Source organism: Zingiber officinale, chromosome 5B (genome assembly GCF_018446385.1).
Source record: "Zingiber officinale cultivar Zhangliang chromosome 5B, Zo_v1.1, whole genome shotgun sequence".
Classification (NCBI taxonomy): domain Eukaryota; kingdom Viridiplantae; phylum Streptophyta; class Magnoliopsida; order Zingiberales; family Zingiberaceae; genus Zingiber; species Zingiber officinale.
In genome coordinates, this window is record NC_055995.1 from 108,083,021 (window position 1) to 108,155,109 (window position 72,089).

Here is a 72,089-nt window from a genome sequence, read left to right on the forward strand (position 1 = left end):
CAGGCTTGTGCATCCCATGGTTCACTAGTGCACGAGAAGTTCTCTGGCTCTGCCACTGGATCGGATAGGCTTCCTTTCTTGGCTCATCTGCTGGGACTACTGGTGCTGTGGTCTGAGTTGGTGGAACCTCTAAGACTACCGAAGTCGTCAAATTCGGTTTGGCTGTGGGGGTATTCTCTGATTAGCCTTTAAGGTGGCTATTTCTGTTCTTCAGTCAGAATCGAGCCACTAATCTTGTAGAGGTCCGGAGGAGGCACCAACCGCCCGCCTCTTCTTTGGGCTCGAGCTAGTGCCCTTCTAGCTGGGCGTCCTCGTGCCATTTCTAAAGACATAGAGAACATAACATAACTAATGTAATCACAGTTATATAACTACTGATATCATGTTTAAAAACTATTACATACTAACAAACAGTAGGCATATAAACATGAACTATAATAACAAAACAAGGAGCATAAATAAAGTAGAGGTATTCTTACTTGGAAGCTGTAGGTTCAATGCTGATGTGTGTGTAGGAAGTATGGAACACTGCTCTGATACCACTCTGTAACGACCCGCCTTCTGGGCACTGGCTGTAAGGCCGATCGTCACAATAATGCTAAACTATACTGTGCGGAAAACTGGGCTAATTAAAAATTTTACTCTACTCAGGACGGATACAACTGGTAAGAAAGGTCTAAAGACCTTCTTTGCTGGTGTAAACATGCTAAGGAGGAGAAACTAGACATCCCAACTGAACTAGGGACTAGAACTAAACTTCCCAACTACCCACAGACCTGCCGATCGATCCACAGATCGATCGGAGCTGCGGTCGTTCTGTTCCCAACTGGATCGGTCGGCTGACCGATCCAGGTATGTCTGGATCGGTCGGCTGACCGATCCAGGCACCTGAAGCTCTCCTGGAACGCTACTGTATCGTGCTGGATCGGTCGGCTGACCGATCCAGGAGGATACAGTAGCATACTGTATCTGTCTGGATCGGTCGGCTGACCGATCCAGTGGCACTGCCCAGGCTCTGATCGGTCTGGAGACCGATCAGAGTTCTGATTTCGTCCGGGGACTCTGATTTCAGCACTTTGGCGTGCCAAAACCTCACACAACAATTCTAACAAGGCTAGGAAACACTCTAACAATGGAAACTAACATTCTCACATCATAAGAGAAGGGTTCTAAGCATAATAGAGTGCATAGCTAACTAATTCATAGTGATTAACAACTAGAGTGCAAATAACAAAATACTGTAAAGTTCTGATGCTTAAGTAAAACTTGCTAAAATGCCTTAGAATCTTTTATTCCAGTTCCTGCCACACACATCTTGATCTGCATTGACCTCCAGCCTCCGCTACTGGTCCACTTTTCCTTTACCTTTATCTGCAGTATAAGAAAAGTAGTATCTATAAGCTAAAAAGCTTAGTAAGAAACCATCTACCTCACAAAAATATGCAACGATGCAAATATGATTTCAAATCATGCTGTTTAAAACATATGCTGGATATACTGAATAAACTAAGTATGGCATGGCATAGAAGCATACAATCATGGCATATCTAAAGTTAAGCATAAAGTCATCATGCATATTCACAGGGAAAAACTAAGCTGATACTAAGAACTGAGCTACGCTAATACTGAGCTACTGCTAGAACTGTACTGAATTCACGAACTACTTTATGAAAGGTTGAAAACCATATACATATAATAAGTGAAAATACTAAACATGCTGCTGATGGGCCCGGCAACTGTACGTGCTATGCGCGCATCTCTAACTAGACCCGGGGTTGCAAGTCCCGAATTTAGTAAAGCTACTAGGTTATCTAAACCTAGGGACCGACTATGGGAGCCCAGCCCAATGGATATCTAATCCAGTACAGTGCCAACTGAAAAGTAAAATACTGAGTATAGCTAAACTGTTCTAAATTGCTGTTTCTAGGTTATCTGAACCTAGAGCTAGGTTGTCTGAACCTAGAGGCGACTGTGGGAGCCCACCCATTGGACCGTAGTCCCATATAAGCTAGAATAAACCGATTTACCAATTTAGATGCTTCTAATGCATTCAACTGTGCTAATAAAAATGCCTAAGTTGCATTCTTTTTTCTAAGCTGGTTATTTAATCGAACACCTAGTGTGCTTTAACTCCTTTCTCTATTAGGGAGACTACCTTCAGGCACCCAACAACATCTAAACCTCCAACTGAAGGAGAAAAGACGTGTCCGGCCCATCTAAAGGTACTCACTAAATCCCTAAACCTGCGAGGAGGGTTAAATACACCCTATGTGTCGAAAACATACGCATATAACTAAACTAATGCACAGAAAATCAAACGGTAGCTATTATACTGCAGGTGAGGGGTTTCTTACCTTGTGCGCTAAATTTCTTACAAATCTAATCGCTAGAAATTCGCGTGGAGGTGCCCCTTTCGAGAGACTTCTCGCGTCTATGCGTTCCTCTCGCGAAGGAGTGCGCCCTCGTGTCGAAATCATCGCCGGAAAGTGTCCTTGGGGCCCTAGAGAAAGAACCCTAGGTCTTCCTTGGTGTGGCGCCGAAAGAAGGAGGAGGAAATGGGAGAGGTGGCGTGAGAGAGTTTCGGTGGAGAAGGATGTGCCGAACCAAAATAAAATAAACCAAACCCTCTTTAAGTTTCCTATTTATATTAAGTGGATTATTGAACCCAACTCCAATATAAATATAATTGGTTCCTTATTCTTTCAGCACGGCCCTGCTGGGTTCACCGGTTACTAAGGCTAACTAAAGGTTTAGCGGACCCGAGAGGTTCCGGGTTCGATTCCCGCTTAACCCATTTTACTTTTCTATTCATTTTTGCTACTTCCGCTACTCGGAAAATTCTGAAAAAATATCTAAAAATTCCAGAAAAATCATAGAATAATTCTAATGCAAGTTTGAGAATTTTCGGGCGTTACAGCATTGGACATGGGGGTGAATATGTGTCTGATTAGTTCAAGACAATGTATAATGATAAAGAGATCATTAGACAACTAACAATTCTTGGAACTCTAAAATAAAATGGGGTTGCTAAAAGAAAAAATTGAACTCTTCTAAATATAGATAGGTCTATAATGACTCAAGCTAATCTACTAATTTCCTATTAGGGAAATGAATTATTGGTTGTAACCTATATACTTAACTGAGTGTCTTCTAAATCTATTCTATCTACTCCATATGAACATTGGATAGACTGAAAATTATATTTGAGTAATTTGAGATCCTGGAGATCAGCTGCCTATGTTCATGATAACACTTACAAATATGGAAAATTAGGACTCAGAGGTAAGAAGTGTATCTTTGTAAGGTATTCTGATACTTCTAAGGGTTATGTCTTCATTAGTGAGCAACAAGATAGAATTATCTCTGAAATAGAGTCAAGAGATGCTACTTTTCTTTGTTTGCCCATGAGACCATCAGTGGTAGAGTGTTTCTCCCATAAACAGTGGCCACTTATATATATAAACTGCCCACGGGATCCGACTGTGGTAAAGCATTTCTCCCATAATCCGTAGCTAGATAGCTATTAATATATCCTGTCTGTCCATGTGACTATCTATAGTAGAGTGTTTCTCCTACAAACAATGACTATTTACTTACCCTGACTGCCCATGAGACTATTCGTGGTAGAGTGTTTCTCCTGCAGGCAGTGTTTGTTATATACTTGCTATTTGTCAGTCATGTATTTGTTCATGTAGGTTTGGATGTACCGTATGCACTCCCGATTTACTAGCTATACCTGATTGAGCAAGTTAGTAGATGGTTATGTAGTTGTTTATGGTTTCATTAGTGGTTGCTTATATTGACTCTCTTACCTTTGTAGTAAGTATTTTACCTTAGACTGTATCCTTTGATCTTCTTATATATAATATCATGCACTATCTTCTTATACCCACTGATTTGTACTCACTACCCCCTTATTTTTCCTTTGACTTTTAAGTTAGTAGATAGAGGATGTATTGTGTTGCTCAGAGGTCTTAGCTGTCAGTCCCACTTGAGTTTAGATTTTTTCCTTTTGAGTTGTTTGATTTATTTTATAGTGTGATGTCATGTACATGCATACATACACACATTAGCATTTGTATCTGGTTGATTTTCTATCTCATTGGTGTTGTTTTAGCTTTAATTGGTTCGATATTAGTTATTTCGTATATTATCACTAGAGGGTACTGATAACCATGATTTTGCTACATTATTTTAATTCATTATGCATGTTTTTATTGGACTATTCACAGCATAATCTCTCATTTAGATTGCATTTCATAATGTGCATGTGATCTTGGACTTAATTGCAAATTAGCCTATTTTCATAGTATTTTGGTGCTAATATTTGTGTATTATTTTGTAGGCATCAAAAGGGTCATGGACCAGATCAGATCAGTCCACACTTGGGCTCAAATCTAGGTCTAAACGAAGTGATCAAGCCTTGGAGTGTCTGGACCGTCCGTTGAAGATCAAGCAGATCTGGGTCATCCGTTGAAGATCCGGCTCATCCGATCTAAGGGAGAGCAGATCTGGACCGTAGATGAAGATCAGTACACTTGGATCCAGATTTGAGACATTTTCCACCGTTGATCAAGCTCAGATGATTCTCGGCCGTTGGATCTGAACTGAGGAGATTTAAAAGGGGCTTCGCGTGAGAAGCTACAGTGAGCTCGGCATCGCGATTTTCCAGCACAGTGTCATCTTCTTCGCGCGACGCCGCAGCTTCCCCATCCTTCTCCAGATCTACTTTTCAGTGATTCTCGTTGGCGTTGGAGCTTCTATCCATTGGCTTCCAAGTCTCGATCTTCTGCACGCGCCGGCGATTTCCTCTCCGGAGCTCAGATCTGTGCGATTATTTCCTCTGTTTCAGCCATCATCGGAGGAATTCCTTGGTGACAGTGGCTCGCCTCCATCAGAGAGCATCGATCCAGAGACTTCATTCCTCAGATCTGCAGAATCTCTAGCTCGGCAGTGTTAATCTTCACCAGCTTTTCCTGGAAGCATTTCTTCGGTGCTGGACGAGATGGTACTGAGTCAGTGATCGAGAGCTCTTTCACCATTCAGATTCCTTGTGTGACGGCAAGGGAAGACTCATTAGAAGAGTAGATTTGGGTAGAGATGGTTTAGATTTAAATCTTGCAATTTATGAATTCTAGTTTTAGTTTTGTTATTAGATCTTCTTATTTGCAATTCAATTCTGTTTACTTGCATTTCTGATTACTTCAAATTTCAGTAACTCCACCCATGTTAAGCTACTAATTCAGTTTGCAATCTATTTCTTATTTTGTATTCTTAATTTTAGGTTAAGCTAACTAATGTTTAGTCACTAACAAGAGCTTATCTAGAGTTTTGTTTTGAATGTCTAGCTACTAATTTGGTTTTCCTTTATTAGAGTTGATTTGATTCTTAAACTTTGTGGTACTGCGCTGAAGTTGATATTGGAATGATCACAAAATGTCTTCAGTATTCATCTTTGTTTGGCATTGTAGAATATGTTTGAGAATCGAGAATGTAGTGTTTGAGTTTTTACTTTGATTGTGATGGTGAATGATTCTTTAATTCTATTCTTGAATGCATTAGATGAGGACAAGTTGATTTGTAAGTCAAAGGATGAATTTAATTGACTTTGTTGATGTAATAATTTGATTGGAACCAATTCTAGAATTCACGCATTTACTAGTTAGCCCTTGGAAAAATACGACTTGGGACTCCTTACTACATGTGATTGTTTTAATTTTAATGAGTTTCAATCTTAATTAATTTGATGTGCCAAGTGACATGAAAATGGCTAACACCAAATTTTGGCGCCGTTGCCGGGGAAATAACTAGCAATGTGTGTTTATTTTAGATTGATCCTTGAGTGATTTTATTTGTTAGCATCTTTCTTGATTGATTTGATTGCTCATTTCTCTTTTGTATTTCATGTTGGGTTGTTCTTGAAATGTTTAGTGATTTTACTGTTCATGTTTTCATGTGTATGAAACTTTATGCTCTTGAATCTTCTAACATTGATTTCTAGTGTTGTAGTGAAGAATAGGAGATTTCTTAAGCATGAATCCATATTTTCAGAATTTTGGAGGTGGAATGGAGAATTATCAGTGTTTTCAACCTGAGTATCAATTTTACCCAAGCATGGATCAACAAAATAGGTATGAATCATTTTCAAATGGTTTTAATGCTAATTGGGTGGATAATTCATGTTTCAGGTATGAAAGTGCACAAGGACCATTTATTGAGCCATATCCAGTTTACCAGAGTTCATATGGGTTTCAAGAAGTTTCAACAAATTTTATGTCACAACCTTTTCAACAAAAGTCAACTTGGAAACTCAGGGCGATCATGCAACAAATGAATGAGCATCAAGAGCAGCAATTTTCAAGGATACAGAACATACAAAGTCAGATAGATCAAATTGCATCATCCATCAATCAACTGAAAGCACAAAACTCTAGTGGAGAGATGGAAAGTAGCGATTCTGTCAGGCCTGACCCTACTTCCATTAATTCACATGATTTTTCTAATATTTTTTGTGATGATTATGTCATTATGAAAATTTCTGATCCTACTGATATTGTTGTTGATGATGTTGTTAGTGAATCAGGTTCTGAACATTATTTTGAAGATGATTTAAGTGTAGGGGAATGCTTACTGGAAGCATTATCTCAAGAACCACAAAGAATTGAGGATGTAAGTGTAGGGACTTGTGCTATGGAGCCAAGCACCCAAGAATCACTACATGAGAATGAACATTCACAAGAAAAAGAGCTTGAGCCATATATTGATGAGAAAGAGGTAACAATCACCACTCCAGGTACCTTCCAAGATGAAAAGGTGAGTATTATTTGTGATTCATCAGAAAATTTAATAGAGGTACCATTCATTGATTTTATTAGTTGTGATTCATTCTTTGCTAAATTTTCTACCCACACTAATAATCTCCTATTTTCTTTTTACCCCACATGCGTGTGGGAGTTGGTTTCTTGTATTGATGTTGTAGGAGAATACAAGCTTCCAAAGTGGATGCTTGAACTGAACCGCCTAAGACCTCCGGAAAGAATTTGCGATGGAAAAATGAAGAATAAAAAGAATTTTTGTGGAACCACAATTACACCACTACCGGTGTGGATTTTATTGCTAAATCTTCTTCGACCACCGGAATTGAAGGGGAGTTGGTTCTAATTTAGCTTTCCTTTGCATTTTAATTCATGATTTGTTAATAAATTCTTTTTATGCATTTCTTTGGTTTCATACTTTGCATTTGCACTTTGTTTTTACACTTTGCATTTTATTTTGCATTTTACTTTCATACTTTGCATTTAGTTAGTACATAGCATTTCATTTGAATAAAATTCTCCATGAAAATTTTCTAAATAATATTTTTAAGATGGTAAAAGCTTATTAAATTTGATCATCAATTTAGGTCATTGTACATGATTGGATGCATTTCTTACATGGTATTAGTTAATTTGGTGGTGGATTCCAATTTGATTAATTGAGTTTTATTGCATGAAAATTACCTAGTGAGGACCATTTTAAGCCCAAACTCTATTATTTTCTTTATGTGACATGCACTCATAACAATTGAAACTCTAGAACTTGCTTTGCTTCTTTTTAAAACCACAATAGCATATGTATGCATGAAAAGAAAGGATGTTTGTCATTCTTGTTCCATCATATTTTCCATTTCTTTCCCCACAATTTTCTTGAACATTTTCCTCTAGTATTTTAACCTTTGATTACCTTTGCTTGGTCCATTTCAATGAGGGTTTTGGTTGACTATCTTGATGAGTTAGATTGATCGATGATGGACAAAATTTTTAGGTTGGGGTGCTACTGTTTTAGAAAATGTTGAAAATATATTGCAATGAATGGGTGCTCTTAAGATTGTATGCTAAATGAATTAATTTCTTGAATTTTATCATGTCAAGAGCAAGTTACAATTGCTTTGGATTTAGAGGCTTGATACTATCTTGATACATTCAAGGCTATGTGGCAAGAAAGTGTTGAAAATGCTGAAATTTGCAAATTCTGTTGGAATTGCTGATCAAGAGCTTTGTTATAGCTTTCGGAGAATGTGGATATTGGGAATCCTCAACTGAGATAGGAGATTTGAAGCAAGGAAGTTGAGGAAATTGTATGACAATGATTCTTTGTTGGATGCTGAAAATTAGAAGTCTGCAACTTGCTGTCTTGATGGAGATTACTGCATTTGGTGAACTCGAGGATTCAACTTCAATTTTGAAATTCTTTGGCAGTGTCAATGATCTGAATTAGATCAGGTCTTATTATGAAGTTCTTAAAGCTCCATTGGATTCAATTTACAATTCATGAATCTTATTGAATGTCATTGAAGCTGTACACAGAATCTGATTTCAGAGATGATCAAAAGATGCAGAATTCTAAGGAAGCAGGATGTAGGAGCTTGTATAAAAGCACCTTAATGAAGCTGTTGTGCCAATTTTGAAGCTGATTTGTAGGAATCAGAAATGGAAGTTGAATCATTGATATGTATTCAGTGTTATTATCAGAGGATAAAGCTATATAGCAGTAAAAGCATTTCTTTGATCAGTGAAACTCGTTACTAATCTGATGGTAGTTGTCGTGTGAAGAGTAAGTGGCACACAAAGAGATGTAAGTAAATTCAATTTGGCTCTATTTAGAGGTCTGAATTTCTGAATTGCTCTCAGTAAAAGTGTCCAACAAACTGAAACAGAACACAGAAATGCTGTAAATAGAAGCTAGACAAGAAACTAGAAGCAAAAAGAATTAGTGCCAGGCAGTACCATATTATTAAGTCCATACCTCTTTAGATGAAATCTTTGTTCAGCTGAATTCCCCACACTTAGAATGCCAAGTTGAGAAAAATCATGGATGTTTGAATTATCTACAATTCTGTCTTATATACAGTACAGAAAAACCAGGAAGTTAGTGTGGCATTTTGTGCCAAATTTGGAAGAGATGCTGGAACTGGAAACAGAGTTGCATATGGCTGGAATTTGAAGTGTCACGAGATTGATGTCAGTGCTAGAAGCAGTGAATTAGAATGCTGGAAAGGAGGTTACTGAGAAATCAGATTCAAATTCAATAAAAGCTGCACATCTGATTGTTTGGAGCTTGGCTAATTATTCAAGAGCTGTTAAATGTTCATAATAGCTTTATCTGAATATGGTTTTGAATTCTTGAAAAGCAGAGCATCTGAAAGGGAGTAACCAAGTTAGCATTATGTGGCAATGAGTGTACCAGAATTCTGCAATGATACATAATCTGGATAGTAATGAATTGCACAGGAATTGAAGCTGATTTCTGAATAAAAGGCTGAATTGAGAAGTTTTGTCAGATTTGTAAGTACAGAAATGGAGGAAGAATGTTTAGCAATGTATTCTGGAATTGATTTGTGAGGTGTTCTGATACTTAACATGAATAATATCCTGTTGGAAATATACTTCTGAAGTTGGAAACTGAATGTACACTTTGTGAGAATTTCAGAAGCTGGACCTAAATTCCTTTTGCAAATCTCAAGCGAAATGGATTCCCCACACTTGAAAAAAAATTGCTAGCAGAACTTGGAAATGCGGCATTGAAGATCTTCAAATCTGAAACAAACTTTTTGAATTCTTTTGTTAGATTCATAAATGGAGAGTTGAATATTAGAATTTTAGAGACTTTGTGATATGATCAGGTTTCTGGAAGTTCCAAATCTTTGTTTATTCCTTCAGTTTATCAGTTAGCAGCTTAAGTTCAAGTATGTTTTATTCAGTACCAAATGAATACTTCTCTATTCCGGAATTGGGATACAGAAAAATCTCTTAAAAATGGAGAGAAGAGATGCAGAAATGACGAATGTTGTAAGTTGCAGCATTAAAGAAATATACAGAAGATGTTGAGAAGCTCAAGGTGCATCATTGGTGTAAAGATTGAACAAAGAATCATACCAGGAATGTGAATGCAGAATGTCCTGCAGTTTATCAGAATTAGGATGCCATTTCTTGGACCAGATGTCTATTTTAAGTTTAGTTTCTGATTTAAAAGAATGCAAAGAATTGAAATGGAACTCAGGAAATGTAGTGCTGGAAATTGAGCAGTGAAGAATTTCAAAAACTGAGACTGAACAGTGCTGCTGGAAACTGAAATTGAATTTGGAATGCTTTAAACTTTAGCTGAAAGTGGATGGTAAATCGTTGAAATACAGAAGTCATGTGGTATTGAATCTGAAATTTCTAGATTTTTGAAATTGTGGAGTTTTGAAACCAAAGTGCATGAGTGCTGTTTTTCCGGATTTAATTTTGAATCTGAATTTATAAGTTCAAATTGATGTTTCTTTGAATCTGAATTTGTCTAACTGAACAATATTGCAGAAGAGTGACTTAGACTCAGTTATAAGTAGGGGTGACTCCAACAACATGGAAGATTGAGAGAAAGAAACATGGCTTGAAGAGTATCAAGTAATTGGAAATCATGAGGTTCGTAATTGTCCGAGACGGCCAACAATTTAAGTGTGGGGGAGGGGATTCTTGTTGATTAATTATTGTGAGATGGTTTTAGCTTTGAAGTGATAGAATTGAAGTGGAAATTCAGTAAACACGGTGAAGGAAAGGAAAAAAAATTTGGCACATTCAAGAGAGTATCAAAGTTGGAGATAGAGTATCAAGATTCTATGTTTGCATTTAAATTGAAAGAGAGGTTAGCTTGATACTTTGAAGTGGTAATAACAAATGGTATTCATCTCTTTATACATCAAATTGGTCAACTCATCAAGTATATTCCTCCAATACTCTTATCTTCTCATTTTGTTCATTAAATACTTTTCTTTTGCCATTTTCATTCACTTTCATTGTTCTTTTTGCTTCCAATTCAATTTTTCATGATAAATTCCTTTTAATTCATGTATGCTATGTTTATAGTGGTGGAGAATTAGAAAATAAGCAAGCTTATGGTAGTGAAATGTTGTGAGTTGCATTGAGAGAGCTCCACTTATATACAATTTTGAGTGTGAGAGCTAGAATAGGTAAATCCCTTGTGAGATTGCAACTTGCTTAATTTTTCAATTGGATTGAAACTACCATACCTACTGATTATTGTTTGGATTGTATTCATGATTGTTTGTGATCTTTAAGATGACCTTAGTTAAATTCTTTTTACTATCTTCTAGGTATTGCTAGGGAATTTGTATGGAGATGATTTTAGGTTTTATTGACTTGTACGGGACGTCCAAGGCTAAGTGTGGGGGATTTGATAACCATGATTTTGCTACATTATTTTAATTCATTATGCATGTTTTTATTGGACTATTCACAGCATAATCTCTCATTTAGATTGCATTTCATAATGTGCATGTGATCTTGGACTTAATTGCAAATTAGCCTATTTTCATAGTATTTTGGTGCTAATATTTGTGTATTATTTTGTAGGCATCAAAAGGGTCATGGACCAGATCAGATCAGTCCACACTTGGGCTCAAATCTAGGTCTAAACGAAGTGATCAAGCCTTGGAGTGTCTGGACCGTCCGTTGAAGATCAAGCAGATCTGGGTCATCCGTTGAAGATCCGGCTCATCCGATCTAAGGGAGAGCAGATCTGGACCGTAGATGAAGATCAGTACACTTGGATCCAGATTTGAGACATTTTCCACCGTTGATCAAGCTCAGATGATTCTCGGCCGTTGGATCTGAACTGAGGAGATTTAAAAGGGGCTTCGCGTGAGAAGCTACAGTGAGCTCGGCATCGCGATTTTCCAGCACAGTGTCATCTTCTTCGCGCGACGCCGCAGCTTCCCCATCCTTCTCCAGATCTACATTTTCAGTGATTCTCGTTGGCGTTGGAGCTTCTATCCATTGGCTTCCAAGTCTCGATCTTCTGCACGCGCCGGCGATTTCCTCTCCGGAGCTCAGATCTGTGCGATTATTTCCTCTGTTTCAGCCATCATCGGAGGAATTCCTTGGTGACAGTGGCTCGCCTCCATCAGAGAGCATCGATCCAGAGACTTCATTCCTCAGATCTGCAGAATCTCTAGCTCGGCAGTGTTAATCTTCACCAGCTTTTCCTGGAAGCATTTCTTCGGTGCTGGACGAGATGGTACTGAGTCAGTGATCGAGAGCTCTTTCACCATTCAGATTCCTTGTGTGACGGCAAGGGAAGACTCATTAGAAGAGTAGATTTGGGTAGAGATGGTTTAGATTTAAATCTTGCAATTTATGAATTCTAGTTTTAGTTTTGTTATTAGATCTTCTTATTTGCAATTCAATTCTGTTTACTTGCATTTCTGATTACTTCAAATTTCAGTAACTCCACCCATGTTAAGCTACTAATTCAGTTTGCAATCTATTTCTTATTTTGTATTCTTAATTTTAGGTTAAGCTAACTAATGTTTAGTCACTAACAAGAGCTTATCTAGAGTTTTGTTTTGAATGTCTAGCTACTAATTTGGTTTTCCTTTATTAGAGTTGATTTGATTCTTAAACTTTGTGGTACTGCGCTGAAGTTGATATTGGAATGATCACAAAATGTCTTCAGTATTCATCTTTGTTTGGCATTGTAGAATATGTTTGAGAATCGAGAATGTAGTGTTTGAGTTTTTACTTTGATTGTGATGGTGAATGATTCTTTAATTCTATTCTTGAATGCATTAGATGAGGACAAGTTGATTTGTAAGTCAAAGGATGAATTTAATTGACTTTGTTGATGTAATAATTTGATTGGAACCAATTCTAGAATTCACGCATTTACTAGTTAGCCCTTGGAAAAATACGACTTGGGACTCCTTACTACATGTGATTGTTTTAATTTTAATGAGTTTCAATCTTAATTAATTTGATGTGCCAAGTGACATGAAAATGGCTAACACCAGGTACCGTCCAATTTGATGAACACTCTCAGGGTGTGACAGGTGAAGTTGATAAGACAATTCTTTTATTTGCAATAGAGAAAAAGGATAATGTTCCTTTATCAATGGATGAGGTATCACGAGAGATGTCTGAATCTAGTCAACCCAGTGGGAGTGATTTATCAATTAATAAGATAATTTCTCAATAGTTCGACCTACGTAGAAGTAGTTATAAGATTATTCCTTAGAGAATGTTTGATATTGAAAATGAGGCATTAATGATTCTCTCAGATGATGATAAGGAACCTCGAATGATTGAGGAAGCATTGAGATGCTTAGTTAGAGAAAAATAGAAAATTACAATAGATGAGGAAATGAAGTCTATGAGAAAGAATTAAGTTTGTGATTTAGTCGATGTTCCTCCAGATCGAAGGGTTATTGGGAATAAATGGATTCATAAAATTAAAAGAAAAGTAAATGAATCGATTAATCGATACAAAGCTCAACTGGTTGCAAAAGGATATACCCAAATGAAGGATATTGATTTTGAAGAGACATTTTCTCCTGTTATGAAGTTTGTATCAATACGTGTCATCTTAGTTATAGTAGCATATTTTGACTTGGAATTACATCAGATGGATGTAAAAATAGCTTTCTTTAATGATAATCTTGACAAAGAAATATATATAGCATGACGAGAATGTTATATTGTTGAAGGTCAAGAATATAAAGTATGTAGACTTAAAAAGTCTATATATGGGCTAAAGCAAGCCTCAAGATAATGGAATATAGGATTTAATGAAATCATTTTATCTTATGGTTTCGAAATGACCAATGAGGATTATTGTATTTACTAATAAAGGAGAAATTAGTTTATAGCTTTGACGGTCTTCATGAGGTAGTTGCTCCAGACCACACGCATGAGTTTATAGCCTCAGCTTGATGGCTTCGGGTCTGGTAAAGGATGGAGTATCCGAGGGACTGTGGACAAGGTAGCAAGGACAAGGGCCGAGGAAAGCGACTTTGAGGCATACACGAAAGATGGCATTGGGGATGAGGCGTGGGTTTTGAAGCATCTAAGGGACGAGAGCCAAAGGAAGTAGGCTTGAAGGTAAGAGGTCAACACTACAACGAAGAAGAGTCAAGTGAGTCGTAAGGGTGAGGGTCCGAGTGCTGAGAGACTGTACTCGGGGTACCAGTCGACTGATGGAAATAGCAATCGACTGGTACAGTCGACTAGGTAATCCACTGGGAGCGAACAGAATACTTCTGTTCACTCGGCCAGTGTGGAGCAGTCGACTGGTATCAAACCGCTGGGTTGTAACGGTTGAATTTCCACAGAGGGTAGTCGACTGATACTTTCACCAGTTGACTGGTAGGCAGAGTTTTTCAACCCGTGGCCTATATAACCAAGGCTTGAAAGTTTGGTTAAGGTTGACGAAATAGAGGTGGTTAACCCCTATTAGTAGTCTACCAGTGCCCTAGCTTCTCAAGAATTCTTGTGAGAGTTGTGGTGAGATTTCTCCACCCACAAGGAGCTACGTGAGCTAGCCGGAGGTCTTCCGGAGAGTAATCCACCGACGGATAGGGATCGTCCACCTTACGGATAGTCATGGAGTAGGAGCTTTATCTCTGAACCACGTAAATCGATGTGTATTGGTTTGCTTATTCTTTCCTTATTGTCTTTAGCTTTTGTATTTGTATTTATTTTTGTATTATTCCAATGCGCAACTAACGAATACCTAGGAAGCGATTGATTTTGGAGGAGCCATCTATCCAACCCTCCTTCTAGTCGGTCATACAAGATCCCCAACACGACCTTCCTGATATGTTGTAAACCTAGTTAGGCGACAATAACATCTTAAATTGCCCTTACCAAAATTGTAGGTCAGGAAATCTTTGTTATATTTGTCTAATAATTATTTTTATCATTATTGAAAAACTAATCACAATAGCAGTGATAGTTGAAATTGTAGTGTGGATGAAGTTTTATGCTCTAATCAATTGATTTTACTAATGTGTAAATGAATTATTATGATGTATAGATTAGTATTATCTGAAACCTTGGCAATGTAATTTAGTAAATTAGCGATTATCTTATGTTGTTAATGCTATGCATCTAGACTTTAACGTTTTCCTTTTTAGTCTTGAGAGTTTAATTCATAATACCCTAAATCAATTCATAAAAAGTGTGGTTATCAGATAAAAGTTGATTGTTTGTGAAATGTTAAATTTCGAAATATGTAACTACAAATTTAGGAATATGTGATGATTTATTGACTTTTTTTCACTTAGCTAGTGTGTTATAAAGATATTCATATATTTAATCAAAGATATTGTTTTTTATAGTTGCATCAATGCAGGGATTCTGATGAAGTGTTGTCATGTAAGATGGAATCAATTGATTCAAAAAAAGAATACCGACTCGGTGATGGTACACCAAACATAAAAACAGTGGTAGTAAGATGTCATCTTCCACTTCTGTTAGTGTTGTGGTGAGTATTGGAGGAAGTACGAATTGTATATTCCATTTAAAAGGAGCTATTAGTATTGACGATATTATAGGCCAGAATTGTTTGGAACAAATGTTTGAAGATACGTGGACTTAACAAGAAAAATACAACATTAGAATGGTAGCAGAAATTAAAAGAGATGTCTCTGAGGATGAATTTATAGCGAATGATATATATTATTCAATAGATTCGATAGTGATAATGATTGAGTATAATGATTTTAAAGATATATTTCCATTAGCTGAAGATGAGTATGTAAGGAACTCAATATTGTATGCCTTGCAAAGGCAAGAACTAGACGGGAGGGATGAATTTTACATTGGTAAGGTAATATAAAATATAATATGTAATAAGTAATTTATTATTTAAATTTGAAACATTAATGTAATTAAAATTTTATTTTACATTTCATAATTAATGTGTAGTAGTAGTAACTAAAAAACTATCGATTATTGTGTAGGTATTCCCAATCTAAAAATAATTTAAAGATGTACTTGCTTAGTATGCTATGAAGAAGTAGTTCATTTACAAAATAAAGAACTCAAGGAAAACGAGAGCTAAAGAAATTTATGTTGGAGAAAATGAACATGAACAATAATTATAATGGAAAAAATAGAGTTGATTGTTATAAAATATTTAGAAGAACGCTAGTGCGGTCTTTGCTTAGGAAAAGTTTATCATCCTACATGCACTTCTTTTATAGTTTCTCAGATTGAAAGTCAATTTGTGTCTGCAGATGAATACAAACCTATAAATATTCAACGAAATATGAGAGGATGATTTATAGTAGATATATCATATCGCAAGGCATATAATGCATGTCAAAAAGCTCTAACAAATATGATAGGTGATTTTGAAAAGGATTTTGGTGACCTCCTTAGACTTCTATGAGAACTAAAATATAGAGACCCAGAAATATATGTTACATTGAAAACAAGCATCGATAAAAAAAAAAAATCGAAGGTTGTTTTTGGGCCTTTGGTTCATATGGAAAAGTTTTCCGAACATACTTTCATAAACTAATCGGAATTGATGCAACACATTTGAGTAACGAATAGCCAAGTATTTTATTGATGACCACAACAGTAAATGGTAATGGAAACCTTATGTCAAATGGCTTTGCATTTATGAGGTTGAGTGTGGGTCAACTTGGGAGCGGTTTATAAATTACTTAAAGACATACGTTTTTAATAGGCTAAAATATCTTTAACCCCTTTTATTTTCTATCCAATAACATTTTGTCCTCTGTGTTTAAAAAATAACATTTAACCCCCTTTGACCAAAAGTCAAATGTGAAAAATCTTATAAAAGATAATTATGTCTTTGTCTTTTTTATTATTTTTCAATAATAACTTCAAGAGGAGAAAAACACCTTGAATTGACTATTATATCCTTTAGTATAAATTTTTACAAAATCCATACATGCACTAGCATAGACAACAAAAAAGCAACAACTTTGAAAGGAATAACCAACAAAAAAACTCATTCCACCATCCTCACCAAACTAAAAAAAAGCCAAAATTCTAAATTGAAGAAATCAAAATCAAATAAAGATGGAATAAAGTTCATCATTAAAAATCTTCTCTTCATCATCAAATGTGACGTATAATGAAGTAGAAGTGACTTTGGTTCATCAATTTAGAATTTTAGCTTTTTTTTGTTTAGCGAGGGTAGTGGAATGAGTTTTTGGCTGGTTATCTCTTTCAGAATTGCTGCTTTTCTGTTGTTTATACAAGTGCATGTATGGATTTTATGAGGATTTTTATCGAAGGATATAATGGTTAATTCAATCTATTTTTTTTCCTCTTAAGGTTATTATCAAAAAATAATAAAAAAGACAATAACATAATTATCTTTTATTTATTATATGCCACATTTGATGATTGAGGTGATTTTTAATGATGAACTTTATTCTATCTTCATTTGGTTTTGGTTCATCAATTTAGATTCCTGATTCTTTTTTCATTTGGTGAGGGTGGTGGAATAAGTTTTTAGCTGGTTATCCCTTTCAGAATTATTATTTTCTATTGTTTATGTTGGTACATGTATACATTTTATGAGTATTTTTATCAAGGATATAATGATCAATTCAATGTGTTTTGTTTCTCTCTTAATGTTATTATTGAAAAATAATAAAAAAAAAAATTAGGGTAAAATTATCTTTTACAAGATTTCTCACATTTAACTTTTGGTTAAAAAGGATTAAATATTATTTTTTAAATATAAAGCGGCAAAATACTAGATAGAAAATAAGGGGTTAAAAGGTATTTTACCTTTTTAATATCAAAACAACTTTACCATATTACTAATAACTCTAATATACTTTTGAACCTCTTTATTACTTTTCAACTTATTTAAAAATATTAAAACTAAATGAACTATTTTTAAAATTTTCAATATTATAAAAATTATAACTTGAATAACTTTAAATCATTTTAAATATGATATTGTTCTCAATTTAAGAGCACCCGATTCCGTCAAATGAAAAGATAGGACAATACAAGTTAATTCTAGTTGCATCACACATAAGTCCAAAATGGATAAAAGTAGATTTTTAATCGAATTGAACAATTATTAATTTATTTTTTCAATCATTGTTTAACTTTTTTTATATCAATTTATTTTCTTATTTGCATTAGCATTAGTCATGTTATATTCATACTTCACATGTTTTAATGGAAAAGGGAGGATATGAGAATTATTACCTTTACTATCTAAGAAAATATGTTTACTCAAGGTTCTTTTAAAGTTAAAATTGCGAATGCAACATACATACTTCAAATCCTATCGAAGGGGAATGCCCAATTATCATATATGCTGCCTGTATCAAGAAAAACCTAATACAAAGGCCCAAGTTGCTTTTGTGAAACCAGAGCACAAAGAACGTATCTAAGCATAATGTTTTTACTTAAACAAACTGAAAACAAAGAAAGAAAATAAGAGAATATGCATGGCCCAAAAGAACCGTAACCCAAAAAATGAATCAGCTGGAGCAGTGCCAGATGGCTCCTAAGGATTAATGTTGCAGTCTCTCAAATAAACTTGGTCGTAGTTCACATATTTAGACCAGTAATTACGGTACTTCCCGATGCCTATTTCAAGCCAAGGTTTCATGTTTCCATTGTAGTGTATCACAGCTGCACCTGCAATATCTTTCTGGCTCACATTTAGACTATACCCAAGCCCTAGAACATGCCATGAACGATCAAGAGGGTAAGTGCGCTTCCAAAATGTTATTAAGCCTGGTGGAAGAGTACCCAACTTCCACAATAGTCTGTCTTCATTCTGTAGATAAAAGTAGGGGGAAAAATGTGAAGTAACTTCGAAGTGTCAATGAACCATAAACGTGGATCTTAACTTGGTAAACCATCGAGGTTTGCATAGAGGATAACCGTGTATGAACAAGACACAGTAAGGAAAGTCGCACAAGTATCTACATAAGGAAACATGTAATGCCATGTATTTGGTACAAGTAAAAGGACAGCACATTGTTATATATCAAATGCTGAGTAGTGATACTACTAGTAATTTGCTAAGATATCCTAATTGGCATTTTGATATATACTTCAGAGAGAATAGAGTTAGTGAAATAGTACCAAAAGTGCGTTATGAAGAATAGAGCATGTTTCTTACCAATTTTTGCCAATGATGATAGATCTCCGTGATGTTTTGCTTCCTCCATTCAATCAAATCAAACACATTCATTCCATATGCCCAGCCACAAGCACGTGGGTCAAAATTTTTGGCAATAAGAGGATTAGAAAAGTTGAGATACCTATCAAAGCGATGGAAATTTTCACCACAGGTCTCAGCTGCACCATTAACTTTTTCCTTGAGATCAATAGCCCACAGAGAGGAAAGGTCTTTCTGCACAATGACATCATCGTCTAGGAAGACAACTTTGCTGAGCTTGGGGAAGATCTCTGGTAGATAAAATCGCAGATGGTTTAGGATAGATAGATACTTTGGATTTCTAAACTTCAAGTTCCCATCAGACTTAGCAAGGTGGGACTTGAAGTAGTAATCTATCATAGACTGAGATCCAAGCTGCTTTAGAACCGGACTATAGCTTGAGTTCAGCCATGTAAATTCATCAACATTCTGAACCTGAATTGCCGCTTTCCCTGGTGGATTTGCTAAAAACCACATCTTCATTGCTGCATAGTTGAGCCTATCAGTAACAATATGGAATACATGGTTTTCAGGGTACTGCATGTAATAAGAAAAGAATGTGTTGATAAGCATGAATTCAATTTTAAACTCAAAATAAATAAAACACAATGGTTAATGCACTTAGAAGATGACCTTAGCATTTAATATTGTAGAGTTAACAACTGCTGCAGTCGCTAGTACATTGTCAGAAAAAAGTGCATAATGAAAGAGTTTGGGATCTTCAAGCTTTTCTTGGTGAGGGAACTGCTGTTTGTTTGAGTCAAGTGAATGATATGCTGTGGTGAGATGCAAAGGAAGACAGTGGAGACCTCTAGGAAGGGTTTTTGCAGCAACTTGTGTCAGGAACAATTCCTGTTTTTTCTGAGCTCTCAATTGGTCCTCTGCAGATTGATAAAAAGCTCGAAGCTTTTTTATCACAGAAGAGCAGTCATTATGAATTTGCCTGCCTTTTGCCAAAGTTTGTTCCATCATCTTCAGTTTCTCATGGGCACTAGATCAAACAATCAATCACACATGTAAATTTGTCAAGTCTCTAAGAAGCATCAGCTTCAGTTTGTTTGCTTTTAATAAATATAGAAGACACTGCAACAACATATCTAATGACTGTTAGAAACATCTATGACAAACCCTGCAGATAGATATCCTAAAATGCAAACTGGATGCAGCAAAAAAATTAACAAGGGTTAATTACAAACAACTCCAAGGATGCAACAAATACAGTTGCATTATCAGGCAATGAGAAAGGTAGAATACAAATTAATCCCTCATCCCTCAAACTTCCATCCCCAAACTTTTATTTTCTCAAGGAAGCCCTATGTAAAATCACGGGACAGTTCAGTACGTAACCCAAAAAAAATGAACTATTTGGGAATGGATTTAGCTGCCAAGGTTGCGTTGTTGCAAAGTAGAATAATTAAGTAGATGCTTCTGCCTCAAACCCATAAAAGAATGATGATGCTGATTATAACAATGACGATGACAACGATGATCACACAGATGTAGGACATACAAACTTTCATAAAATAAAAAAGGAGGATGACCTTACAACTTGAATATGGAGGAAGGATAAAGATACTATTGACTAACTTGATATGATATGGAAGTGGGGCATACAAAGTATCTTGCAAAACAGAAAAAAAGGATGATCTTATGAATATGTTTCAAGCTTGATGTTACATTTTGTTTTCTTAACCTGAATATGGAAAAGACTAATGTTGCTATTAACAAACGTAGTAACCTTGTCATGTCCTTATCCGAGGGCAAAGTAATGCTCTATTATAATTCTATAATCGAAATAGAAATAGGATAAATGATATCAAATGAAACGTTTGTTTGCACTTAAGAAGATGCAACCAAAAATAAGAGATTATACCCTTTTGGCAGTTCAGTGTCATTAGTTGCATCTCCAAGTGTGTGTTCAACTTCCCTCACCCGTGCTCGAAGCTCCCTGATGAATTCAGGATAAGTTCTGGAAGGCGAAAGGCTAAGATAGACCTTTGCTCTTATTAGCTGGTCCTTGAATTGCTGAACTTTTGCAAGAGATAAACCACTTGAATCAACTTTAGAACTCATTTCTGGATTATGAAGATCCTTTAAAAAAAAATCATATATTTAGAAATGATCACTGGATTTTGTCTAATTCAAATTTAGTTGGCAAGGAAATGAAAAGACTACCAATGGATATCTGTAGATAAGATAATGCTGATTTCAAACCCTCTACTTAGAACTACCATATTTCATTGCCAGACTAATCAAATTATATTTTACAAGAGTTGTATTCAAATTGAATAACTCTCTTTCTAAGTATCCCTTCTCTTTGAGATCGTTATTCTTCATAAGTATGACCTTATCAGTCTCGAATGCTAGCATGATGTCTCTCTTGACTAGCAACCATTTCGATAGTAAACTTTTTTGAATATTAAGAACGTGCAAGACATCAATGTGCATTAGCTTTATTCCCGAGGACATATGGAGTATGATCTTTAGATGAGTTACCCTTACAAAGTTCTTGTCTACAGATTGTTGAAGTATAGGAAGAGAACATCTCCTTATCAGCACATATGTGTATGTGTTGCTCTTGTGTCAATCCACTAGTCTCCAGGGGTAACAATCATATTGGTTTCGAGTACCAGCAATGATGGATGTAACACATTTGTTGTAAGTGAGTATGTCCCAGTAAATGGGGTACACCTGACCTTTGGGCTTCTACTTTTTAAGACCTTGTTTTTGCCTCTTAGAGGGTCAATCCTTAGTTCTATGGTAAGGTTTTCCACAGTAGTAGTTCCCATGGCCTTTCAGTTTAGGTCATTATTAATGTGCCTCTTCTTGTTAGTTCTTGGTTTAGCTACCCATTGGAAGCCTGCCTTTCATTGGCCTTCTTTTCAATAGGAGTGAGCCTTATGATCGTCATAAGTGACAATATTGTCTTACAATTGTTGTTGGATAGTTGTTAAAGTTGATTCAACCACCTTGCTAATAAGTCAACATCTCGATCCAGACCCTTTTGGCAATATAAATCTTATCCTCTTTATAATCTCAATACACCCTTTTGGCCATCAGGCACACCCCTTTGAGTAACAAACATACTCTCCTTGGTATCATCATCACTAACTTTATCTCGTTGATCACCGAATTATCCCTTCAAATATCGACACACCATTTCATGTGAGCTTATCCCTTCATATAACAATTTTAAAGATGAGGCAAAGACTAGCCTTTCTTTCCTTAAAAGATGATATTGACACGCTAGATGCTTATGGTTGATTGGTAATGGCCTCGCAAGATACAACCTATGACTTGAAATAGGAACACTCTAAATTTTGAGGCCTGACAAATTTTCAAAGTCTTAGAACTCTTTACAGAGGAGAGGAAGAAAGAATAACTCAATAGGAAAATTCACAAGTTGAGAATAAAGTTAGAAGTCAGGTATTGAGCCCTTTTTATAGGAGTGAGGAGGGAGTATGAAGGGTTAAAAAAACATTAATAAAAAAGCAAACAAATCACCTTTATGACCATTTAAATATTGATGCACTGATTATACCCACCATACACTTTCCTTCAGTAACTATGCTAAAGTGCATGAATTAAAAGAAATTAATACTCCTTAATTAATTTTGACGTAACGGTCAAAATTCTTGGTCTATAGAATAGGCTTCCTAAATGGAAGCCTTTTAGGAAGTTCACTAAGCTATCAAGTTTAGGCCTTATTGGCCCACCAAATCAATAATGGAATAAATGAGTTGTTAATCCCCTTGATTTTAACTATCTTGACCCATTTCAATTAGTGCATCTGATCCTGTCTGAAAGTTAGAGAGATGGTGTGCTGGACAGATGACTGTAATGTTGACTAAGAGAAGACTTTTAATTAGAGAAAAGGTTGCGAACGGGGGTGAAGATCCTTTGCACACACTCAAACAAGAAGACAGAATGTCAGTGCCCAAAAACCAGGGAAGGGGTGTCTGGCAAAGGACATCCGACGCTTAAGTCTAATGGCCGAGCGAAAAAACAGAGAGATAAATAGTAGAATGTGTGTGCGTAAATGAGACGGTTGTAAAAGCGTACCTAGCCAATAGAGAGGACCCCTTTATATACCACTTCTCATAACCTCCATAATCATGAGGTGACAGAGAATGTTGGATATCAGAAGCTATCGAGTAAGGGAATATGTACCGCCTGGGAGGCGTACAATCGCCGTCCGAGGAATCTTCCGTTACCCATGTGCATCCTTTTTGTAACTTATGCCATTAATGTGGCGCTTGAAGGAATATGCTGTCATAATGTGTCGATTAATAGAAAATGTAGAGTCACTTTCGAGGAAAGTTCCATTGAATGCTCATGTAACAATAAAAGAATATTCTCTTACAAACGGTTGGTATTCTCTAACAAGCTGTTGTGATTCTCTGACCATGTGGTCCCTTGAAGATGTCCCGGCGGAATACCTAGCCGACCGAGTGTATATATAAAAGCAGAGTATGGTAAGGCTTTTGGCCCTTAGGGCTGCTCGGATACATGTCGTGTGGTGCTGGAGATCTGATTATGAAATAACAGAGAACCAAATCCCCTAGCTCCGGACGACTTTATAACCGACCCACCATATGTGGGGTACTTGCTTCTGAATGGGGAATTGAGCCTCGAGAGGCCTGATCGATACTTTCAGCCGATCGGCCTTGTACTTGGAGGCTTATCCCTAAACTGATAGCTTGAGCTTTAGAAATTCGGTCGAGTTTCTTCTGAGGTTTGCCTTGTATGTTGATTCTTCAGAGATAGATATTGAGCCCTGTAACTTTGGTTAACTTTATACCCGACCACCCATATGCAGGAGGATGGGGAATGAACAATGAAAGCCCATATATTTGATCGGCTGCCAGATCGACCCACTGCATACTAGGCAATCAGAGCGAAAGACTAGGCCCCTGTGACTTGTCCGAATATTACTCCCGGACGGTGTTGTGGCCGGTCGAGCCTTTCTTGAACCCAAACGAATGATGGATGGTCGAATATATACTAGGTGTCTTAATATAGGCGGGGAGCACTAGGCCCCTTTGGTCCGACCGGCCTCTTGAATGGCCATCCTTGTACCGAGGCTCTTAGCGCTGAGTGACCCTTTGACTGCCACCTCCCCTTGACTTGGAACCCCAACTCACCTTGACTTTGACTGTCACGTCATACTTAGATCCGTACGTAACATCCCGTATCAGCATCCATTATTAATTTTAGTTCCATGTAAACTAATCTCAAGAATAAATCCCAATATTTTAGACAATGATCCCACGAGAAATATCACTTACGCATACTCAAGTTAGCATCGGTGTACTTATATCCATAGACCCTACTTTTGTATGAACTGATACTTTCGTTGTACCATATTGGATCAACCCTCCATTACTTGAATTTTTTTGGACATGAATTTATCATTCACTTGAGAAATTAGCTTTCGACGGTCTACATGCAAAATAGTCATCCTTGTCCATATTCATCTTATTGATTACGGAAACCAAATTTCCTATATCTTTTCCTTGAGAAATCATGTAGGAATTATTGAACTTGTTATAACAAGCACGAGTAAACAATTTTTGGTAGAACAAGAGGTAAACCTAATCCAAGCAGATAAATTCATATGTGAAGCTACCTGATTGACAGACAGTGTCTTAGATATAGTTTTATGGAATTTTGTCGGCATTTCCTCTCCTTTGGTTTCACCTTCCTGCAAGCCGGCATGCTTTCCCTCTTCATTAGTCACTTGCTTAATTCGACTTTCTGCTTCTGATCTAGTTCCCTTGATATCTTCGGATAAGACTCTATTTGGACGGTCACCAGCATTGCTCAAATATATTTCTATCATCAGACATAAAAGACCAATATCAAACTCACAGCAAAACAATTTCTCAAACAAATTTGAGAAGTGCAAGCACTGGTGAGGCAAAAGGTCAGGTTATGATATGGGACTACAATAAAAATGAAGCAAGAATAAGTGAAATTACCTCTTGCCCCAGATACTGGGGCATCATTGCCAGAGTGAGCATGGATCTGATTTGAATCACTCAATTTTTTAGGGAAAATTGGCCAAGCTGGTTCTTTGACAGCACCAAGAGACTCCTGCGTCGATATTGAACCACAAAAATGACAATTTTTTATTACGAGGTTATAGATCAAAATGCAAAAATAAACTCGAGAAATATTAGAGAAAAATGAAAAGAGCCATACGAATGACATTCAGTATACAAGTCACATTGCCTGAACTCCAGAACGTGGAAAACACAATAAAATAAAATCTGTGTAACTTGTAACTAGGAGTAACAAACCTGGAAAGGGATCTCATCATCGAGATGATCAATTGCTGCCGAAAAGCAAAGAGGAAACAATGTCAAGTGATAGAGCGAAGAATAGATGAACACAAATAAATTGATTCTTCTTCGGACTGCTTGCTTCAGGGAGGCGTTACCGACAAAAGTAGGCGTGGTGGCGAGCCGATCAGTGTAGACAGCCAGCGGCGCGACAACAGTGATGCAGAGAAAGAACAGAACGAGCGTTTGCCTCCTCCTCCTCGCCATATTCGGTATTCCCTACCGCCCCCTTCGAAAACAAGCCTTCATTACTCGCCGATCGAAATGGCCGTTGCGGGCTTCCAGAAACGGACGAGGAATGGAATAGTCCTGGGTCCAGCCCAGCAGAACTCTCGCGATGACGTGGAGGACACGTGTATGGCTCTGTCTGGCCTTTGAGATTTGAATTTAAATTATTTCATAGTTTCAAGAAAATGAGTTTGACTCGATCAAAGAATAATTTGGTTTGTTTTAAATTTTTCTTGTTTTTTTTAGAGAATTGAAAGCAACAGCAGATTAAAATTGGTAAATAAATTATATAATTTTGAAAATTTTAAAATTTATAAAACTTCTAGAGCAAAGCAAGGTGATGAAATCCTAGAAGCAGCAAGAGTATCTAAGTATGGAAGAGAAGTGTGGCTTCCTGGCAAGATAAAGGATGAAGTCATGAAGGCATGGAGATTCTTGGCATGCAATTAAAGCTTCTATGAGGATGAGAGAATTGCACTTGTAGAATGACGTGCAGGTGCGGCTAGACTTAGGAGCAAATTCAACCTTAAAAGTGGTTAGATTTAGGTAATTCAGAGTATTTGATGACTCATATTTTAAGGTCTGTATTCATTGAATGTTTTCGTTGGATAATCCACTAACAACTCGTAAAAATTATAATAGTTAAGTATAAGAACCGGAAAAAGTTACCAACAACAACAATATAATTGAAAAGTCTTGGTCGTCGGTTGTCGATGGAGCGTAGCAGGGTTACAGGAGCCTTTTCGAAGCACCAAACAAGAAGAAAACTTTTAGTCGTTGTTATTCTGAAGCTTCGGGTCGAAGGCCTTTATATAGGTCCATTTCGAGTGTCTGGAACCCCTCAGGGCGCCTGGACCTTGTGGCTTGGCCAATCAACCCGCTCCACGTCAGCTTGTGGATGAAGTTTCGGATCCGGGTGTCTGGACCGACTCTGGGTGCCCGGACCGCCTGGGTGCCTGCGGCCCGTCCGGGCGAGCTTGGTTTGGGTGCCCGGACCAGCTCCGGGCGCCCAGACCCCTTTTTTTCAACAACTTTACTTTACAGAAAAGGTTAGTCCTGGGCAACCAAAAATAGATTTTTTTCCTACAAAATAGAGTTAGCACAACATAATAAAACATGAGTAGTAACTAAACCATGATCTAGTCAAGGTCACAATTTAAGTTTTCCAAATGGATCTAAGCTACACCGTCGCCTACAGTTTCCTCAATGGAGAACGTGCCCTCACTGGATCTCTCCTCCAGTTGCTTACCACTTATAGTCACTCGACTTGCCTCTGACCCACTAGGTCTTCCCGCCAGTTGTCAGATCCGCAGACCCAACTAGACTTCGACCGGTTGTCAGGTCTCGCTGACCCAACAAAACTTCCCGCCAGATATCGGGCCCCGCGAACCTATCTAGACTTCACACCAGCTATCGGGCCCCACAGACCTAGCTGGATTTCAGTCTGGTGGCAGGTCCTTCAGACTAGTCAACTCCTGCACACTTGGTAGAAGCGTTAGACTAACAACTCATCTAACTTTAACCTATTTGTCATACATCAAAATCAGACTATTAGTGCAACCTGTACCAACAATCTCCCCCTTTTTGATGTAGTGACAATCCGGGTTAAAGTTAGAAAAAATACAATAAAGCAATGAAGCATAAAGTGTTTTAAAAGTGAGTTTAATTTTTAAAAGTGAGTTCAATTTTTCTAACTTAACCCACTATCCTCCCCCTTTGGCATGCATAAAAAAGAATGAAAGACATAATGCATAAAAATAAGTAAAAAAAATATTGCTGAGATCTTCAAACAAGTTTCAAAGAGTAATGGTCATGTAAGGAACTTCGAAAACAAACTTTGCAAGTGATGTTAAATAAAAGCTTAGATTCATTTGAGGAAGGAGTAAATATTTTAAGAAATTTTACAAGTAAGTTTTCAAATATTTCAAAAGTAATAACTGAAATTTTACAAGTAAGTTTTTAAATATTTCAAAAGTAATAACTTTTCAAGATATGATAAATCTAGGTTTCAAAAACATTTTTAAAGTTTTCTAAGTTTTCTAAGACTTTCAAGAGTTTCAAAATGTCTAAGTAATATTTTCAAAGAAAACTTCTAAAGAATGATATTTTGTTGAAGCAAACTTTTGTAAAAACTTCTTTAAGTTAAAAAAAAAAAGTTAAAGTTATTTTTTTTAAAAAAAACTTTTCTTAAGGAAAATTAGAAAAGTAATTTCTAAAGCTTTAATATTTTTGTAGGAAATTAATTGTAAAGTAATTAAAAAAACTTTCTAATAAAGATTTTTAAGATAAGAGATAGTTAAAAATTCTCAAGGTAATTTTTTTAACATTTGAAGAGTAAATTTTTTTCTAATAAAGATTTTTAAGATAAGAGATAGTCAAAAATTCTCAAAGTAATTTTTCTAACACTTGAAGAGTAATTTTTTTTAACAGAATAACTTTTCAAAATATTCCAAAAAAAAATTTTAAAACATTTTTCAAAGAGAGATGTTTTAAAGAAAACATAGAGAGATCATTTTTTAGAAATCATTTTTAACTTATATAAGTAAATTCTCCTAATCTAATAACATTTTAAGAAAGTAATCATTCAATTTTCAATATATCTAACCGTTAGTTACTGACTAGCTATACAAAGGATAGCAGTGTTCACTTGGTTAGTCAAGTTAAGTAAGATTTGATCCAACTCATTGTTTACTAAGAAGGATTACTTAGCTTGATCATTGTATTTTGTTATTTTACGTCCAGACTTATGTTGATACACTAATATAAGCATTTGAAGTCCATACAAGTGGCCTACGCATCTTACGCCATTCTGTGTTTATGAATACACAATAAAGGTAGATCTAGTGTGTTTGTGAGATGCTCGTTTCTTAGATCTATAGGTTCATACTTTTTATGAGTTTGATCTAGACTAAGGACAAAATAATTTTCAACACTAGAGAAATGAAACATTTTTGAAAACATAAGTAAATGATTTTCCTAGAATTTGTAAAATATTAGAAAATTTTCCAAATGAAAATCCTAGTCTATCGTGCACATTCTCAATTGTCTTCGTAAACTACTGAATTCAGATTCAAGTAATGGTTTGGGGAAAATGTCAGCCAAATTTGACTTGGATTCAATATAGTTGAGTTCAATATTTCCTTTGGCGACGTGATCTCTAATAAAATGATATTTTATTTCAACATGTTTAGTTCTTGAATAATGCACTGGATTTTTGATTAAGTTAATTGAGTTGATGTTATCAATATATATTTTTACATTTTTATATTCCAAGTTAAAGTCTTTTAATGTGTACACCATCCATAATAATTGTGTTACACACTCACCCATTGCTATGTATTCGGCTTTAGTAGTAAATAAAGCAACACTGTGTTGTTTTTTTACTAAACTAGCTAACAAGTGATAGTCCAAGTAATTGGCATCCACCATTTGTACTTTTACGATCTAGTTTACAGTCAGCATAATCGGAGTCAAAGTAACCGATAGTTCAAAATTGGGTGATCTGGGTACAATATTCCTACATTTATTGTACCTTTTAAATATGTAAATATTCTTTTTATTAGGATCAATTTGTAGCTGGGGGTGAATAGCTCGTCGTGCTTCGTTGTCTTGCTTCGTGATGATGATATGCAGCGGAAAACACTCAAGCAATGCTAATGCTAGGATTTATTTGGTATCCATATAAAAAAGAGATGACTAATCCAAGGATCCAGCCCTCATACACACATCCACTAAGAAAACTCTCCTTTTCGGTAACTACCGGAGGTGGAGAAACCTCATACAATCTCCTCACAACAAGATACACTCCAACAAGAAGAAAATATGTAAGTGTATAAATAAAACCCTTTTCTTACTTGCTCTTGTTGATGTAGATCACCTCTTGACTCTTGGAAGTGCACCAGCACTTATCCCCAAGAAGCTTTAAGAACTAGCAGAAAGATCGTCGGAGAGAATCGTATGTGTCGGGGAAAATCACTTTGGAGAAGAAGCTCGCCAACAGCTATATTTCGTGCTTCTAGGGCTCCCAATCGATTGGGCATGCTCCCAATTGATTGCCACGTCAGATCCAGCCATCCTAGCCGTCCATTGCTCACTACCTGCGCAACAATCACATCCCAATCGATCAGTTGATCGATTGGGGAGGCTTGAATCGATCAGCCGATCGATTCAGTCTCCCTCGTGTCCATGCACAAGAAACAACCCCCAATCGATTGGCTAATCGATTGACAAGCATTCTATTTACACGACATAAGCTCCCAATCGATCGGCTGATCGATTGGCCCAGCTTTCATTCGTGCACACAACCAATCGATCGACTGATCTATTGGACTATGATCCAATCGATTGGTTGATTGATTGACCTCCCTTTACATTGTTTAAATCAAGTCTAGGATCCCCAATTCTAACATTAGATCAATCGTGACCTGTTGAAACTCCTCGTGCCTAGTATCCGGTCAATCTTGACTTGCTGGGACTTCTTCACTAAGTCTCCGGTCAATCCTTTGACCCACATGGACTTTTCCCTTCGTGCCAAGTATTTGGTCAACCTTGACCCACTTGGACTTACCTTCTCATGCCAAGTGTCTGGTCCTCCATGACCCACATGGACTTCCACAGATGTCCGATTACCCTTGACCCATCTGGATTTCCTCGTGCCAAGTATCTGGTCAATCCTTTGACCTACTTGGGCTTCCCAACACCAGGTGTCCGGTCAACCTTGACCCACCTAGATCTCCATGTGTCTGGCTTCACTCACGAGGTCTTTCCATCTGTATGGCTTCACTCATCAGGGCTTTCACCTAACTTCACTCACTAGGATTTTCACCTGGCGTCACTCACCAGGATTTTCCCACTGCTCGGCTTCATTCACCGGGACTTTCACCTGCCTAGCTTGACTTACTAGGTTTTTCACCTAGCTTCACTCACCAAGGTTTTCCAACTACCTAGCTTCACTCACTAGGTCTTTCACCTGACTTCATTCATCAAAATTTTCCCTTGCCTAACCTTCAGTTAGGACTTTTCCAATCAAGTATCCGGTCAACCTTGACCTACTTAACTCTTCTTCACATCAAACTGGTCATCCCTTGACCAGAAGGGAATTGTATCAATAATCTCCCCAATCGGATGATTGCATCTGCAATTTCCATGTATTGTCAAACATCGAAACTCAAACATCAGGACTCAAGCTTGAGCTAACTCAAACTTAGTCAACCAGGTCAACCTTGACGTAGGGATATTGCACCAACAATTGGTATCAGAGCTAGTGTGTTTGTGAGATGCTCGTTTCTTAGATCTATATGTTCATGCTTTTTATGAGTTTGATATAGACTAAGGCCAAAATAATTTTTCAACACTAGAGAAATGAAATATTTTTGAAAACATAAGTGAATGATTTTCCTAGAATTTGTAAAATATTAGAAAATTTTCCAAATGAAAATCCTAGTCTATAGTGCACATTCCCAGTTGTCTTCGTAAACTATTGAATTCAGATTCAGGTAATGAGTTGATAAAAATGTCAGTCAAATTTGACTTGGATTCAATATAGTTGAGTTCAATATCTCCTTTGGCGATGTGATCTCTAATAAAATGATTTTTTATTTCAATATGTTTAGTTCTTAAATGATGCACTAGATTTTTGGTTAAGTTAATTGAGCTGATGTTATCAATATAGATTTTTATATTTTTATATTCCAAGTTAAAGTCTTTTAATGTGTGCATTATCCATAACAATTGTGCTACACACTCACTCATTGCTATGTATTAGGTTTTAGTAGTAGATAAACAACACTGTGTTATTTTCTACTAAACTAGCTGACAAGTGATGGTCCAAGTAATTGGCATTCACCACTTGTACTCTTATGATCTAGTTTACAGCCGACATAATCGGAATCAGAGTAACCAATTAGTTCAAAATTAGGTGATCTGGGGTACCATATTCCTACATTTATTGTACCTTTTAAATATGTAAATATTATTTTACATTAGTTAAGTGGAATTCCTTAGCATAAGTTTGGTATCTAGCATACATACTAACTGTAAATAAAATATCAGGTTGACTTCCAGTTAGGTATAAAAGACTGCCTATGACACTCCTATAGTGTTTTAAGTCTATGGGGTTTCCATTTGGGTCACTATCTAAGATTGTGTTAGTTACCATTAGTGTTTTTAATTCTTTGATATTTTCCATGCCAAACTTTTTAAGTAATTCTTTAATGTATTTTTGTTGGTAAACAAAATTTCCTTCATTAGTTTATTTAATCTGTAATCTTAAAAAATAAGTTAGTTTACCTATAAGGCTCATTCAAATTCTTATTCCATTAAAGTTATAAATTCTTGTAAAAATTCTGAGTTGGTTGAGCCAAAGATTATGTCGTCTACGTATATTTGGGCTATAAAGATGTCTTTAACTGATTTTACAAATAAAGTTGGATCAATTTAACCTTGGTTGAACCCTTTAGAGATTAGGTAGGAGGTCAACCTTTCATACCAGACCCTAGATGTTTGTTTAATCCTATACAATGCTTTCTTGAGTTTAAAGATATGGCCAGGATTATCTATATTTTCAAATCCAAGAGGTTGACGTACATAAACTTCTTATTTATTAGCCCATTTAGGAAGATAGATTTAACATCCATTTGATAAATCTTAAAGCCTTTATGGGCTGCATAGCTCAGTAGCATGCTAATAGACTCAAGTCTAGCCACTAGAGCATATGTTTTATCATAGTCAAGTCCCTCTACTTGACTAAACCCTTTGGTTACTAGTCTTGCCTTATTTCTAACAATTTTTCCATTTTCACTTAGTTTATTTCTAAATACCCATTTTGTTTCTATTACCTTTTTATTATCAGGTAGTGGTACTAAGTCTCAAACTTCATTTTTCTCAAATTGGGCCAGTTCTTTTTACATGGCTATGATCCAGTCTGGGTCGAGTAGGGATTCTTCTATTGTTTTAGGTTTGATTTTAGAAATTAATGATATTTATCTTAGATTTCTAAAAGATGATCTAGTCTGAACTCTTAGGTCTGGGTCACCTATAATTTGTTCAACTTGGTGATTTGAGCTAGTTCTTATTGTTCTAGTCTCAGGTTGTATTTGTTTATTTTCTTGTGTTATATTTTGTTTAATTTCATGTTCATCTATTGGATTTTCACTTGCTCCCCCTAGATCAGTGTTGGCTCTAGTGAAATCAATTGGTTGGTATTGCGGTTGAGTTGAGTTAGTTTCTTTAATAATTTCATTGAATTTTACATTAGTTGTTTCCTCAATTCTTAGGGTAGTTTTATTGTAAACTCTGTATCCTCTACTGTTTAGGGAGTACCCTAAAAGATTCTATTTTATACTTTTGATGTGAATTTTCATAAATGTTCTCTTGTGTTTAGTATGTATACAGGGCATCCAAATACCTTAAAGTATTTAATGCTAGGTAATTTATTATAGTATATTTCGAATGGAGTTTTATTATATTTTTTTATTTATTATTGTTCTATTTTGTACATAGCAAGCTGTACTAACAACTTCTGCCCAAAAATATTTTGGTAATTGATATTCATTAAGCATTGTTCTAGTGGCTTCTTAAAGAGTTCTATTTTCTCTTTCTACTATTCTATTTTGTTGAGGTGTATAGGGACATGAGAATTCTTGATGGTACCCATTTTCTAGAAAGAATTTTGTAAACCTATGATTATTAAATTTCCCACTGCTGTCACTCCTAATTCTTTTGATTTTTGAGTCTTTTTCATTTTCAACTTGTTTACATAAATTACTAAATATTTCAAATATTTCATCTTTATTTTTTAAGAATTTTACCCAAGTAAATCTTGAGTAATCATCAATTATTATTAGACAGTATAGGTTTCCATTAATAGATTTAACCCCGTGTGAGTCAAATAAATCTAGATGTAGTAACTCAAGTGGTGAGTTGGTTTGAATTTAATTTATTGGTTTATGAGTTGTTTTGGTTTGTTTTCCTTGTTGACAAGTATTGCAAATTATTGAGTCTAAGTTAGGTAGGTTAGGTAGTTTTGGTAGTCCTCTAACTAACCCATTTAGTTTAGTGAAATTTCTAAAATTAGTGTGGGACATTCTTCTATGTCATAGCCAGGTTTCCTCTTTTTGTGTCAGGTGACACTTATGTGAGGGGCTGGTTAGGTCAATTGTATAAATATTATTATTCTTAAGTCCTTTTAGTTTTATTGTAGGGGCTTTCTGTTGGATCGAAAAGAATTTAGATATCTCCACAATTGCATGATATTGTCCACTTTGAGCTTGAGCCCTCATGGTTTTGCTCGGGCTGGTTAGGTCAATTGTATAAATATTATTATTCTTAAGTCCTTTTAGTTTTATTGTAGGGGCTTTCTGTTGGATCGAAAAGAATTTAGATATCTCCACAATTGCATGATATTGTCCACTTTGGGCTTGAACCCTCATGGTTTTGCTCTTGGGCTCTACCCAAAAGGCCTCATGCCAATGGAGATATCTTTCTCTTATAAACTCATGATCTTTCCTATGTGTTTTCAATGTGGGACTATGTTTGCAACCTTGCAACCCCAACAATCCCCCCCTCTCAAACAAAGGACCACAGGCTTCCCACGTCCGATCATCGACCCACCAGATCTTCCTGCCCCTCGGTCCACCCGACCTACTAGGACTTTCTTGCCTAGTCGCAACTAGGACTTCGATCCGGCTTGGTGTCTGGTCTTCTTGATCCGAACATAGGAGCCCCCACTTCCTTTGTTCGAGGTCAATATTGTACCCACATGGCTCAATTAGACCATATCTCTTGTGCACAGTCGGCGGTTAAACCTTCTAGCAGTTCGGGTTCTGATACCAATTGTTGGATCTAAAAGAATTTAGATATCTCCACAATTGCATGATATTGTCCACTTTGGGTTTGAGCCCTCATGGTTTTGCTCTTGGGCTCTACCCAAAAGGCCTCATGCCAATGGAGATATCTTTCTCTTATAAATTCATGATCTTTCCCATGTGTTTTCAATGTGGGACTATGTTTGTAACCTTGCAACCCCAACACTTTCATATATTTAATTAAGTATTCAGTGGATGTAAACCTAACCTTATATTCCGAGTCACGCAATTGACTGACACTGAGTAAGTTAAATTTAAAATTCTCAATAAGGAGTACTTTCTTAATAACAAAATTGGATTCTAACTCAATGTTACCTATTCCAATTAGGGATGTAAACGAGCCGAACCGAGCCAAACAGTATTAGGCTCGAGCTCGGCTCGTTTAAGTTATATTCGGGCTCGGGCTCGAGCTCGAATTGAGCTTTTATCACAAAGGCTCGAGCTTGGCTCGTTTTAGAATTATCAAGCTCGCGAACAGTTCGAGCTCGGCTCGTTATTAGCTCAATTATCAAAGTTAACGAGCCTAACTCGTTAAGCGAGCTCGGGCTCGTTTTCGGGCTCATTTTTGGATCGTTTTAGAGCTCGTTTTTTGACTCATTTTAAAGCTCATTTTAAGGCTCGTTTTAGAGCTCATTTTTTTTGCTCGTTTTAGAGCTCATTTTTTAGCTCGGTTTAAGGCACGTTTTAAGGCTCATTTTTTTTAGCTCACGAGCCTATAAACGAACATGTTCGCGAGCTCACGAGCTGAATATCTTTAAGCTCGAGCTCGGCTCGATAAAACTGTCGAGCTCGAAATCGAGCTCGAGCTCGACTCGAAATCGAGCTCGAGCTCGGCTCGATAAGATAAAAGAACAAACTCGAACGAGCTTTTTACCGAATCGAGCTCCGAATAGCTCGTGAACCGTTTGATTCATTTACATCCCTAATTTCAATTACCTTTAGTTTGTCGTTGTTTCCAAAGGCTACTGTTCCTAGTCTTTTGAAGGTTAGCTTTGTGAACATTGTTTGATCCCCGGTCATGTGTCAGGAGAAATCGCTGTCCAATATCTATTTAGATTCCTATCAAGTTTAGGAGGAGCAAAAAGTTCATCTCAAGTGTGAACTTATTTTAACTTTATTGATTTTATTTTAATTTAAACTTAATTTAGTTTAAATTTTATCCTTATTCATCTCACTCAGTCTAAGTTTTCAGACAAAGAAATCCTATGATTTTGTGAGATGAGTTAAATTTAAATTTCAAGGTTTAGTTTAACTTTATGTTAGATTCAAGTTTAGCTTTGGGTTCAACAAATAGGTATTCTTCGGATAAACTTCTAGGATATGGTGAGTTACCTGGACATCATTAGAGTAACCATGCCTTCGAGGTTTTACAAATAGTCCTATCCACTGAACTTAATAATAAAACCTTAGTCTAACTAGCTAGGATTGGTAGAGGGTAGTTTCAGTTAGTTTCACTAAGTCAAATGCACCAGGTCGTAGCCATATCTTCCTAGATATGCATAGACAGAGCTTCCCTAACTTATCATCATCCAAAACTTCTCCAGTGCTATTTTTCAAGTTAAACTTTTGTCCCTATTTTATGCCAACTAATTTGGAGTCTCCCCTGAATTATTGAGTTTTTATGTTTTAGGTTTATGCCATTTATTTTTATAATTATAATAAACTTGATGGTAATTATTTAATTTATTTGAGCTTGATTTATTTGACTTCATTTTATTATTTGATTCTTTAGTTTTAAGTTAATGGGCTTAGTTGGATTTGGTTTTAGATAATGAATTTTAGTTTTAGATACATAAAATTTATTGAGTACTACTTGCGTGGTAAGACGCACTTTTGGAATCCAAGATTTAGTCAGATTTTTGTTTTGACTTATCAGTGATATGAAAGTTTTGTTTGTTGAGCTGGACTTGTATCCGAGCCCGGATTTATTGCATATAGCCTTTTGGGTTTTAAGAATTAAGTCCAAGTTTTGTTATCTAGTTGTGAAGGATTCTAATAACCCTTTCAGATTATTAATTTCATTTTTAAAATTTTTGTTTTCCTCCTCAAGTTTTACAACTTGATTTGGATTTGTACTTTCAATCTATTCCTTGAGGTGCTAATTTTCCTCAAGGAGTGTTTCATTTTGTTTTTCATATTTAATTAATTTCTTATTCAAAAATGTAATTATTCTAAAGAATTTTGAGGTCAAGATAGAAGATACCTCATTCGAATCTTCGAAAATGAGTGCGGACTCATGGCTTGATTCATCTTCGGACTCATTGTCTTGTTCCATCTCGCTTTCTGATTCCGGTTTGGATGTTATCAACGCGAGGTAGTTGTGATGTTCCCGATCTTCGACGTCTGATTCTTCGGAAGATGATTCACCCCATGTCACCTTCTCTTCTTTCTGCATTTTGACATTAAGTAATTTATTCAAAATTGAATCCTTTTTAGTTACCTTTGCCTCGTTGTTCCCTTCGTGTAGTTCAACTAGTCTGTCCCAGAGCTTATTCATGTTTTCATGTGGACCGATGCGGTTTAGTTCTTCCTTCGTTAGCCCGCACGGGATTATGTTGAGAGCATTGAAGTCGATCTGGGCCTTCTTCTTCATTTCCGGAATCCAATTTTCCGGGTCTATTGGAATTCCAGAGTTGTTGTCGGGAGCCTTGTAGCCTTTGGTGACGCTATACCATTTGTCGAAGTCGGTCTTCAGGTATACCTCCATCCGCTTCTTCCAGTATGGGAAGTCGTCACCGTTGAAGAGGGGAGGATGGATGGTGCTATATCCCTCGTTTTGGGCCATGAATCTTGCACACAAATAGAAAAAGAAAAGATGGTCCCAAGACTGGGTCTTGGATTAGCAGTGTGGGAGAAAAATTAAAATATTAAGACTGAACTGGTGTTGCACCAATTCAGAGTAGTTTGTAATGAAAAAGAAAATTATCCAAAGAGGTAATTGTACCAATTTGGAGTATATCAAAAAAGCTCATAGCAAAAAAATAGAAAGGAAAAAGAAGGAAAAAAAAATATCACCCCCTTTGCCAAATTGGTAGTTGTACTAATTCAGAGTGGTATCCGCTCTAATACCACTTGTAAGATCGAAAATAATGCTAGCGGGGGTGAATAGCGATCTCGAAAATCGATAGCGAATTAATCGAAGTATGCAACGGAAGAAAAATGAACCAATGCTAACAAACCGAGTTTTACATGATTTGGAGCATTCGACGACTCCTACTCTAAGGCTCGCACTTGTCGAGTGCTTTCATTAGGAAATCCACTAATAGTTCACAGAAGATTACAGGAGTTAAATACAAGAACTGGAAAAAGTTACCAACAACAACAATAGAATTGAAAAGTCTTGGTCGTCGGTTGTCAATGGAGCGTAGCAGCGTTGTGGGAGCCTTTTCGAAGCATCGAGCAAGAAGAAAACTTGTAGTCATTGTTATTCTGAAGCTCTGGGTCGAAGACATCTATATAGGTCCATTCCGGGCACTTGGAACCCCTCTGAGCGCCTGGACCACGTGGCTCAACCAATCAATGCGCTCCACGTCAGCTTGTGGATGAAGTTTCGGGTCTGGGCATCTGCACTGACTCCGGGCACTCAGACCAGCTAGGCGCCTACGGCTTGCCCGGGCGAGCTTGGTCTGGGCCCCCGGACTCCTTTCAGGCACTCGGACCCCTTTTCTTCAGGAGCTTTCTCCTATAGAAAAGGTTAGTCCTGGGTAACCAAAAATAGATTTTTCCCTATAAAACAGAGTTAGCACTGTAAGGAAATAGGTTACTAAATACGCAAACGCGCAGCGGAAAAACCTATTTCCTCCAGAAGATCCATGCGAAGGGAAACAAAACTTATACTAAGTTAGATCCAAAGAGCATGAGATTATACCTTTGTAGCGTGCACTCGATCTCCCGACTGCTCGGATCTCAGCACGATCAAAGCATCCATGCCTCTTTCGGTATCCACACGAACAAGTACTCCTCTGTTTATCTTACAAACGCTCAAATATGGAGAAGAAAAATCACATATGGTTGTGCTAGCAACCAAGAGTGATTTCGGCCAAGGGAGGAAGAAGAAGAGAAAAGAGAATGAAGAAGTAAGGAAAAATGAGAGAAAAATGGTTTAAGTATTTTCATCTAATGAAAAACACTTAATGCTCATTTATCTCATTAATGAGTCTTAATTAGTATTCACTCTTCATTAAGGACCATTTTGAAAACTCCTCCTTTCATATTCAATTTCAAAAATTGAATATTGTGATTCATTGAATTTCAAAAATTCAATAAATACTCTCTCATTTCATATTCACTTGAGTTTAACTCCAGTCTAATTCACTCGAGTCTTACTCAATTAATTCTCATGCTATTCAAATTTAATGAATCACTATTTCATTAATTTGAATTGACTTTCTCGAGTGTAATTTGAATTGGACTTGATCCAATAATTAGATCCAATTGAGTCTAACTCAATAAGTTCAATTCAGATTAAACTTAATCCAATTATTCATCATATGAATACATCTCCAAATCTACTTGTTCTTTATGTGTGACCCAATAGGTTCTATTAACGTTGGCAATGTACCCAAATCAATATTTAAATACATAAGCAATGAGTGACATTTAGCAAGGCATCATTGCTACCCAAGTGACGAGAAAGTCGAGATCCGACCTAACCTTTCCATGGCTATTATCTTGTATGACTTTGTCTCTCTATCCTTGATATCTAGATTGATCAATGAGGTATAGACCGTGTCATCCTCTTATCAATCTTTGTGTTTCTTGATCTCTAAATAGACACACTCAACCAAAAGAGCACAATATCTCATATTGACTCATTTGAGCATGATCATGCTTTCTTTGTGCCCTACTAATCAAGGGGCCCACAAATATCGCTTCCGTCATATGGAAGAAATAGATCCCATCTACATCACTCACATCCCTCCGCATAATTCATTACATACCCAGTGATCGACTTTATTGCCCACCTTGTTACAGGTGACGTTTACCGATATCAAAGTACACAACTCCTTATGTAGGGAACCGTAGCGACTTCAGGTCTAAGGATATTCATATCAATAGTCACATGAGAATATTTATGACACTCATATAACGATCCATAAAACATTCTCATGGCGGGTCATTCAGTATATATTCTCTAATATATACCCATGTGTCAACTTGATATCTCATATTCATGACTTATGAGATCAAATCATCCGTTGACCTACATGCTAGTCTCAACGTATTAATATTGTCCTTGAATATTAATGCTCGACTAGGAATAATTAAGAGTAGTGTTCTCTACAATATCTCACTATCAATTCAACCAATTGATATACTGTAGATAAGAACCTACTATCCAAGGACATTATTATACTTATTCAATTGGCACTGAACTGAAATAAATATAATAACCAACTTTGCCTTTTATTAATAATGATATATGATACAAAATGAACCCTTTACAATTATCTCATAATTGGTACTAGGGCTAATACTAACAAGCACAACATAATAAAACATGAGTAGTAATTAGATTCTGTCTCCCCGAGACCAGGATCTAGTCAAGGTCTCAGCTTAGGTTTCCCAAATGGACCTAAGCTGGACCAACGCCTACAGTCCCCTCAACGAGGAATGCACCCTCACTGGATCTCTCCTCCAGTTGCTTACCTTTACTTACCACTTGCAATCACTCGACTTGCCTCTGACCCACCAGGTCTTCCTGCCAGTTGTCTGGTCTGCATACCTAACTGGACTTTGGCTGGTTGTCAGGTCCTGCAAACCCAACCAGACTTTCCACTAGATATCGGGTCCCGCGGACCTATCTGGACTTCACACCAGCTATTGGGCCCCACGGACCTAGCTGAATTTTAGCCTGGTGTCAGGTCCTTCAAATCAATCAACTCCTACACACTTAATAGAAGTGTTAGACAAACAACCCATATAACTTTAATCTATTTATCATATATTAAAATCAGACTGTTAGTGCAACCTGCACCAACACAATTAATTGAAAGAGTCTTGCAATCAACTAATCATAAGTCAACTACACAGTCGACTCAAGGCCAAATAGAAACTTAAGAATATTTTTTTCTAGTGTCAATTGACTAATCAATCAACTAATACTAAGTAAGTCAATTGATGATTCAGATCAATTGACTTATAATCAAACAAAAATTTTACAAAATATTTTTATTCAAGGGCTTGTCGATTATGTTGGTATACTCATTTTTATGTTAGATAAAGAGTTAAGTTTGAGAATGTGTTTGATAAGCTTGTAACAAGCATATGTAGAAGTATGTTACATAGCAAGAGAAAGTCTTGATAAATTAAGGATGATTAGATGTCTAGTAAACAAAAGCCGTGACAAATTAATGTTATTGAATGTTTAGTAAGAAGAAGCTCAAGTAGATCAACAATGACTAGATGCATAACAAGATAATGTCCTAGTTATTCATGGTTAAAAGTAGGCTTGGCAAAGTGAAAAAGATTCTAGACTAAAAAATAATAATTAACTATGTGAGGTAACGTTGAATCTGGGACGACTAACTTGAATCCATAGAAGTTTTTCATCGGTTGTCAGGATAAATTGGGGAAGTACACATGGAGACCCATCTTGATAGCCAATATTCTCAGATCCGCTACCCATTAAGGAGAAAATTTTCTATTAATATATCACAACTGAGTCTTGCACTCTAGATCCCTGATCTATCACTGGAGGATCTAACCATAACACCTTGTCCGGAAAAAAAAAACTCTATACAAAGGTTTTAGAGAGGCATATTTTAGTGACGTTGTGAATTTTATTTGTGCAATGATAATAGTAAGTCAACATATAAAATTGGAAAAATGAGGAATAGAAAATGAGGAATAGATTAGACTCAAACAAAAACATTAAAATTAGCTTAGTTAATGTTCTAGTCGACTAATAGTTAAGTCGACTCAACAAACAACCTAGACCCTTTGTTTGTAAAATATGTTATATGATTCATTAGTCTAACTATTGCTATGTGCAAATCGATTGGGCAATTGAATGATGATTCATCTTTCTATTGAACAATCGACTGGTAGTCTCTTGAGTTGTAACAAATCGTTAGTTTGTTGTAATAATAGTTTTCTTGAAGTTAGGATGGAAGACAATTCACATATGGTGAAAAAAAATGATAATTTTAGTTAGCGTCATTCATTATTTCTGGCATGATCGATCAAATTCTATGGAAATTTTTTATTGGTCATCAGGATAAATTGAAAAGTGCATGCGACAGCCAACCCAGAAGCCTAATATCTTTTAGTCGCGCCTCTCATTTGGAAGAAAAATTCTTGCAAATATACCATAGCTAGGATAGTACTACGGGTACCTGGGTGATAATCTAAATATCATATCATGACACCATAGCCCCGGAGACATTAACTGATGGTGAAAAGAGTTGACTGATGGTTGGTTAATCAATTATAATAGAGTTCATTAAAATAGTTGTTTCTAGAAAATACAGATCTGCTACATTAACGACCCCCTAGTGTGGATCCCATGGATATAGAGGGAGGTACATGCAGGTACACAGGCGTCAAACGGATGGTGGGGTAAACCCCATGTCGTCAGTTCCTGAGAATCGACCCCTGACTATTACGCCAAAGATATGATGTCATGCGCTCACCGTCTATGATACGTCTTAGGAGCTAAAGCGATGGTAAAATAGTTATATTAAAATAGTTGTTTCTAGAAGTTGCTATTGAAGGTGGTCAACTGTAAAATAGTTATGTGATCATGACTATTTAACAAATGAATAAAAAATAATTAATTTAATTAATTTTATTGATTAGTTTTAGATAATTAATATTTTATAAATTTTTTTATTAATCATCAAAGTAAATTAAAAAGTCCTCGTGACAAGAGGTTGCACGTTCCATTTAGAGAAAAAAATTCTACAAATTTATTATAATTAGGAATCAAATTATAAATACCTAGATAACAACCTATATATCCTATTACTAGACTATAGTCGGAGGCTACTTAACTTAGGTTGAAGAAGTAGTAATTTGACGTAAAATAGAATGGATGACTCTATAGATTTCTTGAAAACATGGGAGAGACCTAAAATACAGGGCATATTGGCTACACGACAACTGAACCACATAAAAGATTGACTTAGCATCGTCTTTCACTTTATTTTCTTTTGTGCATTTACTTGGTTGTTATTGTTTTTTTCTCCTGTTTTAAGGCTATTCACCCCTATATTCTAATTCCTAAGGACTAACCGCCATTATATATTTTTTCACAAAAATAACTACATAATTATTTTTGATCTTTTGGTTACCTTAAAAGAATGAGTGAACTTCAATATAATTCTAAAATGTATCTATATATTCAAATTTAAAAACTGACAAAAAAAACGATGTAACAGTTTGTTATCGAAATTGATAAATGACTATTTTGAGGGCATTTAAATACGAAAGACAGACTTCAACAATCTCATAAAGTGTACTATCTATTCACATTTAAAAATAAAAAAATGGCAATGTAACCATTTGAGTCTCAATGACAATGTATTCTTGAGTAGTTTGATGACTTTACAAACATGAATACATTTTAATGACTTCGTATAGTAGATATATCTATTTGTTTATAATAGGTAGCTTCATCTACCAAGTAAATCCGAAATATAGCTTTTGCACACTCAGATTTGTCTATTTTAATGTACCCTAGAGTGTATATATATGTTTAAATTCAAATTTTGTTGAAGCAATTATGCCCCTAAACTTATAGTTTGCATATGATTTTGATGATTAGGCTGTGCAAGTGCAAGAAAACTTGACATGTACTAGATGTACAATAATGGAAGTTTAAGTACATCAATGAGGATTGGACACTTGCCAAATAGAAGACCAAGTTGATGAGGACCGAATACTTGGTACAAGAAGTCCAAGTAAATCAAGGATCAAATATTTGATAAACAAAATTCCAAGAAAGTTGGGACTAAATTCTTAGCAATTTAAAGTTCTAATAGGTCAAAAAACCTACATGCAAGGTAAGGTGATGAAATCTCATAAGAAAATATGATAGAACCCCTAGTGATATTTTGATGTATTGTCAAATAAATTTAAGTTAGGTCCTTGTTGATTTTTAATTTTTGACTTGGGACTTAGAATCAGGCTTTGTAGGTGGCTACCCATGTAGAATTCAAAAATCTACGTTTTGTAGGACCGTTAGATTCGATAGAGGGGGGGGGGGGGTGAATATCGATTCGAAAAAGACGAGTATAATCGCAGCGGAAAAATAAAATAGACACAGATGTTTTTACTTCGTTCGGAGCCTGTGACGACTCCTACTCGAAGGCCCGTGGTCCTTGACCACTTTCGTTGGGCAATCACTAACAAGTCGAAATATGATTACAGAATAAGTACAGGAAATGCTAGTAATAAAGCAATACCGACAAAGAAAAATTAAATAAAAACCGGAAGAGCACTTTTGTCGGAGCGTAGTTGACGTCGCACTTGAACGTCGAGCAGCAAGATCAGCAGTAGAAGAGTTCTCAGTAAAAGTTGATTTTGAAGCTCCTGCCTGGGGCTTCTTTTATATGCTGTTCCGGGCGCCTGGATCCCTTCCGGGCACCTGGAGTGTGACGTAACTGCTCAAACCAAGATGCTCCACGTGGCGACGACTTGTCTGGATAAAATTCGCCTTCCGGGCGCCCGGACCTCCGGGCGCTCGGATCCCCTCCGGGCGCTCGGACCACCTTGTTCCAGAAAGACTCATTTTTCATACAAAACAAGGTTAGTCCGAAGCAAATATACATCCTGTAAAACAAATTGTTAGCACAGTTAAAGTTCAACAGATGGATAAAAAGAGTATGACTTAGATTCCGTCTTTCCGAGACCGGAATCTAGTCACGATCTCGACTTAGACATCCGAAATGGATCTAAGCCGGATCGACGCCTAATGTCCCCTTCCCGGGAACGCGTCCTCACAGTCACTCCCCTCCAGTGACTTACCTCACTTACCTGCCAGACGTCCGGTCAGCCCGTCGACCCGTTTGGACTTCTCGCCAAACGTCCGGTCAGCCCGTCGACCCGCTTGGACTTCTCGCCAGCTATCCGGTCAGCCCGTCGACCTAGCTGGACTTCTCGCCAAACGTCCGGTCAGCCCGTCGACCCGCTTGGACTTCTCGCCAGCTATCCGGTCAGCCCGTCGACCTAGCTGGACTTCGTGCCAGACATCCGGGCAGCCCGTCGACCTGTCTGGACTTCTCCTGCACACTCGATCAAAGTGTCAGACAACAACAAGACTAACTTAACCTATTTATCATTCATCAAAACCTGGGTTAAATCGTTAGTGCTAGCCGCACCAACAATCTCCCCCTTTTTGATGGAATGACAACCTGGTTAAGTTAGTGAAAGCATATGCAAGAAACAACGCATTTGTGTGGTTTTAAAGTTAGTTTGTGTTTTCAAATTGGTTTCAAATTGGTTTAGCTAACTTAACCACCTAACCCTCCTCCCCCTTTGGCATTCATCAAAAAAAATGAACAAAGGTAAAAAATCATAGTGAAGAGTTACTGTAACAGGTAATCAAATTTTGAAAGATATCTAAGTTTGGTTCAAAATTTGAAAGATAAGAGTGCAATTTTTAATACCAAGTTAAAAAATAGTCAAGTTGACTTCGGGGAGACAGGTTGAGTTTTGAAAAGTATAGATTTAAAGTTAATCAAGTTTAACTCTCAAGCGTGTGGAAATTTTCAAAATAGGTTTTTCAAATTTACTTTTTATGTTTAAGTAACATTTACTTTTCAAAAAAAAATTTCAACTTTGATTTTTCAAATAAAAAAAATTAAGTAATTTTTAAGAAAAAATTTTTTTGTCAAAAATTAATTTTTTAAGGCTAATTTGATAAAAGCTAAATTTGAAAATAGTTAACTTTTCAAATCAGGTTTGAAAATTAGGTGATATTAAACTTTCACATTTTTTCAAATACTTAGTTAAATTTAACTTTTTGTAAATCAATGTTCAAACATAGGTTAGGTTTTAAAAGGCATTTTTCAAACACACAAAATTTTGAGTTAATTCTCCCCCTGAACTTGATACTTAACTCTAACCAGCTATCTAACCAATTAGGTACTAACTAACTATCAGAAGATAGTAGCTTTCACTTGGTTAGTCAGATTAAGTTAATTAAAACCAGTCAGTGTTTGACTTGACTGATGAACTTTAATCTGATTAATATCTGAATTGTATTTAACGTCCAGACTTATGCTGATGCACTGAAATAAGCATCTTAAGTCTAGACAGTTGGCCTATGCATCTCACCCCTTTCTATGTTTATCAAATACAAGCAAGGTAAACCTAAGGTGTTGGTGAGATGCTCAAAAACTAGTCCTATGGGTACATGCTTTCTAAGGATGGAAAGCTAGTCTAAGGCCAAAACTGTTTTTGAAAGTCTAAAAATGGGAAGTTTGAAAACAAACAAGTTTAACCTATAAGTTGGTAAAATCATTTTTGAAAGTATTTTTGAAAGGTCCTAGTCTATTGAGCACATCCCTAATTTTCGTCGTAAGTTGCTAAATTCACTTTCAGGGAGAGGTTTTGTAAAAATGTCAGCTAAATTTGATTTTGTAACGACCCAATTTTCCATATTTCGAGTTCTAAAAGTCCTTATAAAAATCTAGAAATGCTTTAGAAAAATTCTAGAGATTTTTAGAAATTTTTAGAGTATTTTTACGTAATTTTTGGAGGTCGTTTAGTATGTTTGCAAAAAAAAGAAAGAAATTTTGACAAAAATCGTTAAAGGCGAGGTTCGAATCTATGACCTCGGGTCGGACTGACCCAACCAAAACCGGCCCAACCAGCTGAGCTACACGGACTTTGTCAATCTAATGTGGAGAAAATTGATATTAAAGCATAGTTGTGATTAAACCCGAATATAAGAAAGGAAATTAGGTTTTCATTTCCGAAAAACCAAAACAATTTCTCTCAAAAAAGAATCCCTCTCCTTCTCCCTCGCGACGGCGCCTCCTCTTCCTCGGGCGAAAACCGCAGGCACACCTAGGCGATTCCGGCGGCCGGCCAAAGCTTCCCGAGGGGCTCTCTTCAACTCCTTAAGGTCGGCTTGTCAGGGGAAGCACGCGAGCACAAAGGAAGCACCCCGAGCTCGGGTTTCTCCGAACCCTAGAATCTCTTCCACCCTTCGGTTGTAAGTCCAAGAACCGGTGGTGAGTTGCTTCTCACCTGCAGTAGGAGTTGCTCCGAGCTTCGATTTGCTTTCCTTGCTTTCGAATTTTACTGTGCCGAATAAGAGTTTATGCTGGAGCCTTTCTTTCTTGCTTTCTCTGCTTTCGGGTCATTGTGTGCAGCCGGTTGGTTGTGCTTGCTACCGTGAATCAAAGAAGGAAGAGGGGGGTTTTGATCGGATAGGATTTTCATTGGGTTTGGCAAATAGTTAGGTTTCAATTCGGCAAGCTTGGATTACTAGGTTTCAACTCAGCAGCTTAGTTTATTATGCTTCAGTTTAGCAAACTTGATTTCTTATGATTTCTCCTTGCTAATTACCATATATGAACATCCCCTTATTCTGAATAGATAGTTTTAGAAGTTTGCTAGTTTAACAAGCAGTAATAGATTCTTATTATGTTGGTATGAATAACATTTAGTTTTAAAGTATGTAATTAAAGGTACTGCAGATTTTTGGTTAGTAATATAGCACAGTTTTGTTAAGCATGATAGGGCAGAATGTTATGTGGAATTTAGTAACATAGTATGCAGATTTTGTTAAGCTTATAGTATGCAGAATTTAGTAGTATAGTGCAGAATTTTAGTATAGTTAGACCTCTTTGTATGCTTAAGTTGTTCTAGTTTCCTATTTGCTATTGGAATAACATGAGCAGTTCTATTTTTATAGCATGCAGATTTTTATAAGTAAAGTATGCAGATTTTTAATAAGCAGATTTTCATAAGTATTGCATGCAGATTTTAGATAAGCTTAGTATGCAGATTTTGATAAACTTAGTATGCATATTTTTATTAAGCTTTACATGCAGATTTATGTTAAGCTTTGTATACAGATTTTCAGTACGTAGAGTGTGTTCTAGTGCACCCCAAGTGCTTGATAAAATGCTTAGCTCAATATAATGCTACAGTAGGCATTTTAATAGCTCAGTAAATGCAGTAGAAGCATTTAAAATAACTTATTTAGTCTTGCTTCAGCTTATATGGGACTACGGTCCAATGGGTGGGCTCCCACAGTCGCCTCTAGGTTCAGATAACCTAGTTCTAGGTTCAGATAACCTAGTAAAAGCAAGATAAGAAAATTAGCTATGAAATCAATATTTTATTTTCAGCAGTGGCACTGTACTGGATTAGATATCCATTGGGTTGGGCTCCCACAGTCGTCCCTAGGTTTAGATAACCTAGTAAACACTACTAGACTCGGAACTTGCAATCCCGGGTTTAGTTAGGGATGCGCGCACAGCAAGTACAGTTGCCGGGCCCATCAGCAGCATGATTATTATTTTAATCTATTATGTAAATAGTTTTCAAAACTTCACAAATTAGTTATGTGAATACAAGTTAGACTCAGTTTAGCATTAATTAGTTTAGCTTAGGTATCAATTCAGTTTCTTATTGATACACATGATAGTTCTATGATTAGCTTTACACGTTAGCTTTTCAATTAGTATGATTCCCTTATTGCTATTTATGAGCATGATTAGCTATACATGTTTAGTATTTCAGTTAGCATGATTCCTTTGCTATTTATGAGCATGAGTAGCTATACATGTTAGCTTTTCAGTTAGTTGATTTCTTTGCTATTTATGAGCATGAGTAGCTTTACATGTTAGCATTCAGTTTTAGCATGTCTTTATTTGTATACATGCATATCGAGTTTTTGTGAGTAGGATAGCGCTCACTAAGCTTTTAGCTTATAGATACTGTTTTCCTCCTACTGCAGATAAAGGAAAAGCTAAAGTATAAGGAAGAAGGCGACAAGGAGATGCTGTGACGGTGTGTGATGTGTGGACTATGGAGATCCTTGAGACTTAGCTAAAGAACTCACTTAGTTTAAGATTTGTTATGTTTCCTTTTCTTTTCTCCTTAATGCTATGATGAAGTTGAGATTGTAATTGAGTCTATTCCGCACTTTGTTATGTTTTATTGTTGGAGTATTATCTGTTTACTATTGCTAGAGTAGTTTCATTCTTCTTATTGAGTTATTATACTGCGTGGTTGAGTGATTATATGTTCCAGCCGCCTGTGGCTGAGTATATATTATTTGTATTGTTGATTTGGTCACCGGTACAGGGGAGACTCTGCCGAAATTTTTCGGTAGGGTTTCCATGTGATTTTTAATCATACCGGTTAAGTAGAGTTAGTAGTCAAGTAACGGTCATCCTTAGAGTGTAGTAGTAGTAAGAAGGGTGGTCGTTACAGATTTGGACTCAATGTACTTGAGTTCAATATCGCCTTTAGTAACATGATCCCTGATGAAGTGGTGTCTAATTTCAATATGTTTGGTTCTTGAATGATGCACAGGATTCTTGGTTAAGTTAATTGAACTTATATTGTCAATTAATACTTTTACATTTGTGATATTTAAGTTGAAATCTTTTAGAGTATGCATCATCCATAATATTTGTGCGACACATTCGCCTATAGCTATGTATTCTGACTCGGTTGTAGACAGAGCAACACAATGTTGCTTTCTACTAAATCAGCTAACAAGTGATGCACCTAATAATTGGCATCCACCACTTGTGCTTTTGCGGTCTAATTTGCATCCAGCATAATCTGAGTCAGAATACCCTATTAGTTCAAAATTATTTGTTCTAGGATACCAGATTTGTTTGTTTGTGGGTTGATTTAGTTTGTTTTCCTTGTTGACAAGCATTACATATAGTTGAATCTAAGTTAGGTAACTTTGGTAAGCCTTTTACAAGTCCATTTAGTTTACTTATATTTCTAAAGTTGGTGTGAGACATTCTCCTATGCCATAACCAAGTTTCTTCTTTTTGTGTTAAATAACACTTAATGGAAGAAATGGTTAAGTTGATGACATAGATGTTGTCTTTTCTAAAACCTTTTAGGCTTATGGTAGGATTATCTAGATGTTTGATTGAGCATTCTGTAGATAGAAATTTGACCTTATACCTAGTATCACACAATTGACTTATACTTAGAAGATTATATTTAAAGTTTTCAACAAGTAAGACATTTGTAATTATAAAGTCTAATTTTAATTCAATATTACCTATACCAATTACCTTGAGTTTGCCGTTGTTTCCAAAGGCAACTGTTCCTAGGCTTTTGTAAGTGAGTTGAGTGAACTTGGTGTGATCTCCAGTCATATGTTTGGAGCAACCACTGTCCAAAATCCACTTGGTTTCCTACAGTAAGTAGGATTTCAAGTTAGTCTTTTGAGCATGCATTAATTTAAGTTTTAAAATTAAAATTTGAAAATAATTTTTAAGTTTAAAATTAAAATTTTGAAATTAATTTTTAAGTTTTAAAATTAAAATTTTGAAATTAATTTTTAAGTTTAAAATTAAAATTTTGAAATTAATTTTTAAGTTTTAAAATTAAAATTTTGAAATTAATTTTTAAGTTTAAAATTAAAATTAAAATTTTGAAATTAATTTTTAAGTTTAAAATTAGAATTTTGAAATTAATTTTTAAGTTTTAAAATTAAAATTTTGAAATTAATTTTTAAGTATAAAATTAGAATTTTGAAATTAATTTTTAAGTTTTAAAATTAAAATTTTGAAATTAATTTTTAAGTTTAAAATTAAAATTTTGAAATTAATTTTTAAATTTAAAATTAAAATTTTGAAATTAATTTTTTAAGTTTAAAATTAAAATTTTGAAATTAATTTTTAAATTTAAAATTAAAATTTTGAAATTAATTTTTAAGTTTAAAATTAAAATTTTGAAATTAATTTTTAAGTTTTAAATTAAAATTTTGAAATTAATTTTTAAGTTTTAAAATTAAAATTTTGAAATTAATTTTTAAGTTTAAAATTAAAATTTTAAAATTAATTTTTAAGTTTAAAATTAAAATTTTGAAATTAATTTTTAAGTTTAAAATTAAAATTTTGAAATTAATTTTTAAATTTAAAATTAAAATTTTTAAGTTTAAAATTACAATTTTGAAAATAATTTTTAAGTTTAAAATTAAAATTTTGAAATTAATTTTTAAGTTTAAAATTTTAAACCTTATTCATCTCACCCGATCTATATTATCAATCAGGGAATCTTATGATTTTGTGAGATGAAATTAGATATTATTTTTTATGGAGTTTTGGTTTAACTTGAGTTAGATTCAGATTTAGCTTTGGTCTCCACAAATAAGAATTCTTTGGATAAATTTCTAAGCTTGGTGAGTCACATGGACGTCATTAGAAGTAACCAACCTTTCGAGATTTTCCGAATAGTCCTATCCACGGAACTTAGTACTAAATCTTGGTCTAACTGGTTAGGATTCATTTAAGGGTAGCTTCGGTCAGTTCCACTTGGCCAAATGCACCAGATCGAAACCATATCTTTCTAGACATGCGATGTCCAAGCTTTCCTAACGTACTATCATCCAAAAATTTCACCAGTACCATGATTCAAGTTAAACTTGGTCTCTTTTTAACTAATCTTAATTACCCTGCCGGGTTAATTAGTTTTGGGTTACCCTGTCGGGTAAGTTAGTTTTGGAGGTGCCAGCTGTTCTGGAGCCTCCCCCTGAATTATTGGCCATTAGTTTAAGTTTTGATTTTAGGTTTGTGTCGATTCTTTTTATAGTTATAGTTAACTTGGTGATAATTTTGTTGATTTTTAAACTGTTTAGATTTTGAATTTGATTTAGTTTTGTATTTTGGATTTTGGTTTGGTTTATTCAATTTTATATAATGTATTTTTTCTTTAGGTATATAATATTGATTGAGTCCTACTTGCGTGGTCAGACACGCTTTTGGAACCCAAGCTAGATTGGTTGACTTGTATTGGGTTATTAATGATTTGAAGGTTTTATTTGAATTCGACTTATATCCTAGTCCGGTTTTATTATAACATGCTTTTTGATTATTTAGGATTAAGTCTAAATTTTTTGATCTGGTTGTGAATTTTTCTAACATCTCCTTTAAATTGTTTATTTCATTTTTTAATGATAAATTCTCCTCCTCAAGTGTTAGATCTTGAGTTGGATTCGAATTTTTTAGTTGTTCCTTGAGGTTTTGATTTTCCTCAAGAAGTGATTTGTTTTCATTTTCTACTTTAGTTAATTTACTATTTAAACACGAAATGATTCTAAAAAACTTTTTGTTTAAATTAAAATATACCTCATTCGAGCCTTCGGAAACGAGTACGGACTCGTGGCTTGTTTCGGGTTCGGACCCGTCTTCATCTTCCGACTCATTTTCAGTTTCGGCTTCGCGGGCCATCAGTGCGAGGTGGCTCTGATGTTTCTGCTCTTCTTCCTCCGATTCGTCCGAGGAGTCGTCCCACGTTGCTTTGAGTGCTTTCTTTTTTGTTGGCTTTGGTTTGTCGAACTTTAGTTTTGGGCATTCGTTCTTGTAATGTCCCTTTTTGTTGCAGCCGTAGCAAGTCACGTTCTTTTGTTCTGAGGGAGAGCTGATCTTTTGAAGATCCTTTTTGCTGAAGCTCCTCTTTCTCCTGGTGAACATTTTTCTTACCAAGTTCACCAGGTGTTCTTCGTTTTCGGAGTCTTGGTCAGATTCTTCTTCAAATTCAGGCTTGCTTTTCTTTTCTTTGGAGGACCCTGCAAATAGAGCTATACCTTTCTCGGCTCTAGCATTAGTTTGTTCGTGTAATTCTAATTCACAGAAAAGCTCATCTAATTTTAAATTAGAAAGATCCTTAGAAATTTTGTAGGCATCCACTATTGATGCCCATAAACTATTACGTGGAAAGGCGTTTAATGCGTACCTTATTAAGTCTCTGTTCTCCATCTGGTGGCCTATCGCATGAAGCCCGTTGAGGATGTCCTTGATCCTCGCGTGTAGTTGATTCGCTGTTTCTCCTTCCTGCATTTTTATATTAAAAATTTTATTTAAAAACAGGTCTCGTTTTGTTACCTTAGCGTCGCTCGTTCCCTCGTGCAGTTCGATCAACTTGTCCCATAGCTCTTTAGCGTTCTTGTGTGGACCGACTCTGTTCAGTTCTTCTCTTGTCAATCCGCACTATAGAGTGTTGATTGCTTTATTTTCTGTTGATGCTTTTTTCTTGAGATCTGTTGTCCAGTCTTCTGGATCCACTAGATTCCCGGTGTTGTCCACTGGAATTTTGTAGGGTCTCGTGATGCTCATCCACTGGTCGAAGTCTGTTTTGAGGTAGACCTCCATGCGCTTCTTCCAGTAAGGGAAGTCGTCCCCGTTGAAGAGTGGAGGTCGCACTGTGCTGAATCCTCCTTGTTGGGACATTCTGTGCACAGGTAAATAACCAGAAAAAAATCCCAAGACTTGATCTTGGATTAGTAGTGCGGGAAGAAAAAAAATAGAAAAAAATCTAGATTCGTGTTGCACTAATTTAAATTGTTTAGAGAAATATTAAGTTAACAAAACAAAAGTTAATTATAAAAAAAAAACAAAAAAAATTCACCCCCTGTCTGATTGGTGGTTGCACCAAATCAGAGCGGTACCTGCTCTGATACCACTTGTAGGACCGTTAGATTCGATAGAGGGGGGGGGGTGAATATCGATTCGAAAAAGACGAGTATAATCGCAGCGGAAAAATAAAATAGACACAGATGTTTTTACTTCGTTCGGAGCCTGTGACGACTCCTACTCGAAGGCCCGTGGTCCTTGACCACTTTCGTTGGGCAATCACTAACAAGTCGAAATATGATTACAGAATAAGTACAGGAAATGCTAGTAATAAAGCAATACCGACAAAGAAAAATTAAATAAAAACCGGAAGAGCACTTTTGTCGGAGCGTAGTTGACGTCGCACTTGAACGTCGAGCAGCAAGATCAGCAGTAGAAGAGTTCTCAGTAAAAGTTGATTTTGAAGCTCCTGCCTGGGGCTTCTTTTATATGCTGTTCCGGGCGCCTGGATCCCTTCCGGGCGCCTGGAGTGTGACGTAACTGCTCAAACCAAGATGCTCCACGTGGTGACGACTTGTCTGGATAAAATTCGCCTTCCGGGCGCCCGGATCCCCTCCGGGCGCCCGGACCACCTTGTTCCAGAAAGACTCCTTTTTCCTGCAAAACAAGGTTAGTCCGAGGCAAATATACATCCTGTAAAACAAATTGTTAGCACAGTTAAAGTTCAACAGATGGATAAAAAGAGTATGACTTAGATTCCGTCTTTCCGAGACCGGAATCTAGTCACGATCTCGACTTAGACATCCGAAATGGATCTAAGCCGGATCGACGCCTAATGTCCCCTTCCCGGGAACGCGTCCTCACAGTCACTCCCCTCCAGTGACTTACCTCACTTACCTGCCAGACGTCCGGTCAGCCCGTCGACCCGTCTGGACTTCTCGCCAAACGTCCGGTCAGCCCGTCGACCCGCTTGGACTTCTCGCCAGCTATCCGGTCAGCCCGTCGACCTAGCTGGACTTCTCGCCAAGCGTCCGGTCAGCCCGTCGACCCGCTTGGACTTCTCGCCAGCTATCCGGTCAGCCCGTCGACCTAGCTGGACTTCGTGCCAGACATCCGGTCAGCCCGTCGACCTGTCTGGACTTCTCCTGCACACTCGATCAAAGTGTCAGACAACAACAAGACTAACTTAACCTATTTGTCATTCATCAAAACCTGGGTTAAATCGTTAGTGCTAGCCGCACCAACACGTTTGTTACCGAGAATCCATAACCATACATTTTTTAGCCCAAATTCTACCACTTATTAGTCCCTTAATCAAGTATCTGAAGCTTTATTTCTATTTTTAGTTAGTACTATTTTTATTAATTTTAATTTCTGTCAAAAGATTTTCTTTTCTTGAAAAATCTCTTTACTTTCTTTACAAGATTGAAATTAAACTCCATATATTAGGATTAGAATTGATTCCTCTTTTATTTTAACAAAGTTTCCTTTCAAGAAAATTCGACGAGTTTCCCTTGATTTTGGCATTTTCTCTTCTTGAGTTTTCCCTCCAATCTCCTCTCTCGTTAGCCCGCAAGATAAACGCAATCTTGCTCGTCGTCACTCCATATGTAGTGTCACATAGCATCGGACAATTATCAATTATATGCCAAGTTGCACCACAAAGCTCATAATAATAATAAAAAAAATTCACAACATCAAATTGATTTGATTGAACCATTGAGTTTAAAGATCCATCTTGCTTACAAAGAACTTATCCACTTGAAATAGAGAAGATACAAAGAAAAAAAATCAGAAAAGAAAAAAAAAATCTAAATTTACCAAATCATAAATCGATCGATATTGATTTGAACCAGTCTTCGGCAATAACGCCAAAAACTTGATGTGCCATAAATTGTAAGTGTATGATCATCGTTAAGTAAAAAAAGTATCAATCCTACGAGTACTAGAAATTGAGTACCGATCTACAACGTGAAAACATTTATCTAGGGAATTTGAAAGTTGCGATGGTTTTGAAAAAACTAAGAAAACTTGTGAGAAAAGTTCTAGGACGAAATTTTGATTTTAGGAAGTGATCCTAGGACTTTAGCTTCACCGCAATGACTATAGACACCCTATCGTATATTTGGTTTCCTAATTCTCATTGGGTTTTCATATAGGTAGACAATCCTTATTTAACAGACGTGATCTTTTGGAACTATATCGGTGTATCTACTAAAATGCGACTCCTACTTTCCAGGCAACATTGCTAAAGAACTGCTTTCTTACAGAGGCTCTTATCACGAGATGCCCTACAGTTCTCAAGTTGTCTTTCCTTATTGTGAGATGTTGAATTGAGATGGACCTATTCAGCTCCGTGAAAGTCTAGGGAATCCTCATGATAACCTGGCCTAGTTTCGTGACTGACCCCCACATCTTGGTATTCTACGAGTAGGAGGATTGAGTTCACCTTTCGGTCATTCCCCTCGCCCTTTGGGATATAAAAATGTGCTTTTGACACCGAATTCATGTATGTATAGTAGAACCGGACCACAAATAAGTCCTAACAGTAATCACAATATTAATGTCATTAATGACATATCAAGATGTGGATGTGTAGCATGAAAATTGCAAAATGCGATCTATATATGTAAATTTTCAACTGGTCCTAATGCATCATATTTGAAAACACTTTATGTTAAACTATAGTAGCAAATTATGATCAAAATTTATGATTCCAAAAGGAATTTATATCAAATTTACAAATACTATATGTTAAACAACAACACTAAATAATAATATTTTATTTTAGAGTGTCAAACAAATAAAAAATCATATGAATGTTTTGAGCTTAAATACGTACAATAATCAAAACAAAAGTGTTTATTTTTTATTACCAAATATATAAAGAAATAAAAAATTATTTCAGACTCCCACTATATGAGTACTTCTTCCATAAGAATGACTCTTATATCCACAACATGTGCATAAAACACCTTAAGCACTAAGCCCTTGGTGAGTGAATTTACCAACATAGAATGTGTACTAATGTGCTTTATCACTTGATGACTCTGAACTTTTTTCTTAATTGCTAGAAACTTGATGTCAATATACTTTAACTTCAACAAATCGCGATTGTTCTTGGTATAAAGTTCTACAGCTTTATTATCACAGTTGATTCTTATGGATCTATTAATACTATCAATGATCTGCAACACTGATAATATTTCATAGCCAAATTCTATGATTGGATACTTCGTAGCATGCTATCAATTTTGTCTCGATAGTAGAAATGGCTACTAGCATCTTTTTGACGTTTTCCCATGATATAGCCCCTTTAGGAAGTATGAAAATGTATCTTGAAGTGGACCTCCTACTTGTTGGTCCCTTTGGAGGCCGGCAAGAGGGGAGGGGTGAATTGCCCTACAAAATAAAACTAGAACCTTTCTCGGATTTCAACTATATCATAAACACTTGTAATAAAAAGTAGAGACTAAGTAAAGAAATCATACACCAGAGATTTACTTGGTTTGCAATCAGAGGATTGCTAATCCAAGGAAAGTAAGCGCACTATGATCTCCTCTAGGCGGAGAAGCCTCTTTACAACGTTGACAGCACAAATGAAAAGAACACAACTGAAAGCACAGAAAGAATTGATTACAAGTGAGTTGAATGATCTGTGCAAACCAGTGCTATATTTATAGCATTGCTCGGGGCGCCCCGAAGGGGTTCCGGGCGCCCTGGGGGGATAAAACTTTATCCCCCAACGTTCAGATCGAGTTTGACTCGATCTGGTCAAAAACTTCGGTCCGGGCGCCCCGGAGGGTTCCGGGCGCCCCAAACCCCAAAAGTCAATTCTGGTTGACTTTTTTCATCCGGTCACTCCGCTTCGGTTCAGCTCGTCTCGGTCCGGGTCTTCTGTTCCGGCTCCACTAGCTTGGGTGACCTCGGCCATCCGGAATAGGGCTCACCCGAACCCATGTTCCGGCCTTCTCCTCGAGCAGCCTTCCTTCCCGGTTTCTCGTCCCTCGAACGCCGCGCACGTTCTTCTCGTCCACCGGTGTACTCTTCCGCGGTCACCTCGTCCCTCGGACGCACCGAGCCCGTCGGCTCTCTCCCGTGCCGTCCTTCTCGCTAGCCGCGTCTTCCGCTTGACTTCCTGTGTTCCTAAGCTCCTGCACACTTAGACACAAGGGTTAAACAAACGCATGACCTAACTTAGCTTGTTTGATCACATCAAAACACCTTGGGGTTCCAACAATCTCCCCCTTTTTGATGTGAGCAACCCAAGTTAAGTTAGGGTAAACACATGCAATAAAAATAATTTATATTCAAATAAGTCCAAATATTTTTCAAATGAAAAATTATATTACCTCCCCCTAGACTTAACATACTTCTCCCCCTTTGATCACATAAAAATTGGGGTTATAAACAAGTCTAAGGTAAATTCAAACAAAACTTTGAGTGTAAAAAAATGTCTAAGTAAAGACACTCTTCAGAATTTTTCTTTCGAAAAAAAAAAAATTTAAGTAAAATATTTTTCAGATAAAAACAATCATAAGTGTTAAAAAAAAATTTAAGTTTGAAACTTATCTTAACATTCCCAAAAAAAATTTTCTAATTAAAAAAATTCTAAGTTAATATTCATAAGAAACAATTCTAAGTCAATTTTAAGAAAAATTATAAGGCAATATTATCATAAAAAATTCTAAGATAACTTTCATAAAAAAATTTCTAACTCAATTTTTATAAAAATTTCTAAGATAAAATATTTCTAAGAATTTTTTTTTAAAAAAAAATATTGAATAACTCTTTTAAAGCATTAAGTAATTAAAATTAATGCTTTTTCAGTTAGTCAATTAAACTTTTCATTTCGATACTTGGCTTCCAGGTCGTGGCGAGGCACTAGGCCTTCTTGGTTATTGGAGCAACAACCACTTCCTTAGACAAAGCCTCATAAAGAAATTAGTTGTTTAATTTCCTTGCTGAAAATGCTAAGTCTGACTTTAATTTTAAATTAAATAGGTTTTTGGAACCCAGTAGAGGTTTCTACCTACAGGATTAACCAAGTATTTCCTAGGTACATAGATTTTTGATATATTTCTAATTTGACTTTGATGAAATCTATAATACCAATTTAAACCTCTATAATTTCTAAAAGTAGAAATATTTGAACCATTAGATTTTTTCAATCTTTCTATTTCTTCTTTTAGTTTTTCATTTTCAATTTTTTATTTTTCAAAATCTTCTATAAGACATGATTTTGCCAAAATTCTCTTTGTTTCTAAAATTTCATTTTCTAATTTGGCATTTTTATTTTCTAATTTATACATGGATTTAGTCATAGCTTTGATTCCAAAGTAAAGTTCATCAGGGGGTAAGAGGCATACCTCACTTACCATATCAGACTTAAAGCCTGAATCTCCCCCTGCTTCGCTACTTCCATCTGAGGTCGCTCCCCCTTCATCGATGCTGGGTTCTGATGTACTTTGTCCTTCGTAGCTTGCCATCAGTGCTATCCCGGCATATTCTTGAGCTTCTGATTCGGATGAAGAAGTGTCATCCCAAGTTGCTTTTAGGTTGTGTTTCTTGGGTGTCTTCATTTTGACCTTCTTGAGTTCTGGGCAGTCTTCCCTTAGGTGTCCCTCCTTCTGACACTGGTAGCACCGTACCTTTCTTCTACCTTTTTGATTCTGCATTTTAAATTTATTAGATCTAAAAAACTTTTTAAAGTTTCTTACCATGTACGCTTCTTGATCATCTTCGGAGTCTGACTCGGGTTCATCCTTGTTAGTTGCGTTCAGTGCCATAGTCTGGGTTGTGTCCTTTGATATCTCTGCACATCTAGTTTTGTGTAATTCAAGGGTAGAAAAACATTCCTCTAATGTACTTACCTCCATGTCCTTTGAGATGTAGTAGGCGTCGATGATTGACGTCCACCCCGGAGTTCTTGGAAACGCGTTGAGTGCGTAGTGTATGCTATCCCGATTTGTTACCGTTTCTCCGAGGTTCTCGAGATCAATAATCAGTTCTTTTACCTTTGCGTGTAGACTTGCTACCTTCTCACCTTTTTCCAGACGAATGTTCATCAACTTGTTCCGGAGGATGTCTCTTCTAGCGAGCTTCACTTCAGACGTGCCTTCATGGAGTTCCAGGAACTTCTCCCAGAGTTCTTTAGCAGATGAATAGCTTCCGATGCGGTTGACCTCTTGAGGTGGTAACACACTCAGCAGGTGATATTCCGCACGGCTATTTGTTGCAGATTCACTCTGCTCCTTCTTTGTCCAATTGCTCTCTTCTTTTTCTTTTCCATCTTGATTCGTCGGAGCTAAAAAACCATACTTCATTATAAACCGAATTTCGAAATCAGTTCTTAGGAATACCTCCATACGACGCTTCCAGTCTACGAAGTTCCCCTCGAATTTTGGTAGGACTATGCTTGGTCCGGCCATCTTGTTGCTTCGATCGGCCGTTAGTCCTCCTGAAGCGCCTTGCTCTGATACCACTTGTTGGTCCCTTTGGAGGCCGACAAGAGGGGAAGGGTGAATTGCCCTACAAAATAAAACTAGAACCTTTCTCGGATTTCAACTATATCATAAACACTTGTAATAAAAAGTAGAGACTAAGTAAAGAAATCATACACCAGAGATTTACTTGGTTTGCAATCAGAGGATTGCTAATCCAAGGAAAGTAAGCGCACTATGATCTCCTCTGGGCGGAGAAGCCTCTTTACAACGTTGACAGCACAAATGAAAAGAACACAACTGAAAGCACAGAAAGAATTGATTACAAGTGAGTTGAATGATCTGTGCAAACCAGTGCAATATTTATAGCACTGGTCGGGGCGCCCCGAAGGGGTTCCGGGCGCCCTGGGGGGATAAAACTTTATCCCCCAACGTTCAGATCAAGTTTGACTCGATCTGGTCAAAAACTTCGGTCCGGGCGCCCCAGAGGGTTCCGGGCGCCCCGGACCCCAAAAGTCAACTCTGGTTGACTTTTTCCGTCCGGTCGCTCCGCTTCGGTTCAGCTCGTCTCGGTCCGGGTCTTCTGTTCCGGCTCCACTAGCTTGGGTGATCTCGGCCATCCGGAATAGGGCTCACCCGCACCCATGTTCCGGCCTTCTCCTCGAACAGCCTTCCTTCCCGGTTTCTCATCCCTCGAACGCCGCACACGTTCTTCTCGTCCACCGGTGTACTCTTCCGCGGTCACCTCGTCCCTCGGACGCACCGAGCCCGTCGGCTCTCTCCCGTGCCGTCCTTCTCGCTAGCCACGTCTTCCGCTCGACTTCCTGTGTTCCTAAGCTCCTGCACACTTAGACACAAGGGTTAAACAAACGCATGACCTAACTTAGCTTGTTTGATCACATCAAAACACCTTGGGGTTCCAACACTACTATCCAAGTATCCAACAAAATCAGAGTCTAAATATCTAACCATCTCTAGGTGATCAGATCTTTGATACGTGAGCATGTATCCTTTAGTTTTTTTTACAAATACTGCATCACTCTTTCCATAGTTTTCTAGTGTGATAGTCCTAGGTTACTTACATATCTGCCTAACATCCCCATTATGAATGCTATATCTGGATGCATATGATGTGGTGCTAATCCATAAGTGTACAGAGATGTCGTCAAGTAATAAAATATATTGATCCCACGAGGATTGTGAATCAAGTACTTGTTAAAATTACAAAATAGGTTATCTAGACAATCAATGGTTTGTGTGTGTCACTAGAACAAGGAAGGAAGCTAGAGTTGAGAGAGAGAGAGAGATGCAGAGAAGATCACAGAGAGAAGGTAGTAAGATCTCAATGAGAAGATAGAGATGATCACGAAAAGAAGGTAGAGTGATCAAAGTAGGAATTAGTGAGTGATCTAGATTAGATGGCAGAGAGATCATAAAAGAAAGGCAGAGTAATCTAAATTAGAAAGCAAAGAGATTGTAGAAGGAAGACAAAAAGATCTAAATAAAAAAGCAGAGAGATCATAGAAAGAGGTAGTGGTGAAGGTAATTCTTGAACTATGGTTTCACTTAAATGATTATAAACACCTAATGTATGTTTGTTTTACTATCCTCAATGAGTATTTATATAGGTAGACCATCCTACGATATCTGATGTGAACTTTTTCTTCTACAACGGCGTATCAACCCTAATCATTGTCTACTTTCGGTAAGATCTTAACTAGTGATTGTAACCTAGAAGGGAGTCCGTCACTAGATCCCACGACCTCTAATTAACCACTTTTCCTATTACATTATAACGAATTAGATTTGATCCATTAATCTCTATGACAGCCTAGGGCTCCTCGCGACATATCGGGTTGCACTTTTGTACCCGACTCTCCTCGTCTCGATTTTCTATGAGTCAAAAGATCAGATTCTCCTTTTAGTTCATCCTCAAACCCTCATGGGATATGAACCTCATTCTTTTGGCATCGAGATCGTATTAATACAGTAGATCCAGACCATAAACACACATTTCATCAAACAAGAAACATGCAAACATATAGATTAACTAAAAAGATGTTCACATCACAAAAGGGATACTCCCTACATCCTAGAATCATGAAAACTACTCCATAACAAAGGAATTACAATTCAAAGACACAAAAGAAAACCTTCATATAGATGAAAACAATGAATAGAGATAGAGAGATGCTTAGGGAGAAGATTCTCGGTGCCTTCGGAGTAGTTCCTTGCGCCAGAGATAGATGGATCGTCAGAGTTGATGAATATGATGACTCTAGGGTTTCTCCAAGAAGGGAAATCCTCTTTGAAGGAGGGGGACGAAGTCCCCTCATCCAATCCCCATGGATCCCAATCCAGAGATTCCCTTAATAGTGTTGGAAATCGGACGCTCGACATGGGTAGTGCCACTGAGCACAGGCGCCCGTGTCAGGCTCGAGAATTCTGGATCTAAAGTGGCATAGCCTATGCCGTGGGGCACAGGTAGCCTTGGCGAGGCTACAGAGCCGGGCACGGCTTGTGCAGCTGGGCACGGGCCTCCCATGTCATGGTCGCCAAACCTAACATGGCCCATGCCATTGGGCATAGGCCACTGTGGCAGGACTATCGATCCAGGCATGACCCGTGCTGCCAGACACAGGCTGCCCGTATCAGATAGGGGGTTCTCCTTTTAGTTTCTTTCTTTCGATTTTGCTCCAATTCGTTTCCCTATTAATCAAAATAAGTAAAGAGCAGTTCTCCAAAATAAAAGTAACAAAAAGGAGCACACAAAGATGAACACATGAAATATATGCATATAAAATGGGATAGGATGTATGCCAAACTAAGATAAAACCCTATATAAAATGCACACATCAGCATACAAACCTGTGCATACATGAGACTTTCCACAATTGGTGCGTAAGAGAATTGTTCTATCTCTTTTATTTTAAGTTCAAGTCATGGACGCTATTGGAAACTAATTTGTCATCTCTATATACAAGTGTGTTACTACGTGTACAATTTTATATATCATACCTTACAAGCACCCTTTTAATATAGGCCTTCTGTGAAAATCTAAGAATGTCTTTTGAATGATAATGACATATCTATATGTGTAAAACAAATGATGATTCACCAAAATCTTTCATTTCAAAATTATTGAATAGAAATGACTTGGCTTCATATAGAAGATCTTTATTATTACTTGCAAGTAATACGTCATCTGATCCTGTCCGAATGTTGAATCAACGGTCGCTGGGCACGTGGCGATCCCGGCTGCTGACGTGGATCTTCGACTGGTTGCGCGAACCTCCGGCGAACTTGCAAAGAAGTCGGGCCGGGAAGGGGTTCCCGGCGGCGACCCTCCGACGCTCAAGTCAAGCAAGCAAACAGTGAAGAAAGTGGCTCCAGAGGTCTTGAACGCGTACCTCCGGCGAAGTATGCGGCTCTTTATATAGAGCGGCGAAAGAGCTCCTGCACGTCCACCGAGGTGCATACGTGTCCGCAACCCATACCTCGGTATGTGTCTGTCAGAAAGCTTACCTGACGCTATACTGCTACAGTCCGAGTATGTCCTTGATGGGACAACAGAACCCCTCGTTGTCAGACTTGGAGTATGGCCTAGCCATAGGACTTGACGGCTGTCAGAAGGTGTTCTTGTCTATCTCTACCCACCACAGGTCGGGACGTCCATCCGTCCGGCTGGATGGGGAGTTCACGCGCCGGCCGGACGGACCTCATCTCACGCCCTGGCCGGACGGAACTCCCCTCCCGTCCGGACTGCCATTTACTTCGATATGCTGGGGAGAATTTCGGTAGGGTGCTATGTAAGGACTGTTAACAGTATATCACCTTCTCTTAGGCCTTCCGCTCGGCTCCTTGCTACTGTTCCACTGAGCGTCGGAACCCCGACTCCCGCCGGGGCGCCTCTTACCTTCAGATATTCCTCGGTCGGCCGGCCGGGAGGTTCCGACCGGCTCAAAAAACGTCTCCGGTCGGCCACCTGGCCCTTTGACTCCGCGGGGCGTTGACCCCTCAAAATAGGGGTCCCCGGTTCTAACCGTCGGATCATCATCCATATATAGAATAAGTATAACAACTTTGCTCCCGCTAAACTTGACATATATGCACTGATCAACAAGATTTTCTTTAAATATAAATGAGATAACTACTTGATTAAATTTCTAGTACAATTGATGGGACACCTATTTCAAATTATAAATGGACTTCTTTAATTCACATACTAGGTGCTTTGAATTTTCAGACTCAAAATTCTCTGGTTACACCATATATATAGATTTAATGTCACCATTGAGGAATGTAGTCTTTACATCCATTTGGTGTAACTCTAAATAAAAATGAGTTATGAGTGTCATGATTACTTTGAGGGAGTCTTTTGTCAACATAGATGAGAAAGTCTCTTTATAATCAATGTCTTCTTCTAAGTAAATTTCTTGGTAATAAGACAAGTCTTATACTTCTTGACATTACCCTTTGAATCTCGTTTGATTTTAAATATCCATTTACAACTAATGAATTTTGTACCTCAGGCAATTTGACAAGTTCTCAAACGTTATTGTCGGTCAAAGACTTCAACTTTTCTTACATGGCATTAATCCATATTTCATGATTAGAGCATTATTTGACTTATTGGAAAGATGTAGAATTACTTTTTAACCCTATGTCAAACTCATGCTCTTAGAGATAAACATAATCACGAGAAATCATAGATCTCTTATCCCTAATGGATCATCTCAGAGGCACTTGTTTTTGAGGCGATTAAGGTACTTGCTTATCAATATGAGATAATATCTCACTTTGAGTGGAAGGACCCTTTAATTACATTAGAGATAACATGAGAATATCTTAATTTACTACTCTCACTGGATGTACAATATTATAATATGGGGGTATGAATGTCATAACATTGCTCATTGCATTAGTAGTGACCATAGGAAGATCACTAACACTTTCTTCAAAAGATACTTCCTTAACCATAGTGCTCCCATCGTCCTCAATGAATTTGATATTTTCTGTTTCAAAAAAAGATCTATTAGAAGGTTCATAAAATTTATATCCCCTTGACTTTTCAGAGTAACGTATAAAATTGTAACTAACAATCCTTGAGTCCAGTTTCTGTTTATTAGGCCTATAAGACCTAGCCTTAGCTGGACAACTCTAAATGTATAAATGTATAATGTTAGGCTTCCTACTCATCCACATCTCATATGGGGTTTTAGTTACTAGCTTAATAGGTACTATGTTAAATAGGTAAACTACAATTTTAAGTGTTTCAACCCACAAGATTCAAGTAAAGAAGTAAAAGTCGTCATACTTCTTACTATATCTTTTAGGGTATGATTATGATGCTCAACTATACTATTCTGACTAGGAATACCAGATATGGTATATTGAGGCATAATTTCATATTCAACAAGATAATTCTCAAAAGGTCTTGGATGTTGTTCACTTGATTCATCATATTAACTATAATATTCACCTCCACGGTTAGATCTAATAGTCTTATTTTTTTTACATAGTTGATTTTTAACTTCGTCTTTAAAATTTTTGAACATATCTAAAGATTACAACTTCTCTTAAATAAGATACAAATAGTCAAATCGAGAGTAGTTGTCTATGAAGCTAATAAATATGTGTGTTCATTCTAAGATACCTTAGGGAATGATCCACAAAGGTCTGTATGCATTAGCTCTAAAATATCACTACATAGGCTTGCCCTTTTATTTCTATTGTTAGTAATCTTCCCCTTAATACACTCTATACAGTCATCAAAGTCTGATATATCAAGGGAATTAAGAATTCCATGTGACAATAACTTTTCTATATGTTGTTTGAATATATATTCTAAATGTATATGCCACAATATGAAAGAATTCTCATTAGTAAATTTGCGTTTCACACCTATACTTTGCATAATTACATTGTCAACTATAGGAGTTAAGATGTTCAATTTATATAGCTTATCAATCAAGGAACTATTACCAACCAACACTGAATTAAATAAAAATACTAAAAATTATATTTCCAAAGAATAACCTGATTTGTTCAAATAAGAAATTTAAATTAAATTTCATCTAAAAGATGATACAATGAATATATTTTTCAAATTTAGAAAGACATTAGTTCCTGAACAAAGTCTAAAAACACCTATGAACTCAACTTTTTGTTAGAATGTATACTAAAAGCCTAGCTTTTTGTATAAACATTTATTTTGAAATGAGAATCACATTGGTCAAATATCTGCATTTAGTTAAATGCAGTTGTCCATTTAATTTATATTGTAGATAACATAGTGTGTCGTGTCATACAGAAGATCATGTTATCAGTTCCTTATAGATTATAAATATAAGCTCATAACCAAGATAGATTGGGACAAACCATTAGAATGATTGTAGTGTAATTTGGTACTAGTTTATCTTGACTATAAAATTACACTAGTACACTATGTGTGTTTAGAGCAGGACCATTTGAGGTTGTTCCTTTTATACTGACTACATAAAAAAAATAGAACCTCTGTTATTATGGATGTGCATACTCTTAATCCCAATATAATAACAAGCAATTGTTGGAACCCCAAGGTTGTTTTGGTGTGATCAACAAGTTAAGTTAGGTCCTGTGTGTTTCTAACCTTGTGTCTAAGTGTGCAGGAGCTTAGGAGCACAGGTAGTTGAGCGGAAGATGCAGCTAGCGAGAAGGACGGAACGCGGTGCATCCGAGGGACGAGGCACTGCAGAAGAGTATACCGACGGACGAGAAGGAAGCGTGCGGTGGTTCCGAGGGACGAAAGCCGGAGCGGAAGACTGCTTAAGGAGCAAGAGACGCAGCTAGCGAGAAGGACGACACGTGGTGCGTCCGAGGGATGAAGTCTGCAAATGAGTACGCCGATGGAAGAGAAGGAAACACGCGATGATTCCAATGGACGAGAAGCCGGAGCGGAAGCCCACTCGAGAAGACCGGAAGTTGGGTTCGAGTGAGCTCTTTTCTGGATGGCCGAGATCACCCAAGCGAGCGGATCTGGAGTTGAAGACCCGGACCGAGGCGACCAGAGCCGGAGTAAAGGACCCGAACCGAAAAAGTCAACTAGAGCTGACTTTTGGGTCCGGGGCGCCCGGAACGTACCAGGGCGCCCGAAACGTACTGGGGCGCCCGAAAGTTGATATTTGACCAGATCAAGTCAAAACTCGATCTGAACGTTGGGGGATAAAATTTTTCCCCCCCCCCCCCCCCCCAAGGCGCCCCGACCAAGGCTATAAATATAGCCTTGATCCAAAAGCTTAAAAACAACTCAGAGCAATTCATTTCCAACGCTTGTACGCTTCAGTTTTAGATTAGCTTCTTTGTTTTGCGCTTTCACTGCTATAAGAGGCTTCTCTGTCCTAAGGAGATACTAGTGCGACATTCCTTGGATTAACAACCTCCTTGGTTGCAACCAAGTAAATCCTTTTTGCCTCTTTCTTTCTTTAGTTTCTGTTCAATTTATTTTATGCAAGTATTTTGTTGAAAGTTCGAGAAGGGTGTTTTTATTTTTTTATAGGGCTATTCAACCTCCCCTTCTAGCCGGCCGCAACGGTCCTACAAGTGGTATCAGAGCCAAGGCGCTTCAGGAGAACTAACCGTCAATCGAAGTAAAGATAATGGCCAGACCAAGCATCCACCCGCCGAAATACGAAGGGGATTTCGCAACTTGGAAGAAACTGATGCAGGTATTTTTCACAATATATTTTGAATTAATTTTAACAATGGAACTTGGCTTTGTAACTCCAGAGGGTAAGGAAAAATGTCAATGGACAAAAAAGGAGCAGGCTGAATACGTGGCGAACGACAAAGCAGAATACCATCTGTTAAGCGTTCTTCCGCCATAAGAAGTCAATCGAATCGGCAACTACAACTCCGCGAAGGAACTTTGGGAGAAGTTCCTCAAGCTGCACAAAGGAACTTCCAAAGCCAAGCTCGCTAGACGAGATCTGCTTCACAATCAGCTCACCAGCCTGCAACTTATGGAAGACGAGACAGTTGCACACCTGCACTCAAGAATTAAAGAGATCATCACCGAACTGTCGAATCTCAGAGAAAAGGTAAGTAACCGAGATTCGCTAAGGCACGCATTAAATTCATTTCTGAGAAATTCAAAATGGGCATCACTAGTAGATGTCTTTTACATTTCAAAAGATTTAGAAAAAATTTCATTAGAAGAGTTTTTCTCGATTTTTGAAGTGCACGAATCAAGATGTGCAGGTTCGAAGGAGCCCAAGAACAACGTCGCCCTCAAAGCTTCGAGAGACGAACCTGAGTCAGAATCTTCTCTCGATGACGAGGAAATGGTAATGATAGTAAGAAGATTCAAGAAACTTTGTAAATCTAGATCTACTAACCATCCGCAGGGGAAAAAGAAAAGTATGATCCGCTGCTACCACTGCGACAAAAAAGGGCACGTCAAGGACAACTGCCCCAAGCTGAAGAACAAGGACAAGGAAAAGGGTAAGAAGCCTATCCAAAAGCGAAAGACCCTAAAAGCGACGTGGGACGATACGTCGTCGGAGTCGGAAGTCGAGGCATTCTCCGAACTTGCACTAATGGCAAGTCATCAAGATGATGATTGCGAGTCAAGCTCTTCTGAAATGAGTGTCGAGAGCATCGATGAAGGGGGAGCCACGTCGAAAGAAAGCAGCAGTTCAGGGGGAGAAAAGGACAACGAGATCGACAAGGTAAGTCAGGTACGATCTTTTCCTCCCGACAAAATGTTTAAGTTCGTTAAACTTTTAACAAAAGATTGCAGCAAATTAGAAAATAAAAATAAAATTTTTAAAGTAATTCTAGCTAAGTCCTGTCCCTTAGAAGAATTAGACACTTCAAAATTAGAAAATGAAAAATTAAAATCAGAGAATAAAGATATGAAAATTCAAATAGATAATTTAAAAAACCATGCATCTCATCTAATTTTAGAAAATTTAAAAATTTGAATTGGTATTATAGATATCACCAAGGAAAAATTAGGAAAATCTCTAGAAAATATGTCCCTAAGAAATTTTTAATCAATCCAGTAAGTTGGAACCTATATTGGGTTCCTAAGTCCTGTTTAAATTAAACTATTGATTAGAATTAGAGCTTTTCAGCGAGAAAATTAAACATTGAAATTCTTTATGAGGCTTTGACTAAGGAAGTGGTTATTGCTCCAATAATCAAGAAGGCCTAGTGCCTCACCACGACCTGGAAGCCAAAATATTGAAATAAATGTTTAATTAACTTTCTGTCAAAGCATTAAAATTAGAATTAATTAATGCTTTAAAAGTTTTTCAAACATTTTTTTTTCAAAATAGTTTTATACTTAGAAAAATACTTTTACGTGAAATTCTTAGTTAGAAAATTTTACTTAGAAAAATCTAAGTTAGAAAATACTTTCTTAGAAAAATTTTTAGAAGATATTTTTTTGCCTAAGTTAAAAGTAGTTCTGAAATTGAAAATTTCTGCTTAAATTTTTTAGAAATATTTTCAAAAAATGTTTTTGCAAAGCTGTCTAAGTTTTTTTTTCTTAGAACCCCATTTTTTTATGTGATCAAAGGGGGAGAAAGAAAAGTATAAATCTAGGGGGAAGTAGACCAAAACTTTAACTTGTTTTATTTTTTGCACTTAAATTGCAAATTTAGTTAAGTTTAGTTTATGTCTATTTTTACCCTAGCTTAACTTGGGCTGCTCACACCAAAAAGGGGGAGATTGTTGGAACCCCAAGGTTGTTTTGGTGTGATCAACAAGTTAAGTTAGGTCCTGTGTGTTTCTAACCTTGTGTCTAAGTGTGCAGGAGCTTAGGAGCACAGGTAGTCGAGCGGAAGACACAGCTAGTGAGAAGGACGGCACGCGGTGCGTCCGAGAGACGAGGCGCTGCGGAAGAGTACACCGGCGGACGAGAAGGAAGCGTGCGGTGGTTCCGAGGGACGAAAGTCGGAGTGGAAGACTGCTCGAGGAGCAAGAGACGCAGCTAGCGAGAAGGAGGACACGCGGTGCGTCCGAGGGATGAAGTCTGCGGATGAGTACGCTGGCAGACGAGAAGGAAAATGCGGCGATTCCGAGGGACGAGAAGCCGGAGCTGAAGCCCACTCGAGAAGACCGGAAGTTAGGTTCGGGTGAGCCCTTTTCCGGATGGCTGAGATCACCCAAGCGAGCGAATCTGGAGTTGAAGACCCGGGCCGAGGTGACAAAAGCCGGAGCAGAGGACCCAGACCGAAAAAGTCAACCAGAGCTAACTTTTGGGTCCGGGGCGCTCGGAACGTATCGGGGCGCCCGAAAGTTGATATTTGACCAGATCGAGTCAAAACTCGATTTGAACGTTGGGGGATAAAATTTATTCCCCCCCAGGTCGCCCGGAACCCTTCCAGGCGCCCCGACCAAGGCTATAAATATAGCCTTGGTCCAGAAGCTTAAAAACAACTCAGAGCAATTCATTTCCAACGCTTGTACGCTTCAGTTTTAGATTAGCTTCTTTGTTTTGCGCTTTCACTACAGTAAGAGGCTTCTCCGCCCTAAGGAGATACTAGTGTGACATTCCTTTGATTAACAACCTCCTTGGTTGTAACCAAGTAAATCCTTTTTGCCTCTTTCTTTCTTTAGTTTCTATTCAATTTATTTTATGCAAGTGTTTTGTTGAAAGTTTGAGAAGGGTGTTTTTCTTTTTTTTTTTACAGGGCTATTTAACCCCACCCCTTATAGCCGGCCGCAACAGTCCTACACATATGTACTTAGTATTTATTTCTTTAATTTATCAAAGGGGGATATTTATTCGTTAAATCAATAGGCCCGATAAGTTGGAAAATAATATTATTTATATGGTGTGTTGTTGATTATAGAAGGAAACTGTGTCCTATTTATTAGGATGATGATGTCCCCTTGAGGAGCTCATAAGGATTGTCATGTAAACCCTGCAGGTGGACTTAGTTCCGACATGACAATGAAGTTGTGTAACGCCCCGGCCTGTGCGAGCCCCACCCGGACCGAACCGGGAACGCCACCAGAATTATCCATCGGGTTGAGGACTAGCTCCACAGACCACCGGAGGTCCTTTCAGCGTGCTTTGTCTTCACTCGTACGCACCCTGGAAAACTTCCCAGGAGGTCACCTATCCTCAGATTTCTCCAAGCCAAGCACGCTTAACTTTGAAGTTCTTTAAGTTTGGGCTTCCGAAAAGGAAGGTGTACCTTGGTGATATAGATAGTACCATCTAACCTTTTAAGTCATACTTAACCAGAATCTGAGAACCGGGGTATTACAATCACCCCCACTTAAAGATACAACGTCCTTGTTGTGTAACCACGAATCACACCACAGACAAATCCCAAAATCTCCCTTGCTAGGTGGTGCCCTGGGTGCTCCTGCCACAGGCGCACTCATGGTCGCAAGGTCGCTTTGATACCATCTGTAACGCCCCGGCTTGCGCGGACCCCACCCGGACCGAACCGGGAACGCCACCAGAATTACCCATCGGGTTAACGACTAGCTTCACAGACTACCGAAGGTCCTTTCAGCGTGCTTTGTCTTCACTCGTACGCACCCTGGAAAACTTCCCAGAAGGTCACTCATCCTTAGATTTTTCCAAGCCAAGCATGCTTAACTTTAGAGTTCTTTAAGTTTGGGCTTCTATTACACTCCGCAAGTGTACGGAAATGTCGCAAGTAATATAAAAGATTATCGTATCCACAGGGACTGGAATAAGCACTAGAAATGTCTCAATGCGAATTAGCTAAACAACTATCCAATTGTTTCAAATGCAAAGTGAAGGTAAACAAATCTAATATTAAAGATCAACAAACAAGAGTTTAGTGTTTTGGGTTATGATAAAGGGAGATTCTAGGAGTTTCGGTTTCTTTGTAAGATTTCTCGAATGTAAATGGTTCACCAATTCTTATCCCTCAATTGCCAAACACTTGTAGAAAGTTGCCGGTTCTCTCTTGCAATAGATAACCGGCTAAGGACTGAGAAATGTATCTAAATATGATCAATTAGACGTGAACCTACGTTGTCCTTACACAGAAGCGCACCTATTACTATGCCTTCCTCGGATATCAACATAGAAGCCCACAACTTATTAATCTATCAGGATACAAGAAACTAAGCACAAGATCCATCCTACTCTCTTAAATGTTCCTATTTCCTCTTCAAGATTATCTCTCAAACGTCCTTACACGGGCTTGCACCTGTCACGTGGATCCCTCGGATGATCGAGTGAGAGTTTATCTTTACAAAGTCCACAAGAAATCCAAACAATCAATCAAGAATGAGAATTAAGCACAAATCACCATTAATCATTCAAGATCTAATTGATACAAGCAAGACAATGTCATTGAAACAAGAAAATGGTAAATCCATAAGAGATTACATCAATCCATCATACAAATACTCCCTTAATCCTAGAATACAAGATCTACTCCATGAATCGAGGAAGAATACCCGAAGAAATAAAGATTACAAGCATTTCTTAAATCCCCAATCCAAGAAACCAAGAAAAGGGGAAAAGAGAAAACTTATCTACGAAGAAGCCTCGTCTTCGGATCCAATCCTCGCTCCGGAGTCGAAATCGTCAAGAACTCCCCTCGAATCGCCCAGAAATCCTCCCAAGAATGGGAGGATACCACCAAATCTTGCCTTCTCCCAAAGGGGGGAGAGATCCCCTTTCAATTCATGAAGGAGGGTTTAAATAGAGCAGGAAATCGGGCGCCACACGGC

The 72,089-nt window shown here is 37.2% G+C and overlaps 1 protein-coding gene across 1 annotated transcript; it reads right to left on the minus strand.

Annotated features, from left to right (window-relative positions):
- Window positions 1-18,097: 18,097 nt before the first annotated feature.
- Window positions 18,098-25,600, minus strand: LOC121985303 (probable galacturonosyltransferase 4). Its single transcript, XM_042538669.1, has 8 exons — window positions 25,430-25,600; window positions 25,290-25,324; window positions 24,969-25,083; window positions 24,617-24,822; window positions 20,861-21,078; window positions 19,621-19,978; window positions 18,949-19,524; window positions 18,098-18,600 (listed from the first exon to the last, which is right to left on the minus strand). The coding sequence occupies exons 1-8, from the start codon at window positions 25,536-25,538 to the stop codon at window positions 18,325-18,327; spliced, it is 1,893 nt and encodes a 630-aa protein (XP_042394603.1). The 5' UTR covers window positions 25,539-25,600; the 3' UTR covers window positions 18,098-18,324.
- Window positions 25,601-72,089: the final 46,489 nt, after the last annotated feature.

What these genes read in the sequence shown, in the direction of transcription:
- LOC121985303 (XM_042538669.1), bottom strand. Translation starts at nt 25,538, where the DNA reads ATGGCGAGGAGGAGGAGGCAAACGCTCGTTCTGTTCTTTCTCTGCATC. An exon ending in GACACTGAACTGCCAAAAGG is followed by an intron (nt 19,979 to 20,860) that starts GTATAATCTCTT and finishes TGTTTGATCTAG; the next exon opens with TGCCCATGAGAAACTGAAGA. An exon ending in ATCATCATTGGCAAAAATTG is followed by an intron (nt 18,601 to 18,948) that starts GTAAGAAACATG and finishes TTTTATCTACAG; the next exon opens with AATGAAGACAGACTATTGTG.